Below are 72,089 nucleotides of genomic sequence, written 5' to 3' on the forward strand. Positions count from 1 at the left end.
CTTTAGACAAAACATGTTCTTACTTCATTAGGCATACACTTTTCATTCATAATAAGGTGTAAAGGTGCATATGAGAATTATCGTTTCAATTAATACCATAAGCATATCATACTCATAGTTATGCATGGATTGTGTGTATACATAGTGGCCTCATAATGACATAATAGAAACAACATTGCTATTGTGCAAATTCTCTTCAAAGGATCACAACAACATCACAATATCCTCAAGTCATGAACAACTTACATATATAGTATTTAGATATTATAGACCACACACCCACACTTAATCTTAGGAGACATAGAATTTAGAGATTATAAACAATACACCTACACTTAATCGTAGGAGAAATGAGCACATTCAACATTTAAATAGACAACTTCTAACATGCATAATATCACACGTTCATATAGGGTTACATAGGTAGGGGTTATTATAGAGTATTAATTATCAAAACCAAGCATGAAGAACATACCTTACCCTAACATCATCATTCCCATTACGTTTCACATTATCAATACACCTCAATAAGGATTCAAAGATTAAGGACTACATAGATATCATTCATGACAAACCATCATATTCATGTTCATTATAACCACAATTCACATAAAATCTCTTTCCCTTAAGTCCATAACCAAAAAATGTATAGATAAACAATAGGTAAATACCGCCACCATAAGTGGACCAAAATGTACAACATTAATTCCAATACTATAGACTAGAAGTTAGATTAACTTACCAATCCTCTAAGCCGTGATCAACATATATCTATCCTCAACACTTAATAATATTTAACTAAAGACCATAATATAATTCAACAATACAGCACAATGTTAGCATAATTCTATTAACATACAAGCAAGATCACAAAATCCACTTTATACACTAAATTGAGAGATTTGGAAAATCATGGGTTCTTCAAGTAATTACATTAAAAATCATATTTAAAGCTTTTATTAAACATTAATTAATCAATTATAATGTATTTTGAAACCATTTGACAATGAATCCATGTTTAGATTGGAAATTGGGAAATTTGATCATAGAAACTCTTTGGAAAATCTTTGATACAACTTCTTGAATGAAAGGTTATTCAAGAAATCACGAGTTATCCTACATTAATAGAAGAAAGGACCACGAAAATTTACGAAAAAAGTTCTTGAAAATCCATCTTCTAGAGTGAGCTTGATGTTGGGCTCCAACGGAGGTTTTATAGAACTTTGGAAGACAAGAGGGTTTTGGACTTCTGATTTCTCTTTGGGTGTTTGTATTTGTAATGTTCAATGGGGTTAAAAATTACTTTAAAACCGGTTATAAGAAACCCCCAAAGTACCCAAAACACCCCTACACTTATTTTGACTTTTAGAAATGTCAACCTTGACTTTTAAACGACGGACCAAACTATTTGCGCTTTAAGTGCTAGTGGCGCGTCGTGCAAGCTGTCCCAAAAAAATGCTGCCCGACATCTTTCTTGGCCAATATTGGGTCATCCTGAAGGTCCCTTAGTGGGTACCTCAGGGAGTTTTACCCGAATGTTTTGAAGCTAAACATGTTTATTAAAACACTAGGGTCACCTCCACTAATTTTACACTCTATACAACATATAAAAATACATACAGCATATAAGGACACTCTAGTGCACAAAAGACTAGTTTCCATACGTCTTGGTCGTGTCTTGATATTTGACTTCCCAAATCATTAAACAAACTATGAAAAGTTTTTCTCACTTTATTAAAAATTTGTTAATTCATAAAGCTCATGTAAGACTCTACGTTATCCTAGTTCATTTTGAGGGTCATAAGTATTGGATTTTATCTATTGAATTATCTTAAACATAACTTTAATTTTGACAGTTGATAACCAAATCTTTTTATCAAATTTGTTGAATCATCCACCGACATTCTTTTACTATTACAGATGAATGAGTTTAAAATCCAAATATTTTGATAGAATTCTCTTTTGTATACCATTCTCTGCGGGATTCTACCCTAGATCTTAGATGGGAATTTTTATTAACTTCAACCAATTTCCCTTTTAATTGGTTAATAGGAGTAAATATAGGCATTACCAATGTGTACTTCTAAAACCAAGCATTATAGTTAAAACTACATGCAACAATTGTAAAAATGCTGAAAGTAACATAATTTATAGTTCTAGGGGAGTTGCTCTAACCAAAAACCATCACTTAGAGCATTATGATGATAAAACTTTTTTCCCACATAGTCGGATACATCCTATGCCTTGTCAAAGTATAGAAAGAACTAACTAATGGACCTAATATTTAAGCCCTTATGGACTTACTGAGGTGTCGCCTAAACAAACGACACGATCTTATCCTATGATGATGGAAGAGTTATTGGGTATTTATTATCTAACCCTTACTGAACTTGCTACTCAATACTACTCTTCAAACAATGAAATAATCTCATTAACTCTATAATTTTCCATCTAGATAATTCATCCCACTTTAACGGAAAACTAATAATCTCTTTATTGAGTTAATACTGAAAAATTCCTCTTTATAGTTGTACTAATCTTACTTTAAAAGATTATGGTTTATGAAGAGTAATTGTACTTTCTCAAATCTAGAGAATGTTTTCTTTAATCTTACAATGCTTTTCTTTCAGAGAATAATACACTCAAAGCAATTCATGCTTTCTTGAAACTCTTTATGAAATAGTACTTTACGACTGGAAATTTACTTTACACATGAAAACCATGCATAGGAAATAGTTTTCAATATTTTTAAATAATTCTTGGCAAAATAGAGTTCACAAATTACTCATGAATAACAATCAAAGATCATTAATAATGTGAAGTAATGAAATCTTTATAACAAAATTAGAATTCAACAGTCGAAATGTGAAGTAAAATGGATAATCATGAATCATAGGGTAAAAACACTAATTTTTTTAATAACTGAAATTGTAGGAATAACTTATACCTCATTTTGATATTCTTAAATATCTGGGACAAGAAGAGTGCTTTAAGAAAGCTGGATTGAGAAACATAAAACCTAGGTTTGTTCGTCTTAATTCTTGCTTTACGCTTGGGGAGAAAGATATGGTAGTATTATGAGGTAATACTATGATCCAATTCCCAATTATGTGTTAAAACAATAATTTTTAGGCTTAGGGAGAATGAAAAAAATCTAACATATCCTCAATCAAATACCCTTTTTAACATTTAACGAGGAAAATCTATGTTTAGTGGCTTAATTTACAAACCGTGAATTTCATTCAACAGTCACATCTGCAGGAGACTCTTGTTCACCTGTAACTTGGAGAGCATAGCACCAATTTTGCCTAGGATCATTACCATCTGAACCACTAGGAGATACTTGCGTATCCTCTCTCCCCTTGGACTTCATCTTCGGAAAATTTGTCATCTTGTGGCTACTTTCACCACAACTAAATCAACATTCAATACTGGCTAAGCACCTACTTTCGTGTATCTCTCAACATCTAGCACAAGTAGGCCAGATGGACTTACTACTTAATCCTTGTGGTTTAGGGTTCGACACCCTATCCTCATTATACTAGGAGAATTCAAGAAGTATTGACCATAAAACCTTTGTCGATGGTTAGGACAACCATGTCCACCAGACCTATCATGATAGGAATCACCATCATCATTTCTAGACCAGTTTTTTGCCTAGCCCTCTCTTTAAGTTTTGCCTATTTAATTTTTTCAGCATGAGTCATAAGAAGAAAAATATCCATTTCATCGACATACTTTCACTACTGAATCATACACTTCCGACATAAACTTACTCATTTTCGACCTAGAGTCAGCCACTAGGGATAGAGCATACGTAGATAGTTGGGTAAACCTCAACGCATATTCCTTAACACTCATATTTCCTTGCCTAATGTTAATGAACTCAAGAACTAATGACTCTAGCACCCTTAGAAGGGAGTACCTATCTAGAAAAGTGGCTATGAACCTTTCCTACTCTATGGGACCCATTCCTACCGGTTAAGATTCTTTTCGTTAATTAAAACAAACTTGAGAGACCCTTTTGATTTGGTAAGAGGCCAGTTACGCCTTATCCAAAGAAGTGACTCTCATAATGTCGAACACCTTATAGAGCTCATCTATAAAATCTTGAGGATCTTTGTCAATCTTTGACCCATAAAACTCCATAAGGTTCATCTTCATAATATCCCTCACTTTTGAAGTTGTCTACCCTCATTTGGATTCACGGGGATAACACCTCTTTATAGGCTTAAGACGTTATGACTTGATACATTACTTCAAAAGCCTTCCTAATCTCTATATTAGTTATATTCTTATTTAATGGGTCAATTGGAGCTTGTGGAGGAGCGTGGGGGAACTTCTTAGTCCTTATTGTCTTTCTCATTCCTTCTATCATCAGCCCTTGTTGTAGACTTATCCTATAGACTATCAGGTACAGATTAGGAGAAATATATAATACATTTAAACTTTATGCCACGACATAGAAAAGAAATAAGCGAAATTTCCTATACATCTAATAGTCTCTCATTCATATATGTGGCATGCTTCGTATTTATGAACCAGAATCTACTAGACGTAGTTTGAGACATCATGGAACCATTCTAAACATTGTGCTCTGATTACCAAGTTTATCATGAACCAGGGGTACAATATAGATGTAACATGGCGTAAAACATACCGAGAGGTCTCATACAAGCCACTTAGAATATCACACCATAAAGAAATAGAAAATGTTGTTGAAATTTAAAACATGTTTCAATAATATAAAGGTTTCGTAAAGCGAAGCAGTTGTCTTTAACATTGTCTTAACCATCTAATATCACCCCATACAAAAGTTCTAAACATAAAAGAAAGACATAATGGAAAGGTGACCAATGCTCGATGGTATGAGGACTCACCAAATCTTCACTTGTTGGCTCTACTATGAACCTAGCCACTAGGATGTAAGTCAATATTGTCGGACCCTACATTTGATAAAAATCTAGGCAACAGTATGCATTAGTATAATCATGTAGTAAATATGATGGCCAGTATAAATTATCAACATAATCATAATATAGGAATTAGTCAACATATGAAATGTACCCATAATCATAAGAGACATCAACATAAATCATAAGCATATTCAATGAACATAAAGCAACATATCATAAGAGGTAGATTTCTCAAGTATGAGACACATAAATCATCATTTCAAAATTGTAGTTAGGTTTCTTCCATCATTGTGGGTTATGATGAGTGTCAATACAATTGAGTGGATTATGAGAGTTTATTATTGAATTGATAGGATTACATATTTATAGGATGAATTACACGTTCTCTTGTCTAACCCTTGTTTCTAACCTAGAATTGATTAATCTTGTTTTATGCCATGAAAGGGGAAATTGAAGATTTAGGGATAATATTATAGGATTGATGAAATACATGATAGATTTCTTGAGACTAAAAAAATATAGATATGATTTTCTTAGGGGTAAATCATATACACATGAATTATTAAAAAAATGTTTGTTTCTTTATAGGAATGATGCCACGATATTGTTGGTCGCGCTCCTCCACCATAGAAACAATTTTGATTTGAGGTCGGTCTAAAAAATAGTTTATGTTTTTTAAAATGATTTAAAAGATTTAGTTTTCATGTAGGTACATAAATATTTACACATAAATACACATAATTCCTTATGAAATTAATGGGTAGGTGGTACTTCCGGGGACGCGTCGGGTTTAAAAATTGGAACTAGACCTCATAGTTCCTTTGACATTCCCACTAATGATAGGTTAGGAGATAGTGCTTATAAATTATTTTAAAAATAAACAATGTCATAATCAATCCAAAGTTTTAAAGGAAGATTGAATAAAGACTTTTAGGAAAATTATGTTGCCAAACTTTGTATGTAAGAAAAAAAAAACTAGTAGAACATTAAGGTGGTAAATTCATCAAATGCAAAGGTTTTGATATGAAATATTCAAAAGCCAAGTAGTTTGTTAAATGCATGAAATGATTTTAATATTATAAACTGCTATTTTATGAAAACAACATGTTGAATCATAAATGCGGAAATTTTCAAGTGGACAAATATGCACGACAAATTTTATTTTTTATTATGAATATGCTAAAAGTTTATTTACAAGCCTATCAGGTGTTAAAAAAAAAGGAGTAACACATATATGCATGATTTTGTAAATCTAAATGATATGAACAGTTTAATCCTTAGGCATGGTTTCTACGTAACAAGACAATGCTAAAAAAAGTTATAACGTTTTCTAAAAAACACCTAATCAGCCTACTTAATTATTACGATTTGATTTTAACATTCAAAAATTAATAGAATCTAGTTATTTTTTACGACTTATTAAAAAAGTGTCAAGCAAATTGAAAATTGGTTAGATTGTAACACCTACAAACAACAATTCTAGGTGGTTAAAGATAAACCTATAGGCATGATTTCTATCTTTTTTTTAAAATTACAATGAACATGTAGGCATGTATCCCCCTCCATTAGACGATCCCCAAATAAATAAAATAATAAAGAAAAAATATAGATTCAAATAAGCAATTAAATCTTTCTACATGGTTAATCTTCAACTTGAACTTCAAGTTTGAAACCTGTCAAAGCAATCAAATAACTACACAAGTAATCACATTTATTAGTCAAGGTGAGACATTATGCAATTGTTTAACAACTTATACATAACAAAGGAATAGAACAATGAGGTTACACAAATGTATGAATACAAAAATAACTTAAATGTTAATTCAGAATACTAACAGGTTAAGTAGATTAGGAATGGTAGCAATGAAAAACAAGTTGATCCAAACTTTACTCGAACAAAAGCAAAATAGCGAAGAGCACTTGAATGTTTACCGAAATCTTAATGTATTTAGAGTAGCAAGAGAGCAATGAGAGAATGAAGAGTGATGAGAGAACTTGTGATTGAGAGTGAATGATTATATGAGTTGATAAAATAATGAAGGGAGGGGGTCATGTTTATATAGCAAAGAGAGGGAAACAAATAAGGAAAAAAAATATTTAAAAGAATCAATTAAATATACTGTTTTCATTATTATAAAAGAGGAACAAATCAGAATAATTTTAAAATATTTCATTACCAAATATAAACAAGTAAGAATAAATTAATATGGAGTAATATATTTTCTCCTTAAATAAAGAGGAGCCAAAATCAGAAAAATATTATCCTACCACAAATAGGCAAGTAAGAAATCAATAAAACATACAAATAAGGAAAAATAGATCAATTAATATTTTTTTTCAAAGGAGTCAAAATTAGATTTACAAATCTTATTGTCCAATATAAACAAGTAACAATAAAACTAAAGAGAGGAAAGAGGACCAATTAGAAGGAAATTGAGAAAAACTTACTGTAATAGAAATTAGAGAAGAAGAAAAATAGATTTATGGCACAAAAAATCTATTTCTACCATAGTTACATTCCACGGTCATGCCATCAACTAAAAGCCAAATCATATATTAAAAAAATGTGAAATATTGGTAATTTGAACCTTAGACAAATAAACAAAATTAGAAATCGCCAAGAGTTCATAAATAAGAATTGATTAAGCACAATTATGAATACGTCATGAAAACGAAATGAAAGTAGATGGGTAGATTAACAAACTATTAAGACAAGCAGTAAGATTTCACCATGAATTATTAAGCAAACAAGGAGATCAATAATGCTCTCCAATAATGAATAAATCATAATCCTAAAGATCGAGGTTTAGTTACAAATTAGGAGCAAACTAATGAAATTAAACATAAATTTTAAACGATAATACCCGATTATTGTTGCACGGTGATGGTGATTCCACCGGAAAAAGAAAGAGACAGATAGAACTTTTGGGGCTGCCGCGGCTATCCTCGCGTCGCTGCTGCTGGACGGAATTATTGTTGTCCGTCCTTGCTGCTGTTCGTCCGGTGTTCCGCCATAGCTGCTGGTCGGAAAAAGAAAGAATGAGAAAAGGAGATGGGGCGAGAGGGAGAAGGGAAGAGGAAGGTGGTGCCTCCTGGTCGCTGCTCGCCATGCCTCGCTTGGCTACTGGCCGGAGTGGCTGCTGGCTGGCGTTGTCGGAGCTGCTGGCTGTTTTCCTCACCTTGATGCTCCTCGCGAGAATTGCTGGAGAAAGGAGGTGAAAATAAAAATAAGAGGAAGGAGAGGAGAGGAGAAGAGAGGGACGATTGGAAAGAAGGGAAGAAGGGAGAAAGAGGCGGCAAGCATCTTCTGGCTGGCCGGGGGAAGAAGAAGAGGGGCCGCGAGAGAGAGGGAGAAAGGGGGGAGGACGGATGGAGCAAGGGAGAACGATAAGGGGCATTGCCGGAAAAGAGGATGGGGTGTCGCAACCTCTGGCATTCGCTGGAAAAATTGGAGAGGAGAGGGGGGGTTGCGGCGGCTGAATTTTCGGAGAAGAAAGAAAAAGAATGGGAATAAATTTTAGGATTTGATCTCAACCGTCGATCTAATTTGAAATGAAGGGCAAAGATTACATCTAGGAATTATTTAAGATGGATGGATGAGATTAAAAGATGAAAATTTAAAATCAAATTAGTTGGAGGAATGGAATGTCTAAAATTGCAATTAGATTGGCTATAATTGAAATGAAAGAGTGACTATGATTGTAATAAAATTTTAATTGGAGTGGCTAGAATTGGATGAAATTATTATAGAATTGGCTAGAATTTAAAGAAAGTGTAGGAATTACTATTAAAATACTACATATATTAAAATATTTTTGTATAATTAAAAATCATTTAGATTTTGAAACATATGAAATTCATTAATAATTATAAGATGTTTTAGTAATATTTACGAGAATATTATAAAGTAAAACATACTAAAATATATAATTTTCAAGCAAAGTCGACCAAAAATTCTAAAATTTAAAATATGTATTTTATCGAATAGTATTCCTAAAAATGGTAAAAGGTCGATCAAAATTGGGTGTCAACAGCGACACTTGCATGAAATATCTAAAACATGTTAAGGTATATATTCACATTGGAAATGCCCAGGTACAACTTCCCACGGGTCCCGCAAAAGTTCCCACAAGAAGGACCCACAGGCTGTCGAGATACTGCATTGGCAATATCAATCAACTGAACCAAAAGACGACCCATTTGTTGACAAATGACCCATTTTTGTGGAATTCGTCGATGATAACATAGCCTGCATAAGGGTAAGACAATAATAGCCCAAGACCCATCTATTCAATCAACAGACATCCCGTCGATGGACCTACTAGCGTCGATGGTGGCCGTCGACAGTGGTCTGCAACTGCTGCCTAGCGACTGTTTCATTAAAGGGGTTAATAGGAAATTCACTCCACGTCTGAACCTGACCCTACTAGGTTTATTTTTAGTTATTTTTAGGTTTATTTAAGGGATCAAAAATGTGATCGACCCACTCCTAATCTTATTCACTCAAAATATACTTAACCTCCAAAGTCAATTCTCTCTAGAAATCTCTATTGAAGGTAAATCTCAAGAACAACTTGGAGCTTTGACTCCTATGGTTTCTTCATCCGGTTTTGTAGGTTTTATTCTAGATAAAGTTATGGTGATCATTCATCTCTAGTCATCCTTCCATCTAGTGAGTTAATATAAAAGTTTTCAAAGAGAAATTAAGATCAAACATTCAATCATTCAATCTAGCCATAGTTTCTTTATCAAAACATTTTGAAAGGTTTAATAACGATGAATTGATGATAATATATTGATTGTAACGTGAAAAACAATCCAATTGCATTATGAACCCATGTTCCTTCCCAAACTCAATTTAGCCCCGTATGGCATTGTGATTGTGGCTTGTTATTGATTGAATTGTAATTCTATCACATTGAACTGCTTATATATACTTTTATATATGTGTATTGATGATGAAGGATCCATGTAGAACAATGTATAAATATTTGAACATGCCTAGCTTAGATCTCCATCTGTTCAATGTAACATTGATTTTACAACGTATAAAATTAGAATTCAATTATGATAGGTGGATTTTAGCTACTGCCTTCGGTTAATATCATGTTGTAATTGTGTGTGAATATTGTATTATCAAACTAAAGAAGTCTTGGTATGAACTGATCTTGGTTCTTCTAGTCTATTGATTGATTATATTATGCATGTGATGTGATCTAAATTTAGGGTAGATGAAGCATGATTTAGACTTGATTATTATGCATTTAGCTACTTCTATAATAAGGTATTATTGGTATATTGTAAATGATAATCAAGGTGATCAAAGTAAAGAATAGTAGTAAGTGATCTGTGACTCTCTAATTTCTAGTATATATGTGAATGTATTGTATTATATTATAGTATGATCTCGTAGCACTTGTACATGGTTTATTTCATGATTAAATATAAATTTATCTAATTCCCTATAATGTATTGATGATGCAAAAGGTGTATTGATCAATGATGATCAAATTTTGATGAATTTGTAAGAATGGCTGTCCCTTTATACTTTTCTTATTGTATTGATAGTTTATGAAGCTTTGTATGTCATTGTATGGTCTGATCAACTTATGGTGGTTGTTTTTACTTTATTTTAATTATATATGTGTTCATCATGGCCTTGAAGGCAAATTGATAAATATATGAATGTGTGGTTGTGATAATCACCTTATTTTTACTTTGTGTGTAGTCTTCTACTCTAGTAGTGAATTTAAGTTAGGTTTTTATTATTGTGAGCATGATAATGATTATTTTTGGGTTATGTATAGGTGCTTCCATTGAATAAATATTAAGGAATTATGATCCTTACCTATGTACCCCAATGTGAATGCATGAATAGCAAAAGTTAGGAATCTTAAGTGTAATATGAAGTTGGCTTGCATCGGATGCTATTATCTATTATGTGGTCAATGTTTGTTTGTGAATTGTGTTCATAAGAGGGTGGATGCCTCAATGTGTTGTTGATATCCATTATGTGATCACATTGACCAATGTACACACACCCTCACTCTACATGCATGCTTAAAAATAGTATAGGACCATAGTGTCTAATGAAAGGTTATTTTCATATTCATTAGTGTCTACTAATCTGCATGTTAACTTTATGTCAATGAAAGTAATCTTTTCTATGCATTGCTTATGTGTACCTTGAAAAAATAGTTCCTAGGTTTGGTCTCTTATATACATGGATATGATTGCATGAGTATGTTATGAACCTGTATTATATGCTATAATGTGAAATATGTGGTATGATGGAGTATGATTATACCTAGTGTCTAAATGTGTTTATATGAACTCATGGCTCATATAGTTACACTTGAACACTTATGAATGAATGAAATAAAGTATGAAATGTGTTGCTTTAAAGTGTTATGTGAAAGTTTTGATCACATGTATGCACACGTACATGTATGATGATCTAGTCAATAGATAGGCTGTTGAAAGGTGTGGTCAAGAGTATCCTAAACTAGTTATGTGATTGAATATTTTATGACCATGTGAAAGGTTTTCACATCATATAGGTTGATGAAAGGATTTCTCATCTATAAACTATAATCTATGCATTTGGGGAGTGAATATCCTAAGCCTAATTTTATTTGATAAAGTTAATAAAGACTTTTAATGAAAGGGAACTTAGCTTAGCACCGTGTGAACTTGAATATGAGGGGTGTCACTTCACATTGTAGGAAGGTAGGTCACTATAGTCCTCATGATATGGGTAACCACAATGCCTCAATAGGTTCAATAGTGAATAACCATAATGCCCCATTTGACGCAAAGAGGGTTTTCACGTATATGGCTCTAAGTTTCCATAACTATGTTGCCCCATAGGATCTAGCAAGTTATAACACCTAATATGCTAGCATGATACTCATGTCTTACCTTGGAAATTAAGATACCCTATTTTGGTGTGAGGGGATGACACCGAATTCCATGTTTGGATCACATGGTCTTATGTCGGTTAGGGCTATAGTTTCCCTTATGAAAAATGGAGAATGGAAGTAAATGACTATGATACTGACTAGGATGACCTAAGGGAGGTTTCTTAGGATAAGTGGAAGTAATGAACCCACCTAGACATTGCACAAGTGGCTCCTTAGGGGGATCTAGGAAGGTGATCTAATGTGTATGATTATGGTTATGTCTTTAAGATGTGGTCTTATTCTTATATGCACTATGTTGGTCTTCATGGCTACATGATGAAGGTTGTTGACACAAATGAAGTTGTCTTCACTTACTTGTTTATGTATAAATTGGATGTTGTGGCTTGTGATCTCATGATAGATCTACTAAATACGTGGGAGGTTATAGGGCTTCACATGTACCTTTTGCACTAGTAGATTTAGATTGGAATTATAAGTATATATGCAAAATGACTAGAGTTTAGTGTAATGTTCTTATGGTATTAACTTAAATGTGCCATTGATGTATTATACTTCTATGATGGATGTGTTACCTTATGTGAGTTTTATGTATGGTTTGACTTGTGACCTTAAGGTGATGCATTGCACCATGTATCACTAGAGGCTTATTTAGGTTATTAATCAATTAAAAGAAAAACTTCACTGTAACAGGAAAGTAATTCACTATAAAGTTAAAGAAGCTCACTGTAAACTGACCTCAAATATGGCTTAATTTGTATATATGATTTTATATGGTATTTGGACTTTGAATATGTCAGTATGAAGTATGTTAATGATATAAATGCTATTGTATAAAGTTTTTTATGAAGATTTGCTCAAAAAGACATGAAGTATGATTTCAAGAAAATGTCCCTTTTAAATGCTTTTTTTTCATGGTTTCCTACTTAGTGCATTCTTTTACTAACTCCATTCTTCTCTACATTTTATAAAATGTGTAGGTTCTGGGTGCTTAAAAATGTCTTTATGCTTGAAGAGCTTTTTATGTGTTTCCAAAGCTCAAGCAAATGGAATCATGATGATTCAAGAATATCCTATGTCAACTTATGGTTTACTATAATGTTCTTTACTATTATACTTATGTTTTATGTCCTAAGGATCGTATTCCTAAAGTAATCTTATGATGTCGAGTCTAGGATGGGAAAAAGAGAGTAGAGTCTTTAATTATGTATCACAATACTTTTGACATATATGAAGTAATGTTCTAGCATATGATGTGCTAAGAATGTTTTAAATTTTCCGCTAAATTTACCTATGACAATGCGATGAATAATACCTAAGTTTGTATAAGACCTCCAAGAGTACAAGTAAGTCTGTTACTTCTAGGGGGTGCTCCCTAGATCTGACAAATGTTTTATCAGAGCATGAGGTTTATAAAAGTGGTTTTAGGTTCCAAAAGTCTCATATTGCCACAACTAGTAGAGTCTCGATCATCAGTGTGAATCATGACACATCTACAAGCGAGAGCCTATAGGACGATAGATTTTTCCTTCTTCATCATTCTCATGTCGTGCCATAGAAAATAACTCTATAAGATCTCTCCCTTATGTTTCCTTATCCGGTGGTCCATTAGATGTGATTGCTTGGATGAGGTTGTATCTCTATGTTTGAGGGAGAAAGGGCGAGTTTTGATGCTTGTCTTGGTTTTATGGTTTCATGAGTTTGTGTGAAGGTGAACTTCATAATGATATGATGATATGATGTCCCTTGTGTCTATATATGAGACCTATGTGAAATAGCATGTTATGTGACTATATTACATGATATAGTTAAAGCAAGTTAGAAGCTGTTATGGTTAATAAGAGTCTCTCTTGGAATGGTGTTTTACTATATGACTTTGCCTAATGATAGTCTTTTAATAATGGTTAAACTTGAAATACTTTAGGAATATGTTAAATGGTGATGATATATGTTTCCTAAGTGTATGTGTTTAATTGGTTCAAATGTTGCCTTTGTTTATATGTGTGACCATTCATGATTGTTATACATGAATTTAAGTCTTTGCATAGGCTTGGTGATAGAAGCAATTGTAGCATTTTATCCTTGTAGGTTGATGATGTAGGTTGATCTACCTAGAAGTCACCTTGATGTAAGGTTGAATTTGAAGGAAGAGTACCTATGGTACGTCTTCTCAATGTTTTTTCCTAATGTTGTATTACCTAGGCGTCTATTCTATTGCTGAAAACCTTTTGCGGTTGAAGAGTATGACTTAACTTGAAAATTTTGTGTTTATTTTAATACGTGATAAGGTTTAAGAATGCGTTTGTTGACTTAGTGTAATTCCTTCAAATATGGTAACCACTTTTAAGTGATGAAGTTAGATCCTCTTGAGGTGGGTTTAAGTTGATCTTAATTGGGTTTACCCTATGTTGGGGATTGTGATAGAGGCAGTAAGGTTTGTAGATATGTCCATATTTTCCTTCTATTCTTATTTGATCTTGAAAATAATAGTAAGCTTGCTCATAATAAGATATTGTCTAAAGTATTAATTGCATGACTTCTATGTATTTGGTATGTCTTGATTGACCCTATCTTAAGAGTATTTTGACAATTTTAAAGTACTTGAAAAGAAATTTTGATTAACTTAATGGTTTTTTGATGTTTATTGTGCATCTTGATATACTAGTTGTGCATTTAAATTCATGAGATAAGGTAAGAAGCATGTTTGAAGTCACTTTTGATATGTAAGGTCACCCTTAAATGAGAAATTGAGCCTCTTTAATTTGAAATATGTTGAGTCTCTTGAAATCTTTGTGACTTGTATGGTATGGAAAGCATGATTGTAGGTCCACTTTTGAAAAGTGAAGGCATGTCTAGATATTGTCCTTGTATGTGCCTATGAATTGTAAGACTTTTCCTAAATGATGCTTGTTGTGAAGGCTATTTCTATATTAGAAATTAACATTTTGTGAAAAGTCTTCCTAATTGTTGTGATGTGCTTGGTGTGACTTTCCATTTAGACTTCACTAGGAAGAAAACATGAGCATGCCTTGGTTTAAAAGTTGAGAATTTCTCATGTTACAGTAAAGATGAACATTGTGCATTTTCTTGGGTATGAACTCATGACACATGTAAGTCTTTTGAGAAGGACATTCCTCCATGGACACAACTAAATATGGTATGGTTAATTATGACCCTCATAGCACTAGGTCTAACTAATAAGAATCCATTGTCAATTTAATTAACTAAAATCTATGTGCATTGAAGTATGAGTGCTTAAATGGATTTTGAGTATTGTTGCAATTTTGTAATGTGTGACCTTACAAGATGATCTCTTAATTACATGAATGTAATGACCATGTTATGATTAGGAGAAGGATGATCCTCCTACGAACATAATTAGAGCTTGCGTGTTTGATGCGTTAAAGAGTAAGTGAATAATTCTTGCTTGTATGCATTGATTGCTAAATTGTTTAAAATGTTTTTCTTGTAACTTTGGTGCATTAACTTCTATTTGATAATTTTATGAATGCTATGAGCTTCTCTATTGTTCATGTAAGTCCTTGTTGTGATTAAAGTTTCCTAAGTGTCATTCGAGGACGAATATTTCCAAGTGGGGGATATTGTAAGACCCCCAAAATGAGTTAGGGTTTATAGAGAATTAATTGTTCCTATAAGCTTGTAAATATTTTCATAAAATTCTCTAAATTATGATTGGGTGATTTGAAGTCATTTGGAAGTCAAACGTCAAGGGACAACCAAAACGTTCGACGACTAGTCACCTAAGGGGCCTTATGTTTTTTGATGTGATTATGTGTGTGTCATGATCTTATGAGGTCCATATATGAGTAAAAATGATTTTTATTGGCAGTGTATTGAGTTTCATGACGTTTGGAGGTCAAACGTCCAAGACGTTCGAAGGTTTGCCCTTGACACGTTCATGTTTGTGTTGAGTGTGCCATGCATGTTTCGAGTTTTTTACGTGTTCACTTTGGGTGAAACTAGAATGAAAGGTACAAAACTTGTTATGGTGTATATTTACATTGGAAAATCCAGGGTACAACTTCCTATGGGTCCCACAAAAGGGTCCACACGAAGGACCCAGAGGCTATTGACACACTACCTTGGCAAAGTGAACTCAACGACACCCCATTTGTTGACATACAGACCATTTCTGGGGAAGTATTCGATGGTAATTTATCCTTGATAAGACATAGAGAAAAAACACTCCAAAACCCCATCAACAGATATCCCATCGGTGGACCTACAAGCGTCGATGGTGGCCTGCAACTATTGCCTAGCGATTGTTTCATTAAAGGGTGAATGGGAAATTCACCCCACGTCCTAACCTTACCCTAAAAGGTTTATTTAGTTTTTTTTGTGTTTTAAGGGATAAAAACATGATCAAATAATTCCCAATCCAATTCACTCAAAATAGACTTTCCCTCCAAAACCAATTTTCTATAGAAACCTCCATTAAAGGTAAAGCTCAAGAACAACTTGGAGCTTGGATTCCCATGGTTTCTTCATCATGTTTTGTTTGTTTTCTTCTAGATAAAGTTATAGTGATCATTCATGTCTAGTTATCCTTCCATCTAGAGAGTTAATATCAAAGTTTTCAAATAGAAATCATGACCAAACATTCAATCTTTCAATCTAGCCATAGTTTATTTCTAAAAATGTTTCAAAGGCTTAATCAATATGAATTGATGATAATGTATTGGTTTTACCGTGAAAAACAATCCAATTACGTTGTGAACCCATGTTTCTTCACAAACTCGTTTTAGCCCTTCATGGGCATTGTGATCATGGCTTGTTATTGATTAAATTGTGATTCCATTACGTTGAATTTCTTATGTATAATGTTATTTACGTGTATTGATAAGGAATTGATGATGAGGGATCAATGTAGATCAATATATCAAGATTTGAACATGTCTAAATTAGATCACCATGTGTTTAGTGTAACATTGCTCTTACAATGCATAAAATTTAAGTTCGATTATGATAGGATTCATGTGTCTACTGCCTTAAAGTTAATATCATGTTGTAATTATGGGTATGAATATTGCATGATCAAGGTAAAGAAGGCTTGGTATGGAGTGATCTAGGTTCTTCTAGTCTATCGATTGATAATGTTATACATGTGATGTGATCGCAATTTAGGGTAGATGAAGCATGATTTAGACTTGATTATTATGTACTTATCTACTTCTGTAGGTGGGTATTATTGGTATATTTTGAATATTAATTATGGTGATCAAAGTAAAGAATATTAGTATGTGATCTATGAATTTCTACTTTCTAGTATATATGTTATGCTTGTATTATATTATAGTATGATCTTGTAGCGGCTTGTACATGCTTTATTTCATGATTAAATTTATATTAATCTAGTGCCATATAATGAATTTATTATGAAGAGGTGTATTGACCAATGATGATCAAAGGTTAATGAATAGGTAAGAATGACTCTTCCTGTGTACTTTTCCTATAATATTGATAGTTGATGAAGCTTGTATGGCATTGTATGGTATGGTCCACTTTTGGTGGCGGTGTTCACTTTATTGTCTTTATATATGTGTTGATCATGGACATGAAGGAAAATTGATGAATATATGAATGTGTAGTTATGTTGATCACCTTATCTATAATTTGTGCCTAGTCTTCTACTCTAGTTGTGAGTCTAGGTTAGGATACAATTGTTCTGAGCATGAGAATGATTATATTAGAGTTATGTGTAGGTTCTAACATTAATGACATATTAAGATGTTCCCTACATATGTACCCCTATGTGAATGCATGAATAACAAAAGTTAGGAATCTTATGTGTAATATGAAGTTGGCATGCATCCTATGCTATTATGTGTTGTGTGGTCTATGTTTGATCGTAAATTTTTGTCTTAAGAGGGTGGCTGACTCAATGTGTTGTTGATAACCATTATGTGATCATATTTACCAATGTACACACAACCTCACTCTAAATGCATACTTACAATTATTATAGGATCATTGTGTCTAATGGAAGGTTATTCTCATATTCACTAGTGTCTACTACAATGCATGTTAAGATTATGTATATGAAAGTATGATATGTTTTTCCATAACTAGAATAACTTGATAGATGTACTAGTATGGGAAAGGTTATGGAACTTGTCTATGCATTATGCATGTGTACCAAGAAAGAATAGCGCGTAGGTTTGGTCTTTTATGTACATGGATATGATTGCGTGAGTATGTTATGAACATGCCTTATATGCTATAATGTGAAGTATCTGGCATGATTGAGTATGATTATACGTAGTATGATAATGTGTTTATATGAAAGCATGACTCATATATTTACACTTGTACACTTATGCATGAATGAAGTAAAGTATGAATATGTGTGACTTTATTGTGTTATGTGAAAGATTTGCTCACATGTATGATGTACTAGTAAATAGACAGGCTCTTGAAAGGTGTGTTCAAGAGTATCCTAAACAAGAAGGTTATTGAATATTCTATGTCCATGTTACAAGTTTTCTAACTTGATGTAGGTTAATGAAACGATTTCTCATCGATAACCTTTGAGCTATTAATTTGGGCAGTGAATATCCTAAGCCTAATTTTATAAGATAAAGTTAATAAATACTTTTTAATTGAAAAGGGAACTTAGAATAGCACCGAGTGAATTTGAATATGAGGGGTGTAACTTACCATTGTAGGAATGTAGGTCACCATAATCACAATGCCCAATAGTCATAAAAGGTATTTCAATAGTGAATAACCATAATTCCCCATTTGTCATAAATAGGGTTTTCACATATATGTCTCCAAGTTTCAATAACTATGTCGCCCCATAGGATCTAGCAAGTGATTGACCTAATATACTAGCATGATACCAATGTCTTACCTTAGAAAGTAAGATACCATGTTTTGGTGTGAGGGGATGACACCAAATTCCATCTTTGGCTCACATGGTCTTATTGTTGGTTAAGGCTATTATTTCCCTAACATAAAATTGACAATGGAAGTAAATTACTAAGACCCTAACTAGGATGACCTAAGGGAGGTTACTTAGAATAAATGGAAGTAATGAACCCACCTAGACATTGCACAAGTGTCTTCTTAGGGGGCTCTAGGAAGGTGATCTAGGGTGTATTATTATGGTTATGTCATTAAGCATGGCATGGTAGCATTGGTCTACTTGTTATGAAGATGTGCATGGTATGAGTCTATATGATGTGGTATCATTATTATATGCACTATGTTGGTCTTAATGACTAAATGATGAAGTTTGTTGACACGAATGAAGTTGTTTTGACTTACCTTTTGGCGTATGAATTAGATGGTATGACTTGTGGTATCATGATAGGTCTACTAATTATGTGGGAGGTTATGTATGTTTTATGTATGGTTTTCCTTGTGACCTTAAGGTTATGAATTGCATCAAGTATCACTAAAGGGTTACTTGGGAATTCAATGATTTAAAATAAGAACTTCACTGTACCAGGAAAGTAATTCACTAGAAAGTGCAAGGAACTCACTTTAAAGTGTTCTCAAATATGGCATAAATTCTATATGTGATTTATGGGATGTTTGGACTTTGAATATGTCTATATGAAGTATGTGATGAGATAAGTTCTATTCTATATATTTTTTATGAAGATTTACTCAAAAAGGAATGAAGTATGATTTCAAGAAAATGTCCCTTTTGAATTCATGTTTTTGTATGGTTGTCATACTTAGTGTATTCTTGTAATAACTCCATTCTTCTCTATTTTTTACAAAAAAATGTAGGTTATGGATGCTAAACGGTGTCTTTATGATTGTGGAGCCTGTTACATGTTTCCCAAGCTTAACTAAAAAGAATCCTTAAGATTCAAGGATATCTTATGTCAACTTATGGCATACTGCAAAGTTCTTTAATATTATACTTATGTATTATATCTTATGGGTCGTGTCCGAAGTACTCTTATGGTGTTGAGTCTAGGATGAAAAAAAAGACTAGAGTCTTTACCTATGTATGACAATATTTTATATATATATGAAATAATGTTCTAGCATATGATGTGCTAAGAAAGTTTTAAATTTCCTCTAAAGTTACCTATGACAATGCGATGAATGATAAATATGGGCTAGTATAAGACCTCTGAGAGTTCAAGTATTCCATGTTACTTCTAGGGGGTACTCCTCATATGTGACAGTTTGTATAATGTTTAATTGAAATGTCTTAAACTATCGATTCTGAGTTGTTGTCTAAGATGTAAATTTTATAGAGATGATGATAACTTAATAATGTTCCTTATTATGATGTGACTATGTAAATATGCTAACTTTACTTGTATGAATTGTAAAAAAAGGACAATACGCATGCTATTCTTATTGAGCTGCGATGATGATTATATCAGGGATAGACCCTATGACCTACATTAAGCTATGATGATTAATAAAGGCATTAAAGGCATTTCAAAAAGAACTTTATATTAGCACCGAGTGAACTAGAGTGAGGAGTGTCCCTTCTCACATAGGGAAGGTAGGATTACTAATATATCTAAGACATTGGAGACTACAATGCATGTAGCATAAAGAGGGTCCCATCTATATCTCCTAGATCTTGAACTATGTTTTCCTCATAATAATATTAGCTAGTGGATCCACCTAGATGCAAATGATGATGTTTTTGGTACTACCTTGGCTAGTAGTCCACCTTCCTTTGGTGTAAGGTTCCATGACACCGGCTTCCACATTAGCTCATGTGGTATATGTGGGTGAAGGCGAGATGTTCCCGAAAGTTAAAATGAACTAAATGAATGAACTCTACCTAGGATTACTTAAGAGGTTTATCTTAGTGTAGGCAGGGGTATGGTACTCTACCTAAACATTGCACTAGTTAGCCTTGATGGAAGTCGTAGGAGGATTTTCGTATCTATATGTATTCTTTTAAATATAAATGATACAATATGATTTTTTGTTTGACTTATGAACATGTATTTGGTCTGTATAACTAAAGTATGATTCTATGTACTATTGATGATATGATATAAAAAGTTTGACATTGGTCATGATTCTTGTTGGGTTTTTTTCCAATAGGAAATTCATCTTGTGGGTTTTGTTTATGATTTATTTTGGTTATTATGAGTATATTAACATGTATTCTGGTTACATTATACTAATTTTTGATGGTTTGACCTAGTTTGTTGAAGATAATATTTTCCCCTTAACCTTAGATTGTGATTTTGAATTGAATTGTATAAGTATTTACTCAGTTGGATTAGTTATTGTGTGAATTACTATCCTATGTTTTTATTATTCTAATTATTCTTATATTGTTCTATATTGTAATCCAATTATTCTATTTCTTTAGTAATTGACCTAGTTTGTGAAGTAAATTATGAACTTGATCTATGTCTCAAGTTCTAGGCTACGAACTAGTGATGAATTGATTTGTACTGAATCAATTGAGGTCATTATTATGTTTGTTACTATTGTGTGATGATATTATACCATTTTTAGGTTTAGTTTGATTAATGATGGTAAGACCTTTGTGATGGCATTGCGAAGGAGATTGAGCAAGTCTTGCGATCTCTATTATAGACTTCAATTATGATTAATTGTGCTTAAGTGATAATGTAGTATTGAAGTATACCTTATATTAAGATTGATAGGTTTGGTGAAAGAGACCCACAAAATGAGTTATGGTGTCTATATAATAATATTAATATATTGCTTTTAAAGTATGCTTGGGTGATTTGAAGTCATTTAGAAGTCAAACGTCAAGGGATGACAAAGACGTTTGACGACTAGTCACATAAGGGGACATATGTGTTTTTATGTAATTATGTGTGTCATGATATTATGAGGTCCTTATATAATTAAAAATTATAAGCCGTGTATTGAGATTCATGAGGTTTGGAGGTCAAACGTCCAAGACGTTCGATAGTTAGCACTCGAGATGTTCATGTGTGTCTTGAGTGTGCCTTGCATTTTGGAGGTGTTTTATGAGTTAATTTGGAGTGACTGTCACGCCACACTTTCGAAGAAAACGGATTTTGTGCACGACCTAACAACTCTTTTGGGATTTCGAGTTTGGAGTCGCCACCTAACGAGTTAAGGCGCGTTAGGGAACCTATTTAATCTAACGAAGTCTATCTAAGGTCAACGAGCCAGAGATTAGGGTAAGGGTTCAAATTACCTCGAGGGGAAGGTGTTAGGCATCCCTCGAGGTCCACAAGTGTGGGTCTCGGCCGTATCTAATGCAATCTATGTGGGGGTTACAATTTGCAATCAAGGTGACTTCATTTATTAATTTATTTAATCTTGCTAAGTGATAACAAATATAAACAATTGGGCCTATTTTTTTTTATTAATTTGAGCATGCAAGGCTAAGTGATAGCAATAAATAAACAATCAAGTTTTAAGCATATGAGACTATGTTATAAACAAAATTGGCAAATATTAAGCAATTAATATGTGCGAAAGTAATGTTTGAAAATTGATAAGTTTTGAGTAGGAATTTTTATTTTTAAAAAAATGTTTGTTTCTTTATAGGGATGATGCTACGATATTGTTGATCACGCTCCTCCACCATAGAAACAATTTTGATTTGAGGTCGGTCTAGAAAATAGTTTATGTTTTTGAAAATGATTTAAAAGATTTAGTTTTCATGTAGGTACATAAATATTTACACATAAATACACATAATTCCTTTAGAAATTAATGGGTAGGTGGTACTTCCGGGGACGCGTTGGGTTTAAAAATTGGAACTAGACCTCGTAGTTTCTTTGACTTTCCCACTAATGATAGGTTAGGAGATAGTGCTTATAAATTATTTTAAAAATAAACAATGTCATAATCAATCCAAAGTTTTAAAGGAAGATTAAATAATGACTTTTAGGAATATTATGTTGCAAAACTTTGTAGTTAAGAAAAAAAAACTAGTAGAACATTGAGGTGGTAAATTCATCAAATGCAAAGGTTTTGATATGAAACATTCAAAAGCCAAATAGTTTGTTAAATGCATGAAATGATTTTAATATTATAAACTGTTATTTTATGAAAACAACATATTGCATCATAAATGCGGAAATTTTCAAGTGGACAAATATGCACGACAAATTTTATTTTTTATTATGAATATGCAAAAAGTTTATTTACAAGCCTATCAGGTGTTAAAAAAAACGGAGTAACACATATATGCATGATTTTGTAAAGATATGAACAGTTTAATCCTTAGGCATGGTTTCTACGTGACAAGACAATGCTAAAAAAAGTTATAACGTTTTCTAAAAAACACCTAATCAGCCTGCTCAATTATTACGATTTGATTTTAACATTCAAAAATTAATGGAATCTAGTTATTTTTTAAGAATTATTAAAAAAAGTGTCAAGCAAATTTAAAATTGGTTAGATTGTAACACCTACAAACATCAATTCTAGGTGGTTAAAGATAAACCTATAGGCATGATTTTTAACTTTTTTTAAAAATTACAATGAACATGTAGGCATGTAAATCCCCCTCCATTAGACGTTCCCCAAATAAATAAAATAAGAAAGAAAAAATATAGATTCAAATAAGCAATTAAATCTTTCTACATGGTTAATCTTCAACTTGAACTTCAAGTTTGAAACCTGTCAAAGCAATCAAATAGGTACACAAGTAATCACATTTATTAGTCAAGGTGAGACATTATGCAATTGTTTAACAACTTATACATAACAAAGGAATAGAACAATGAGCTCACACAAATGTATGAATACAAAAATAATTTAAATGTTAATTCAGAATACTAACTGGTTAAGTAGATTAGGAATGGTAGCAATGAAAAACAAGTTGATCCAAACTTTACTCGAACAAAAGAAAAAATAGCGAAGAGCACTTGAATGTTTACAGAAATCTTAATGTATTTAGAGTAGCAAGAGAGCAATGAGAGAATGAAGAGTGATGAGAGAACTTGTGATTGAGAGTGAATGATTATATGAGTTGATAAAATAATAAAGGGAGGGGGTCATGTTTATATAGCAAAGAGAGGGAAACAAATAAGGACAAGAAATATTTAAAAGAATCAAATAAATATACTGTTTTCATTATTATAAAAGAGGAACAAATCATAAATTTTTTAAAATATTTCATTACCAAATATAAACAAGTAAGAATAAATTAATATGGAGTAATATATTTTCTCCTTAAATAAAGAGGAGCCAAAATCAGAAAAATATTATTCTACCATAAATAGGCAAGTAAGAAATCAATAAAACTTACAAATAAGGAAAAATAGATCAATTAATATTTTTTTTCAAAGGAGTCAAAATTAGATTTACAAATCTTATTGTCCAATATAAACAAGTAACCATAAAATTAAAGAGAGGAAAGAGGATCAATTAGAAGGAAATTGAGAAAAACTTACCGTAATAGAAATAAGAGAAGAAAAAAAATAGATTTATGACACAAAAAATCTATTTCTACCATAGTTAATTTCCACGGTCATGCCATCAATGAAAAGCCAAATCATATATTAAAAAAATGTGAAATATTGGTAATTTGAACCTTAGACAAATAAACAAAATTAGAAATCGCCAAGAGTTCATAAATAAGAATTGATTAAGCACAATTCGGAATACGTCATGAAAACGAAATGAAAGTAAATGGGTAGATTAACAAACTATTAAGACAAGCAGTAAGATTTCACCATGAATTATTAAGCAAACAAGGAGATCAATAATGCTCTTCAATAATGAATAAATCATAATCCTAAAGATCGAGGTTTAGTTACAAATTAGGACAAAACTAATGAAATTAAACATAAATTTTAAACGATAATACCCGATTTTTGTTTCACGGTGATGGTGAATCCACCGGAAAAAGAAAGAGACAGATAGAACTTTTGGGGCTACCGCGGCTATCCTCGCGTCGCTACTGCTGGACGGAATTATTGTTGTCCATCCTTGCTGCTGTTCGTCCGGTTTTCCGCCATAGCTGCTGGTCGGAAATAGAAAGAAGGAGAAAAGGAGATGGGGCGAGAAGGAGAAGGGAAGAGGAAGGTGGTGCCTCCTGGTCGCTGCTTGCCATGCCTCGCTTAGCTACTGGCCGGAGTGGCTGCTGGCTGGCGTTGTCGGAGCTGCTGGCTGTTTTCCTCGACTTGATATTCCTCGCGAGAATTGCTGGAGAAAGGAGGAGAAAATAAAAATAAGAGGAAGGAGAGGAGAGGAGAAGAGAGGGACGATTGGGAAGAAGGGAAGAAGGGAGAAAGAGGCGGCATGGAGCTTCTGGTTGGCCGGGGGAAGAAGAAGAGGGGCCGCGAGAGAGGGGGAGAAAGGGGGAAGACGGATGGAGTGAGGGAGAAGGATAAGGGGCGCTGCCGTAAAAGAGGATGAGGTGTCGCAACCTCTAGCATTCGCCGGAAAAATTGGAGAGGAGAGTGGGGTTGCGGCGGCTGAATTTTCGGAGAAGAAAGGGAAAGAATGGGAATAAATTTTAGGATTAGTTATTTGATATATTAAAAGTAGGATTTGATCTCAACCGTCGATCTAATTTTAAATGAAGGGCAAAGATTAGATCTAGGAATTATTTAAGATGGATGGATGAGATTAAAAGATGAAAAATTAAAATCAAATTGGTTGGAGAAATGGAATGGCTAAAATTGCAATTAGATTGGCTATAATTGAAATGAAAGAGTGACTATGATTGTAATAAAATTTTAATTGGAGTTGCTACAATTGGATGAAATTATTATAGAATTGGCTAGAATTTAAAGAAAGTGTAGGAATTACTATTAAAATACTACATATATTAAAATATTTTTGTATAATTAAAAATCATTTAGATTTTGAAACATATGAAATTCATTAATAATTATAAAATGTTTTAGTAATATTTACGAGAATATTATAAAGTAAAACAAACTAAAATATATAATTTTCAAGCAAAGTCGACCAAAAATTCTAAAATTTAAAATATGTATTTTATCGAATAGTATTCCTAAAAATGGTCAAAGGTCGGTCAAAATTGGGTGTCAACAGCGACACTTGCATGAAATATCTAAAACATGTTAAGGTATATATTCACATTGGAAACGCCGAGGTACAACTTCCCACGAGTCCCGCAAAAGTTCCCACAAGAAGGACCCACAGGCTGTCGAGACACTGCATTGGCAGTATCAATCAACTGAACCAAAAGACGACCCATTTGTTGACAAATGACCCATTTTTGTGGAATTCGATGATGATAACATAGCCTTCATAAGGGTAAGACAATAATAGCCCAAGACCCATCTATTGAATCAACACACGTCCCATCGATGGACCTGCTAGCGTCGATGGTGACCGTCGATAGTGGTCTGCAACTGCTGCCTAGCGACTGTTTCATTAAAGGGGTTAGTAGGAAATTCACTCTACGTCCGAACCTGACCCTACTAGGTTTATTTTTAGTTATTTTTGGGTGTATTTAAGGGATCAAAAATGTGATCGACCTACTCCTAATCCTATTCACTCAAAATATACTTAACCTCCAAAATCAATTCTCTCTAGAAACCTCTATTGAAGGTAAATCTCAAGAACAACTTGGAGCTTTGATTCCTATGGTTTCTTCATCCAGTTTTGTAGGTTTTATTCTAGATAATGTTATGGTGATCCTTCATCCCTAGTCATCCTTCCATCGAGAGAGTTAATATAAAAGTTTTCAAAGAGAAATTAAGATCAAATTTTCAATAATTCAAATCTAGCCATAGTTTCTTTATCAAAATGTTTTGAAAGGTTTAATAATGATGAATTGATGATAATATATTGGTTCTAACGTGAAAAACAATACAATTGCATTGTGAACCCATGTTCCTTCCCAAACTCGATTTAGCCCCGTATAGCATTGTGATTGTGGCTTGTTATTGATTGAATTGTAATTCTATCACATTGAACTGCTTATATATACTTTTATATACTTTTATATACATGTATTGATGATGAAGGATCCATGTAGAACAATGTATAAATATTTGAACATGACTAGCTTAGATCTCCATGTGTTCAATGTAACATTGATTTTACAATGTATAAAATTAGAATTCGATTATGATACGTGGATTTTAGCTACTGCCTTCGGTTAATATCTTGTTGTAATTGTGTGTGAATATTGTATTATCAAAGTAAAGAAGTGTTGGTATGACCTGATCTTGGTTCTTCTAGTCTATTGATTGATAATGTTATGCATGTGATGTGATCTAAATTTAGGGTATATGAAACATTATTTAGACTTTATTATTATGTATTTAGATACTTATCTAATAAGTTATTATTGGTATATTGTAAATGATAATCATGGTGATCAAAGTAAAGAATAGTAGTAAGTGATCTGTGACTCTCTAATTTCTAGTATATATGTGAATGTATTGTATTATATTATAGTATGATCTTGTAGAACTTGTACATGGTTTATTTCATGATTAAATATAAATTTAGCTAATTCCCTATAATGTATTGATGATGCAAAAGGTGTACTGATCAATGATGATCAAAGGTTGATGAATTGGTAAGAATGGCTCTCCCTCTATACTTTTCTTATAGTATTGATAGTTTATGAAGCTTTGTATGTCATTGTGTGGTATGATCAACTTATAGTGTTTGTTTTTACTTTGTTTTAATTATATATGTGTTGATCATGGCCTTGAAGGCAAATTGATAAATATATGAATGTGTGGTTATGACGATCACCTTATTTTTACATTGTGCGTAGTCTTCTACTCTAGTAGTTAATTTAAGTTAGGTTATTATTATTGTGAGCATGATAATGATTATTTTTGGGTTATGTGTAGGTGCTTCCATTGAATAAATATTAAGGAATTATGATCCTTACCTATGTACCCCAATGTGAATGCATGAATAGCAAAAGTTAGGAATCTTAAGTGTAATATGAAGTTGGCTTGCATCGGATGCTATTATCTATTATGTGGTCAATGTTTAGTTGTGAATTGTGTTCATACGAGGGTGGATGCCTCAATGTGTTGTTGATATCCATTATGTGATCACATTGACCAATGTACACACACCCTTACTCTACATGCATGCTTAAAAATAGTATAGGATCATAGTGTCTAATGAAAGGTTATTTTCATATTCATTAGTGTCTACTAATCTGCATGTTAACTTTATGTCAATGAAAGTAATCTTTTCTATGCATTGCTTATGTGTACCTTGAAAAAATAGTTCCTAGGTTTGGTCTCTTATGTACATGGATATGATTGCATGAGTATGTTATGAACCTGTATTATATGCTATAATGTGAAATATGTGGTATGATGGAGTATGATTATACCTAGTGTCTAAATGTGTTTATATGAACTCATATCTCATATAGTTACACTTGTACACTTATGCATGAATGAAATAAAGTATGAAATGTGTTGCTTTAAAGTGTTATGTGAAAGTTTTGATCACATGTATACACACGTACATGTATGATGATCTAGTCAATAAATGGGCTGTTGAAAGGTGTGGTCAAGAGTATCCTAAACTAGTTATGTGATTGAATATTTAATGACCTTGTAAAAGGTTTTCACATCATATAGGTTGATGAAAGGATTCCTCATCTATAAACTATAATCTATGCATTTGGGGAGTGAATATCCTAAGCCTAATTTTATTTGATAAAGTTAATAAAGACTTTTAATGAAAGGGAACTTAGCTTAGCACCGTGTGAACTTGAATATGAGGGGTGTAACTTCACATTGTAGGAAGCTAGGTCACCATAGTCCTCATGAGGTGGTTAACCACAATGCCTCAATAGGTTAAATAGTGAATAACCATAATGCCCCATTTGACGCAAAGAGGGTTTTCACGTATATGCCTCTAAGTTTCCATAACTATGTTGCCCCATAGGATCTAGCAAGTTATAACACCTAATATGCTAGCATGATACTCATGTCTTACCTTGGAAATTAAGATACCCTATTTTGGTGTGAGGGGATGACACCGAATTCCATGTTTGGATCACATGGTCTTATGTCGGTTAGGGCTATAGTTTCCCTTATGAAAAATGGACAACGGAAGTAAATGACTATGATACTGACTAGGATGACCTAAGGGAGGTTTCTTAGGATAAGTGGAAGTAATGAACCCACCTAGACATTGCACAAGTGGCTCCTTAGGGGAATCTAGGAAGGTGATCTAATGTGTATGATTATGGTTATGTCTTTAAGATGTGGTCTTATTCTTATATGCACTATGTTGGTCTTCATGACTACATGATGAAGGTTGTTGACACAAATGAAGTTGTCTTCACTTACTTGTTGATGTATGAATTGGATGTTGTGGCTTGTGATCTCATGATAGATCTACTAAATACGTGGGAGGTTATAGGGATTCACATGTACCTTTTGCACTAGTAGATTTAGATTGGAATTATAAGTATATATGCATAATGACTAGAGTTTAGTGTAATGTTCTTATGTTATTAACTTAAATGTGCCATTGATGTATTATACTTCTATGATGGATGTGTTACCTTATGTGAGTTTTATGTATGGTTTGACTTGTGACCTTAAGGTGATGCATTGCACCATGTATCACTAGAGGGTTATTTAGGAGGTTAATCAATTAAAAGAAAAACTTCACTGTAACAGGAAAGTAATTCACTATAAAGTTAAAGGAGCTCACTGTAAACTGACCTCAAATATGGCTTAATTTGTATATATGATTTTATATGATATTTGGACTTTGAATATGTCAGTATGAAGTATGTTAATGATATAAATGCTATTGTATAAAGTTTTTTATGAAGATTTGCTCAAAAAGACATGAAGTATGATTTCAAGAAAATGTCCCTTTTAAATGCTTTTTTTCATGGTCTCCTACTTAGTGCACTCTTTTACTAACTCCATTCTTCTCTACATTTTATAAAATGTGTAGGTTCTGGGTGCTTAAAAATGTCTTTATGCTTGAAGAGCTTTTTATGTGTTCCCAAAGCTCAAGCAAATGGAATCATGATGATTCAAGAATGTCCTATGTCAACTTATGGTTTACTATAACGTTCTTTACTATTATACTTATGTATTATGTCCTAAGGATCGTATTCCTAAAGTAATCTTATGATGTCGAATCTAGGACCGGAAAAAGAGACTAGAGTCTTTAATTATGTATCAAAGTACTTTTGACATATATGAAGTAATGTTCTAGCATATGATGTGCTAAGAATGTTTTAAATTTTCCGCAAAATTTACCTATGACAATGCGATGAATAATAACTGAGTTTGTATAAGACCTCCAAGAGTACAAGTAAGCCTGTTACTTCTAGGGGGTGCTCCCTAGATCTGACAAATGTTTTATCAGAGCATGAGGTTTATAAAAGTGGTTTTAGGTTCCAAAAGTCTCATATTGCCACAACTAGTAGAGTCTCGATCATCGGTGTGAATCATGACACATCTACGAGCGAGAGCCTATAGGACGATAGATTTTTCCTTCTTCATCATCCTCATGTCGTGCCATAGAACATAACTTTATAAGTTCTCTCCCTTATGTTTCCTTATCCGGTGATCCTTTAGATGTGATTGCTTGGATGAGATTGTATCTCTATGTTTGAGGGAGAAAGGGCGAGTTTTGATGCTTGTCTTGGTTTTATGGTTTCATGAGTTTGTGTTAAGGTGAATTTCATAATGATATGATGATATGATGTCCCTTGTGTCTATATATGAGACCTATGTGAAATAGCATGTTATGTGATTGTATTACATGATATAGTTAAAGCAAGTTAGAAGCTGTTATGGTTAATATGAGTCTCTCTTCGAATGGTGTTTTACTATATGACTTTGCCTGATGATAGTCTTTTAATAATGGTTAAACTTGAAATACTTTAGGAATATGTTAATGTCACGACCCAAATCCTGGCCGCGACTGGCACCCACACTTACCCTCCTATGTGAGCGAACCAACCAATCTAAACCTTAACATTTCAATGTAATATCAACATAAAGTAATGCGGAAGACTTAAACTCATTAATAAAAACCAATTCAATAACTATTATTATCCCCAAAATCTTGAAGTATTCATCACAAGAATATGTATGATCAAATTACTAAACTAAGTGTATTCTAAAACCTAAAACAAGTAAAAGCTAGTCCATGTCGGAACTTCAACGCATCTAGACATGAGGAAGAAGATCCAGTCCAAGCTAGATGCATTAGCTCACCCTGAAGATCCGATGTGACAAAGACTGGCTAGAATTGCGGTTGAGTTGAAGATGACGGTACGTTTGCTGCACTACACAAATAAACAAGAAGAGAACATAAAAGTAGGGGGTCAGTACAAACACAAGTACTGAGTAGGTATCATCGGCCAACTCAAAATAGAAAACAGTATATATTAAGCAATATCATAAAATCAACTAATATCCTTAGCATGCAAATTTACAATTACCATATCCCTTGGTTACAACACCAAGCTCATCAATGAGGACTCACGCCTCCTCATCATACTCATTTGGGAATTAGGTTAATTAGATTGAGTATATTAACATCTTTAAAGATTCATTATCTTTATTCCTCTTGTGTCGGTACGTGATACTCCGATCCTCATTCTATCCTGGTGTCGGAACGTGACACCCGATCCATATTCTATCTTGGTACCGGAACGTGGCACCCGATCCATATACTATCCTGGTGTCGGAACGTGATACTTCGATCCTCATATACTATCCTGGTACCAGAACGTGGCACCCGATCCATGTACTATCCTGGTGTCGGAACGTGACACTCCGATCCTCATATACTATCCTGGTACCAGAACGTGGCACCCGATCCATATACTATCCTGGTGTCGGAACGTGACACTCCGATCCTCATATACTATCCTGGTACCGGAACGTGGCACCCGATCCCTTAATCTCACTACTTTCGTTCATCAAGCCTTCCTTTATACCAGCGCATCATCATTAACAAAGTAGATTAGGGTTTCTTTTTCAAGATTTAGGATTCAATAGCTTTATCATGCTTATTTTATCACAATTACATAATCACATTCATGCAAGTATACAATTAAGCATATAGAAGGGTTACAATACTACCCATACATATCATTCGCTATTAAGAGTTTACTACGAATATTGTAAAAACAACCATAACCTACCTCCACCGAAGACTAGTGATCAAGCAAGCAAATTCCCAAAGCTTTGTTCTTCTTTATTCCTCGTTCGATTCTCCCTCTCTCTTGTTCTTTCTATTTTCTTTATTTAAACCTTCTTTCTTTTACCCTAATTAGTATATAATTAAGAAGAAAAGATGGCAATAATAACCCACTAATTAACTTAAGGTCACCTCTTTTAACCCCCAAGTAATTAGACTTATTAACATTAACCCACTAACTTTATGATTAAAGTAGGAATAGTCAAAAACGTCCCTTAAAACGTATAAAGAAATCCAATCCCAGTCTCGCAGTCTGTGACGGCCCGTCGCGCCTGCGACGGTCCATTCTGCTGCCCGTCAATGATTTCAGAGACTCAATATTGAAGTTGTGCTTTTAACTCTCTTAACTCCGCAGGAGCCATTCTATAAGGGGGTATAGAAATGGGGCGAGTACCGGGTTCAAGATCAATACAGAAGTCAATATCCCTATCCGGTGGCATACCAGGAAGATCTGCAGGGAACATATCCAGAAACTCACGAACTACTGAAACCTACTCAATCGAAGGTACTTGGGTAGTGTCATCCTTGAGATGTTCCAAGAAAGCTAAACACCCTTTACTAATCATTTTCTTAGCACGAAGAAAGGAGACGATGCGGACCGGATTGGAAGTGAAGTCACTCTCCCACATTAACGGGTCTGTCCCAGGCTTGGCTAACGTCACCGTTTTAGCATTACAATCTAATATTGCAAATTGCAGAGAGAGCCAAGTCATACCCAGAATTACATCAAAATCATCCATTTCTAAGATAACCAAATCTACATAAGTGTTGCTCCCCACAAAGTTCACCAAACAAGACCTATATACCTTTTCAACTACCACAGACTCACCCACCGGAGTAGAAACACGAATAGGCATATCAAGTAATTCACAATGTAAATTTAGACCATTAACAAATGAGGAAGATACATAAGAAAACGTGGATCCAGGATCAAACAATACAGAAGCCATGCAATCACAAACTAGAAGATTACCTATGATGACAACATCAGATGCCTCCGCTTCAGACCGCCAAGGGAAAGCGTAACAATGGGCCCTATCGTTCGTCTGTCCGTTGCCCCTACCATGTTGTGATGTAGTGGCTCCAGTTTGCCCATCACCCCGACCGTTTTGGTGACCACCATTACTTCGACCACCGCGTCCTCCAGAATGACGACCTCTTCCATAACCACCTCTACCTCTAACATTTGGAGGTCTGTAACTCTGTTTTGGACAATACCTCTTAATGTGTCCGATCTCCCCACATCCATAACACTCTCTGGGTTCAAACATAGGTCTCTAAGAGAAGTGTTCACCGGTCTGAGGTGGACCCCCAACTACAGTCTGTAGTGAAGACTAAATGGGTCGAACTGAGTAACCTCCAGAACCCTGTCCTCTAGAGTAAGAACCATTAAACTCACCCCCCTTTCGAAACCTCTTTGATGTCGATGCCATGGTGAATTCATCTGGCTTCACTCCTTCCACCTCTACCACGAAATCTACCACTTCTTGGAAGGATTTTGCCGTAGTCGCTACCTGTAAGGCTGAAATCCGCAACTCTGACCTCAACCCCTTCACAAAACGACGAATCCGCTCTTGTGGACTGAAACAAAGTTGGGTGGCATATCTGGATAGTGCACGAAACTTAGCCTCATATGTAGTAACCGACATCCTACCTTGGGCTAGGCTCAAGAACTCATCCCTTTTTCTATCCCTCAAAGTTCGGGGGATATACTTCTCTATAAACAAGCTAGAGAATGAGGCCCAAGTCATAGGTGGTGCCTCTGTTGGTTGACACTCAACATGTGACCGCCACCACATTTTGGCGTTCCCTTGAAACTAATAACTCACGAACTCAACACCAAACCGTTCTACTATACCCATCTTGTGTAGTAGCTCGTGACATTCAACCAGAAAATCGTAAGCATCCTCAGATTCAGCACCCTTGAAGACTGGAGGTTTTAATTTTAAGAACTTACTGAAAAGTTCATGCTGATCATTTGTCATTATAAGCCCAGTAGTCAGACGTGGAAACGTGCCTATGTCCAATGAGGCATCCATACGAAGAGCCATAGTGGCTGCATGTTGTACCTTTGAAACCGGAGGTGTTGGTGCAGAAAACACTGGAGGTGCCTGACCCTGATAAGACAACCCACTAAGATAAACGAGAACCTAATTGATCATCTCTGGGGTAGGTTGGGGTGGCAATCCCTCCTTCTGCACTTGTTCATTTTCCCCATCCTCCCCTTCTCTTATTACTTCCTCAGTCGGTGGAGGAGTCACTGCCCTAGTATCAGATGGGCTAGGTGCTCATCCTCTTCCCCTAGAGGACGTCCTCCCACGACCTCTACCACGGCCTCTTGCCGCTGCTCTTCCTCGAGCTACAGCCCCAGTGGCTGGCTCAGACGCACCCTGTCCCGCCGGTGCTGGTGTTGGTGTTGGCATAGTCGTTGCTCTAGTTCTAACCATTTGCGAAAGAGAGTGAAGATGGTGAGATACCAATTTGTATCACCTAGATACCAATTGGATTCAAGTAGTAGCACGAAAGAAAGAAAGAAAGAATGGAATTTTCCTAAAGTCTTATAGCCTCTCAAAGAAAAGTAAAGGCGTCCCCCTACCGTTCCTTAAGACTCTACTAGACTTGTTCTTGTGTGATGAGACCAACGAACCTAATGCTCTGATACCAAGTTTGTCACGACCCAAATCCGGGCCGCGACTGGCACCCATACTTACCCTCCTATGTGAGCAAACCAACCAATCTAAACCTTAACATTTCAATGTAATATCAACATAAAGTAATGCGGAAGACTTAAACTCATTAATAAAAACCAATTCAATAACTATTATTATCCCCAAAATCTGGAAGTCATCATCACAAGAACATCTATGATCAAATTACTAAACTAAGAGTATTCTAAAACCTAAAACAAGTAAAACCTAGTCCATGCCGGAACTTCAAGGCATCAAAACATAAGGAAGAAGATCCAGTCCAAGCTAGAAGCATTAGCTCAATCTGAAAATCCGATGTGACGAAGACTGGCTAGAATTGCGGTTGAGTTGAAGATGACGGTACGTTTGCTGCACTCCACAAATAAACAAGAAGAAAACATAAAAGTAGGGGGTCAGTACAAACACAAGAACTGAGTAGGTATCATCGGCCAACTCAAAATAGAAAACAGTATATATTAAGCAATATCATAAAATCAACTAATATCCTTAGCATGCAGCATTTACAATTACCATAACCCTTGGTTACAACACCAAGCTCATCAATAAGGACTCACGCCTCCTCATTATACTCATTTGGGAATTAGGTTCATTAGATTGAGTATATTAACATCATTCAAGATTCATTATCTTTATTCCTCTTGTGTCAGTACGTGACACTTTGATCCTCATTCTATCCTAGTGTCAGAACGTGACACCCGATCCATATTCTATCCTGGTAGCGGAACGTGGCACCCGATCCATATACTATCCTGGTGTCGGAACGTGACACTCCGATCCTCATATACTATCCTGGTACCGGAACGTGGCATCCGATACATATACTATCCTGGTGTTGGAATGTGACACTCCGATCCTCATATACTCTCCTGGTACCGGAATGTTGCACCCAATCCATATACTATCCTAGTGTCGGAACGTGACACTCTGATCCTCATATACTATCCTGGTACCGGAACGTGGCACCCGATCCCCTAATCTCACTACTTTCGTTCATCAAGCCTTCCTTTATACCAGGGCATCATCATTAATAAAGTAGATTAGGTTTTCTTTTTCAAGATTTAGGATTCAATAGCTTCATTATGCTTATTTTATAACAACTACATAATCACATTCATGCAATTATACAATTAAGCATATAGAAGGGTTTACAATACTACCCATACATATCATTCGCTATTAAGAGTTTACTACGAATAGTATAAAAACATCCATCACCTACCTCCACCAAAGACTAGTGATCAAGCAAGCAAATTCCCAAAGCTTTGTTCTTCTTTCTTCCTCGATCGATTCTCCCTCTCTCTCTTGTTCTTTCTATTTTCTTTATTCAAACCTTCTTTCCTTTACCCTAATTAGTATATAATTAAGAAGAAAAGATGGCAATAATAACCCACTAATTAACTTAAGTTCACTACTTTTAACCCCCAAGTAATTAGACTTATTAACATTAACCCACTAACTTTATATTTAAAGAAGGAATAGTCAAAAACGTCCCTTAAAACGTATAAAGAAATCCGACCCAGACTGGGATTTCGCAGTCTGTGACGGTCCGTCGTGCCTGCGATGGTCCGTCCTACTGCCCGTCACAGAGTTCAGAGACTCAATTTCTCTGAAGAGTCTGTGACGGTCCGTCACACCTGTGACGGTCCGTCCTGCCATTCGGTCACGAAATTCAGAGAGTCAATTTTCAGAACCCAATTTCAGATTTTCTAAGTGTTTTGAAACGAGACCCTGCGACGGTCCGTCGTGCCCATGACGGTCCGTCGTGGGGTCCGTCGCCTCAACCAGTTTTTCCAGAAATAAAATCTGCTGCTCAAAACGACTAAACACGTCGTTACAATTAAATTGTGATGATATATGTTTCCTATGTGTATGTGTTTAAATGGTTCAAATATTGCCTTTGTTTATATGTGTGACCATTCATCATTGTTATACATGGATTTAAGTCTTTGCATAGGCTTGGTGATAGAAGCAATTGTAGCATTTTATCCTTGTAGGTTGATGATGTAGGTTGATCTACCTAGAAGTCACCTTGATATAAGGTTGAATTTGAAGGAAGAGTACCTATGTTACGTCTTCTCAATGTTTTTCCCTAATGTTGTATTACCTAGGCGTCTATTCTATTGCTGAAAACCTTTTGCGGTTGAAGAGTATGACTTAACATGAAAATTTTGTGTTTATTTTAATGCGTGATAAGGTTTATGAATGCGTTGGTTGACTTAGTGTAATTCCTTCAAAAATGGTAACCACTTTTAAGTGATGAAGTTAGATCCTCTTGAGGTGGGGTTAAGTTGATCTTAATTGGGTTTACCCTATGTTGGGGATTGTGATAGGGGCAGTAAGGTTTGTAGATATGTCCATATTTTCCTTCTATTCTTATTTGATGTTGAAAATAATAGTAAGCTTGCTCATAATAATATATTGTCTAAAGTATGAATTGCATGACTTCTATGTGTTTGGTATGTCTTGATTGACCCTATCTTAAGAGTATTTTGACGATTTTAAAGTACTTGAAAAGAAATTTTGATTAACTTAATGGTTTTCTGATGTTGATTGTGCATCTTGATATACTAGCTGTGCATTAAATTCATGAGATAAGGTAAGAAACATGTTCGAAGTCACTTTTGATATGTAAGTTCAACCTTAAATGAGAAATTGAGCCTCTTTAAATTGAAATATGTTGAGTCTCTTGAAATCTTTGTGACTTGTATGGTATGGAAAGCATGATTGTAGGTCCACTTTTGAAAAGTGAAGGCATGTCTAGATATTGTCCTTGGATGTGCCTATGAATTGTAAAACTTTTCCTAAATGATGCTTGTTGTGAAGGCTATTGCTATATTAGAAATTGACATTTTTTGAAAAGTTTTCCTAATTGTTGTGATGTGCTTGGTGTGAGTTTCCATTTAGACTTCACTAGGAAGAAAACATGATCATGCCTTGGTTTAAAATTTGAGAATTTCTCATGTTACAGTAAAGATGAATATTGTGCATTTTCTTGGGTATGAACTCATGACACATGTAAGTCTTTTGAGAAGGACATTCCTCCATGGACACAACTAAATATGGTATGGTTAATTATGACCCTCATAGCACTGGGTCTAACTAATAAGAATCCATTGTCAATTTAATTAACTCAAATCTATGTGCATTGAAGTATGAGTGCTTAAATGGCTTTTGAGTATTGTTGGAATTTTGTAATGTGTGACCTTACAAGATGATCTCTTAATTACATGAATGTAATGACCATGTTATTATTAGGAGAAGGATGATCCTCCTACGAACATAATTAGAGCCTGCGTGTTTGATGGGTTAAAGAGTAAGTGAATAATTCTTGCTTGTATGCATTGATTGCTAAATTGTTTGAAGTGTTTTCCTTGTAACTTTTGTGTATTAACTTCTATTTGATAATTTTATGAATGCTATGAGCTTCCCTATTGTTCATGTAAGTCCTTGTTGTGATTAAAGTTTCCTAAGTGTCATTCGAGGATGAATATTTCCAAGTGGGGGATATTGTAAGACCCCCAAAATGAGTTAGGGTTTATAGAGCATTAATTGTTCCTATAATCTTGTAAATATTTTCATAAAATTCTCTAAATTATGATTTGGTGATTTGAAGTCATTTGGAAGTCAAACGTCAAGGGACGGCCAAAACGTTCGACGACTAGTCACCTAAGAGGCCTTATGTTTTTTTATGTGATTATGTGTGTTTCTTGATCTTATGAGGTCCATATATGAGTAAAAATGATTTTTATTGGCAGTGTATTGAGTTTCATGACGTTTGGAGGTCAAACGTCCAAGACGTTCGAAGGTTTGCCCTTGACACGTTCATGTTTTTCTTGAGTGTGCCATGCATGTTTAGAGTGTTTTACGTGTTCACTTTGGTTGAAACTAGAGTGGAAGGTCCAAAACATGTTATGGTGTATATTTACATTTGAAACTCCAGGGTACAACTTCCTAAGGGTCCCAAAAAAGGGTCCACACGAAGGACCCAGAGGCTATTAACACACTACCTTTGCAAAGTGAACTCAACGACACCCCATTTGTTGACATATGGACCATTTCCGGGGAAGTATTCGATGGTAATTTATACTTGATAAGACTTAGAGAAAAAACAGTCCAAGACCCCATCAACAGATATCCCATCAGTGGACCTACAAGCGTGGATGGTAGCCTACAACTGTTGCCTAGCGATTGTTTCATTAAAGGTGAATGGGAAATTCACCCCACGTCCTAACCTTACCCTAAAAGGTTTCTTTAGTTTTTTTTTGTGTATTTAAGGGATAAAAACATGATCAAATAATTCCCAATCCAATTCATTCAAAATAGACTTTCCCTCCAAAACCAATTTTCTATAGAAACCTCCATTAAAGGTAAAGCACAAGAACAACTTGGATCTTGGATTCCTATGGTTTCTTCATCATGTTTTGTTTGTTTTCTTCTAGATAAAGTTATAGTGATCATTCATCTCTAGTTATCCTTCCATCTAGAGAGTTAATATCACAGTTTTCAAATAGAAATCATGATCAAACTTTCAATCTTTCAATCTAGCCATAGTTGATTTCTAAAAATGTTTCAAAGGCTTAATCAATATTAATTGATGATAATGTATTGGTTTTACCGTGAAAAACAATCCAATTACATTGTGAACCCATGTTCCTTCACAAACTCGTTTTAGCCCTTCATGGGCATTGTGATCATGGCTTGTTAGTGATTAAATTGTGATTCTATTACGTTGAATTTCTTATGTATAATGTTATTTACGTGTATTGATAAGGAATTGATGATGAGGGATCAATGTAGATCAATATATCAAGATTTGAACATGTCTAAATTAGATCACCATGTGTTTAGTGTAACATTGATCTTATAATGCATAAAATTTAAGTTCGATTATGATAGGTTTCATGTGTCTAATGCCTTAAAGTTAATATCATTTTATAATTATGGGTATGAATATTGCATGATCAAGGTAAAGAAGGCTTGGTATGGATTGATCTAGGTTATTCTAGTCTATCGATTGATATTGTTATGCATGTGATGTGATCGCAATTTAGGGTAGATGAAGCATGATTTAGACTTGATTATTATGCATTTATCTACTTCCGTAGGTGGGTATTATTGGTATATCTGGAATATTAATTATGGTTATCAAAGTAAAGAATATTAATATGTGATCTATGAATTTCTACTTTCTAGTATATATGTGATGCTTGTATTATATTATAGTATGATCTTGTAGCGGCTTGTACATGATTTATTTAATGATTAAATTTATATTAATCTAGTGCCATATAATGAATTTATTATGAAGAGGTGTATTGACCAATGATGATCAAAGGTTAATGAATAGTTAAGAATGACTCTTCCTGTGTACTTTTCCTATAATATTGATAGTTGATGAAGCTTTGTATGGCATTGTATAGTATGGTCCACTTTTGGTGGCGGTGTTCTCTTTATTGTCTTTATATATGTGTTGATCATGGACATGAAGGAAAATTGATGAATATATGAATGTGTGGTTATGTTGATCACCTTATCTATAATTTGTGCCTAGTCTTCTACTCTAGTTGTGAGTCTAGGTTAGGATACAATTGTTCTGAGCATCAGAACGATTATGTTAGAGTTATGTGTAGGTTCTAACAATAATGACATATTAAGATGTTCTCTACATATGTACCCCTATGTGAATGCATGAATAGCAAAAGTTAGGAATCTTATGTGTAATATGAAGTTGGCGTGCATCCTATGCTATTATGTGTTGTGTGGTCTATGTTTGATCGTAAATTTTTGTCTTAAGAGGGTGGCTGACTCAATGTGTTGTTGATAACCATTATGTGATCATATTTACCAATGTACACACAACCTCACTCTAAATGCATACTTACAATTAGTATAGGATCATTCTGTCTAATGGAAGCTTATTCTCATATTCACTAGTGTCTACTACAATGCATGTTAATATTATGTATCTGAAAGTATGATATGTGTTTCCATAACTAGAATAACTTGATATATGTACTAGTATGGGCAAGGTTATGGAACTTGTCTATGCATTATGCATGTGTACCGTGAAAGAATAGTGCGTAGGTTTGGTCTTTTATGTACATGGATATGATTGCGTGAGTATGTTATGAACATGCCTTATACGCTATAATGTGAAGTATCTGGCATGATTGAGTATGATTATACGTAGTATGATAATGTGTTTATATGAAAGCATGACTCATATATTTACACTTGTACACTTATGCATGAATAAAGTAAAGTATGAATATGTGTGGCTTTATTGTGTTATGTGAAAGATTTGCTCACATGTATGATGTACTAGTAAATAGACAGGCTCTTGAAAGGTGTGTTTAAGAGTATCCTAAATAAGAAGGTTATTGAATATTCTATGTCCATGTTACAAGTTTTCTAACTTGATGTAGGTAATGAAACGATTTCTCATTGATAACCTATGAGCTATTAATTTGGGGAGTGAATATCCTAAGCCTAATTTTACAAGATAAAGTTAATAAATACTTTTTAATTAAAAAGGGAACTTAGCTTAGCACCGAGTGAACTTGAATATGAGGGGTGTAACTTCCCATTGTAGGAATGTAGGTCACCATAATCACAATGCCCAATAGTCATAAAAGGTATTTCAATAGTGAATAACCATAATTCTCCATTTGTCATAAATCGGGTTTTCACATATTTGTCTCCAAGTTTCAATAACTATGTCGCCCCATAGGATCTAGCAAGTGATTGACCTAATATACTAGCATCATACCAATGTATTACCTTAGAAAGTAAGATACCATGTTTTGGTGTGAGGGGATGACACCAAATTCCATCTTCGGCTCACATGGTCTTATTGTCGGTTAAGGCTATTATTTCCCTAACGTAAAATTGACAATGGAAGTAAATTACTAAGACCCTAACTAGGATGACCTAAGGAAGGTTACTTAGAATAAATGGAAGTAATGAACCCACCTAGACATTGCACAAGTGTCTCCTTAGGGGGCTCTAGGAAGGTGATCTAGGGTGTATTATTATGGTTATGTCATTAAGCATGGCATGGTAGCATTGGTCTACTTGTTATGAAGATGTGCATGGTATGAGTCTATATGATGTGGTATCATTTTTATATGCACTATGTTGGTCTTAATGACTTAATGATGAAGTTTGTTGACACGAATGAAGTTGTCTTGACTTACCTTTTGGCGTATGAATTAGATGGTATGGCTTGTGGTATCATGATAGGTCTAGTAATTATGTGGGAGGTTATGTATGGTTTTCCTTGTGACCTTAACGTTATGAATTGCATCAAGTATCACTAAAGGGTTACTTGGGAAGTTAATGATTTAAAATAAGAACTTCACTGTAACAGGAAAGTAATTCACTATAAAGTGCAAGGAACTCACTTTAAAGTGTTCTCAAATATGGCTTAAATTCTATATGTGATTTATGTGATGTTTGGACTTTGAATATGTCTATATGAATTATGTGATGATATAAATGCTATTCTATATATTTTTTATGAAGATTTACTCAAAAAGGAATGAAGTATGATTTTAAGAAAATGTCCCTTTTGAATTCATGTTTTTGTATGGTTGTCATACTTAGTGTATTCTTGTAATAACTCCATTCTTCTCTATTTTTTACAAAAAAATGTAGGTTATGGATGCTAAACGGTGTCTTTATGATTGTGGAGCCTGTTACATGTTTCCCAAGCTTAACTAAAAAGAATCCTTAATATTCAAGGATATCTTATGTCAACTTATGGCATACTACAAAGTTCTTTAATATTATACTTATGTATAATGTCTTATGGGTCGTGTCCGAAGTACTCTTATGGTGTTGAGACTAGGATGAAAAAAAAGACTAGAGTCTTTACCTATGTATGACAATATTTTATATATATATGAAAAAATGTTCTAGCATATGATGTGCTAAGAAAGTTTTAAATTTCCTCTAAATTTACCTATGACAATGCGATGAATGATAAATATGGGCTAGTATAAGACCTCCGAGAGTTCAAGTATTCCATGTTACTTCTAGGGGGTACTCCCCATATGTGACAGTTTGTATAATGTTTAATTGAAATGTCTTAAACTATCGATTCTGAGTTGTTGTCTAAAATGTAAATTTTATAGAGGTGATGATAACTTAATAATGTTCCTTATTATGATGTGACTATGAAAATATGCTAACTTCACTTGTATGAATTGTAAAAAAAGGACAATACGCATGCAATTCTTATTGAGCTATGATGATGATTATATCAGGGATAGACCCTATGACCTACATTAAGCTATTATGATTAATAAAGGCATTAAAGACATTTCAAAAAGAACTTTATCTTAACACCGAGTGAACTAGAGTGAGGAGTGTCCCTTCTCACATAGGGAAGGTAGGATTACTAATATATCTAAGAAATTGGGGACTACAATGCATGTAGCATAAAGAGGGTTCCATCTATATCTCCTAGATCTTGAACTATGTTTTCCTCATAATAATACTAGATAGTGGATCCACCTAGATGCAAATGATCATGTTTTGGTAATACCTTAGCTAGTAGTCCACCTTTGTTTGGTGTAGGGCTCCATGACACCGGCTTCCACATTAGCTCATGTGGTATATGTGGGTGAAGGCGAGATGTTCCCGAAAGGTAAAATGAACTAAATGAATGAACTCTACCTAGGATTACTTAAGAGGTTTATCTTAGTGTAGGTAGGGGAATGGTACTCTACCTAAACATTACACTAGTTAGCCTTGATGGAAGTCGTAGGAGGATTTTCGTATCTATATGTATTCTTTTAAATATAAATGATACAATTTTATTTTTTGTTTGACTTATGAACATGTGTTTGGTCTGTATTTCTAAAGTATGATGCTATGTACTATTGATGATATGCTATAAAAGTTTTACATTGGTCATGATTCTTGTTGGGTTTACTTGATTGAGTAAGGTTATGGGGCTTTGCTTAGTCATTCCACTAGTGGACTTAATGAGGGTCATGAGTAATGGTCTTTCTTTGGCTATGATGCTATGATCTCTTATCCATGCTTGTTGATATTATGACTTCATGATAGTTGTCTTGACTATGTGATCGATTATGTTTATATGTGTGGTTGCTTGACTAGACTTAGTATTTTTGGTCTTGTGATGTACATGGTCTTGATTTAATCAATATATTTTATTGGTTGGTATGGATTCTTGAAGGTTCATAAGGCTTTTCTAAGTAAATTGCATACTTTAATGAAATGTCCCTTTTTAACATAATTTTACGTTGTGTGTGCACATGGTCTCATACTTAGTACAAATAATGTGCTAAGCCCATTTTCTCCCTTTTTCCCCAACATTTTAGGTTCTGGTCGTTGATGGCTTGTGACGACATTAGAAGGAATACTTGGATTCTCACTCTCCAAATTGGGTAGGGCCTCACTACTTCGAGGACAAAGCCATTTTATAGCTTCGGATATTGATTAGGCTTAAACACAATATGTTCATTTCCTTTCATTTGAGTACTAAAGATTGTATAGCATATATGTGGCTTTTATGGTATTGATGTATAGGCTATACCCAATTTTTAAACTCTTATATAGATTGTTATGAGATGAGACATCCGGTTTTAACACTATGTTATATCTTATAAATTTATATGTGCAATAAAACTAGAAGACTAAGTAATCTTGTTATATGAAGTGTCTATGCATACTCGATATGAATATATATTATGTGTATCCAAGATGTCAATGTAAACCTCATGATAGATAGAAGAGAAGTTTTAAATTTTTCCGCAATAACCTATGAATGTAATAATGTAAGCTAAGGGACTAGTCTTAGTCCTCGAAGAGGACGACGATGCCGGTAACGTAGAAGATGCTCCCCGGATGTGACAAACTTTGTATCAGAGCATGAGGTTGAATACCTTTAGATTCAATGTCTCACTTAACCACGTCTATATTGATTCTTATTCATAACAGTTAAGCGCACTTATGAATAGGAAACTATGAGATGCTTAGGAAATTCTCCTTTTCTTGGAAATCCAATATCATGCTTTAAATGTCATAACTCTATGTGCCCTTTGCATCTATTCATTTTATTGTGATTATAGGCAACGATTACTTGCAAAACAGCTGCTCCAAGACTTGATAAGAGACTACCAATGCGGGAGCTCCTTATCAACGCAATCATGTCCCTCCTCTTGAAGTAGTTTCTAATGATGATCAAGATGAGGTCATCCTCCACCATTGACGGATAGAGTCATAAGGGTAGCCTTTATCCAAATGGTCCAAGTCACTACTACTCAATCACAATCCGTCACTACTAAAGCCCAAGCCATGACAGCCCAAGCTAATCGGCAGGTTATACCGCGAGCAAATCAACATATTGGAACCAAACCCTCCTATTTGAGGGATTTAACAAGGATAAACCCACCTACTTTATATGGGTCCATAGTTGAGGAAGACCCCCAAGACTTCATTGATGAAACCTACAAGACACTCTATGCTATGGGGCTTACTACTTGTGAGAAGGTCGAGTTAGACACTTACCACCTCCAAGATGTTGCCAAAACTTTGTATGTTCAATGGAGAGACAATAGGTCTTTAAGAGGTGGACCGGTGACTTAGGAGATTTTAAAAAAGGCTTTTCTTGATAGTTTCTTTCTTAGGGAGAAGAGGGAAACAAAGGTGGAGGACTTGACCAACCTTCGTCGAGGAGGTATGAGTATACTTGACTATTCCTCAAATTCACTAAATTGTCAAAGTATTCTCCTTTTTTTGATTTCGATCCTACATATAAAATGAGTCGCTTTTTAATGGGAGTGTCGGATGACTTGAAGGAACAATATTATTCCGCTATGCTACATGACAATATAAAAATTTCTCGTCTCATGGTTAAGAAAAAGAGTCGAGATGCCAAGAGGGCAAGGTCTTCTGATGGTGGTTCTTCAAAGGGTAGGATTAATATCCAAGAAAAGCCTAGGTTTAAGAAGAGGTCTTGTAATAAAGTTCCTACTGAATTTCCCAGGGCTCGTGATGATAGGGTGTCTAACCCTAAGTCTCAAAAGGGAAGAGGTACTAGATCACTAAACAAGAAACCGACTTGTGAAAAGTGTGGCAAAAAGAATTATGGTGATTGCCTTGTTGGGATGTACAATTTCTTTTGGTGTAGCAAGAGTGACCACAGGGTCAGGATCGCCTAAAATGTGAAGGGACAAGACAAAGGTAGAGGGCATGATCAAGCTAGTTGTTCTAATGTGGATCCTTCAAAGAAGAATCACTTTTATGCACTCACTTTTAGGGGTGAACAAGAGATTTCTCCCCATGTGGTGACATGTATGTTACAAGTCTTATCTATTGATGTATATGTTTTACTTGATCCCGGTGCTGCATTATCCTTTCTTACTCCCTTGATAGCTAGAAAGTTTGATGTTTTCCCCATTATTTTAAATGAACCTTTTATGGTAACTACACCGGTAGGTGAATCAGTGGTTGCAAGGACGGTATATAGAAATTGTCCTATGATGTTTCCTTATCGAGTTACTCATATTGAATTAGTAGAACTTGATATGGTTGATTTTGATATCATTGTAGGGATGGATTGGTTGCATGATTGTTTTACTTCCATTGATTGTAGTACTAGAATTATCAAGTTCAGATTTCCAAATGAACCTATTTTAGAGTGGAAGAGGGGAAATTTAATTCGTTGAGGTCGTATTATATCTTGTGATAAGGCTAACAAAATTATCTCAAAGGGGTGTCGATATAAAATTGTAACAGTCAAAGATTTGGACTCCAAAAATACTCCCATTGAGTTAGTCCTGTAGTAAGGGAATTTATGGAGGTATTTCCTAATGATGTTCCTTGAATCCCTCCCGGACGGGAAACTAATTTTTGTATTAAATTTGTACCACCGGATACTAATCCCATTTCAATCCCTCCTTATAGGATGGCTTCGGCCGAATTTAAAGAGTTGGAGGCTCATGTAAGACCCCCAAAATGGGTTAAGACGTCTACAGACCAACATGTTTATTAAGGTACTAGGGTACTAATGACATATAACATTGTATTGAGGCAGTGTGTAATGTTTGAGGTAATTTGGAAGTCAAACGTCAAAGGACGAATAAGACGTTCGACGACTAGTCACCTATGTGCCTCAGACTTGTGTATAATTGTATTTAACGAGATTATAATGTCTTAAAACGAGTTAAAATGATTTTTATAGGAACTATATGGAGTTTCCTTATGTTTTGAGGTCAAACGTTTAAGAGGTTCGAAAGTTAATCCTTGAAACGTTCAAGTATGTCTTGATGGGACCTAACTTGTTTGGACGTATTTTATGTGTTAATTTTGGGTGAAAGTTCTATGGTAGGTCCTTGAATTAGCGATGTACATATTTACGTTAGAGACATCAGGGTAGGACTTCTCAAGGGCCCCAAAAAAGGGCTGACAAGAAGGACCTAAGGGTTGTCGAGACACTGCCTTGGCAGTGTCAATCGACGAGCTCAATGCACGTCCCGTTGGTTGATTGAAGCCCCGTAGATGGGGAGGCCTCGATGTTCAATTGTCCTGGGGAATGATTGAACACATGACAGCCTCTGACCCAATCCACAGAGGTTACAGAATGACCCGTTCATGGACACCCGCCCTGTCGATTGAGTTCGTCGATGCAGGCTGGTTGCCACTGCTGCTTGCGCACTGCGCACTTGAGGGGTGAATGGGAAATTCACCCCAGTTCCTAACCTGACTCTTATTGATTTATTTAGTAATTTTTATTTGTTTATTTAAGGCATCAAATACGTTAACATTCCATTCCCAATCCGTTCTACACAAAATAGACTTTCCAACCAAAAATCTTGTCTCTAAACACCTCCATAGTTGGTGAAGCTAAACAATAAATTGGATCATGGATTCCTATAGTTTCTTCATGAATTTTTAAAGTTTTTTATGAATATAAAGGTATGGTGGTCCTTCATATCTAAGTAATCTTCCACTTGGAAAGTAAATCAAAATGTTTTTCAAAGAAATCTCTTGATCAAATCTCTTCTTCTTCAATCTAGCCATGGGTTCTAAAAACATTTTGAATGTCTTAGTCATGATAAATTTATGTTGATTTATTGTTTTTAACATGATTTCAATCCATTTTCATTATGAACCCATGTCCCTTTCAAAACTCAATTTAGTCCTTGCATGGGCATTATGATCATGGATTATTAATGGTTGAATTGCAATTCTCTTTCGTTTGATTGTTTATATATACTATTATTTATGTGAATTGATGATGAATTATCCATGTGGATGAATGTATGAAGAATTAAATATGACTAACTTAGATTCCTATAAGTTCACTGTAACCTTGCCTCTATTAAGCATGAATGTGGAATTCGATTGAATTTTATTGATGAAGTGTAAATAATTGATTCATGTGGATCAAGGTATATTTGCCTATGATTCTTCTATCTTCCATTGATTGCTTCAGTAGCATGTTCACTGTGATCTAAAGGTCATGGCAAGTGTAGTAGGATTTTGTTTAGGATATGTTGTCCCTAACTACTGCATTATATTGATTATATTAATGAATTGTGGGTATGAATTCTTGACGATCAAATAAAAGGAGTCTTGGAATGAAGGGTATGAATTCTTGATGATCAAATAAAAGGAGTCTTGGAATGAATTGATCTAGGTTTTTCTAGCCTACAATTTGAATGTTGTAATGAACATTATGTGATCTTAATTTTAGGGTAGATAAAGCATGAGACTTGATTATTACGTCTTTAGATACTGTCCTAGATTGATATTATTGATGAATTATTATCTATAATGCTGTAAGTGAAATTTGTTAATGGTCTATGTCCTTCCACATTCCAGCATGTTAATGATGTATTTGACTAGTTTGTAGCATGGCCTTAGAGTAGTTTATGCATGACTTCGTACATGATTACTATGTTTTAGCTACTGCCTATACTTGAATTATAGATGAAAGAGTAGTAATTTTCAATGATAGCCAAAAGGCTAAAGGATTTGTAAGAATTGTTCTACTCTTCTACTTCTCTACTTTATAGTAATGTTGATGAAGCCTTGTATAGCATCGTGTGATATGGTCCACATATGGTGGCGGTGTTTAAGTTAGTTTCATTATATATGTGTTGACCATGGTCTTGAAAGAAACTTGACGAATATATGAATGAGTGGTTATGATGATCACCTTATATGTAACTTGAGCAAGTATATATTTCATAACATGAGAACTCCCAAACGAGCCTATAAAATTAATGTACCATATATCAAATAACTCAATCACTAGAATGAGATTTAAAGAGATCTCTTGTCTATTTGAAATTCCTTCATCTCTTTGACACCTATTACATGACTTGGCGTACTCGTGAGAGTCTTGGTGAATGGTTTTCCAATAGTACCCACATTGCAAGATCTTCTGGGCTGTCCGGATATCACAATGGTGCCCACCAACAGGCGAGGATTAGAATGCCTCCAAAACACTTAAACTCTCAACTTCCAGAACGCAACGGTGAATGATCCCATCAATACAATTTTGGTATAAGTAAGACTAATCCCAAATGATTTTTTTCACATCATGCATGAACTTCTTCCTCTTATAGAAGGACATGTCCGATAGGAGTATAAAACTGGCCAAATAATGCGCAAAGTTGGCGAACTATGGAATCAAGTCATGAAAAGCGGCCATTACATGTTCATCAGGGAACGTATCATTAATTTTAGCATTTTTTCACCCAACTCCCGCATAGATTAATACTACAATCTAGATAAGTGATCGACACTTTGATTTTCAGTCTCTTTTCTATCTTTTACCTTAAAATCAAAATCTTCAAAATGGAACCACCCATCTAATTAACCTTAGTTTCACATCCCCTTGCCATGAAGTAACTCAAAGCAGAATAGTCAATATGCACTATGTCTCTCATGCCAAGCAAATAGGAGCGAAATTTTTTGAAAGTAAATACCACCGCAAGAAGATTTTGTTCAGTCAGAGTGTAGTTCTTTTGTACTTTATTTAGGGACTTACTTTCATAATAGATGGGTTGAAAGGTTTTATCCCTTCGTTATCCCAATACCACACAAAGATCAACCCCACCAGCATCACACATCACCTCAAATGGCTTATTCCAATCTGGAGAATTAAATATGGGTGCATAAACACCTACCTCTCCTTCAACCCTCTAAATGCCTTCATACCGGATTCATCAAAATAGAATTTACACTCCTTTTAAAACAATTTGCATAGAGGGTGTGCAATTTTTCAGAAATCCATAATAAACCTATGGTAGAAGCCCACGTGTCCCAGAAAACATCTCAGACCTTTTACAGAGATGGATGGAAAAGTCTCTCTATAACTCCAACTTTTGCTTTATCAACCTCTACCCCTTCTCTGAGATGCTATGTCCCAATACTCCACCTTTTTTCACCATAAAGTGACATTTTCCCAATTTAGCATAACATTTCAATCTTCACATCTTTTGAGAACCTTGGCCAAGTGACTAAAACACTGATTAAAGGAGTCTCCAACAACTGAAAAGTCATCCATAAAAACCTCAATAGTGTCCTCTTCCATATCGGAGAATATCAACATCATACATCTCTGAAAAGTGGTTGGTGCATAACATAAACTAAATGGCATCCTCTTAAATGCTAACGCCCCATAAGGGCAAGTAAAGGTGGTCTTCTCTTGATCCTCTAGGCAACAAAGATTTGATTGTACCTCAAATAGCCATCAAGTAAAAAATATCATCCTTTTTCCTGCGATTCTATCTATCCCGTCCATGAAAGGCATAAGGAAATGGTTGTTCTCAGTCCATGCATTCAAGTTTCGGTAATCCGTACAAACTCTCCATCCGGTAACCAGACTAATTAGAACAAGCTCATTCCTCTCATTGGGAAATGTTTTCATTCCCCCCTCTTTGGGCACACACCGAACAAGGCATACTCAACTACTATCTGCAATAGGATATATGACTCCGGCACCCAACCATTTAATGATCTTTTTCTTTACTACCTGTAGAATAGGTTGATTCAGTCGTCTATAGTGCTCAATACTTGGCCTGTTATCGGGCATGATTTAAATTTTATGTGAATAAATAGCGGGAGGAATCCCAATAATGTTTGCAATAGTACATCCAATGGCTCATTTGAACCTCTTAAAAACATCCACCAAACATTCTACATGTTGTACATTCAAATTTGATGCAATAATTACCGACAAAGCTTAATCTTTACTCAAGAATTCATACCTCAGATGAGGTGGTAGAGACTTAAGCTCTAATTTTTGAGCCTCCTCAATAGATGGTTTCGCGTGTGGAGACTCGCGATGCTTCATATCCTACTCCAATTTCTTTGATTTGGACCGATATTTGCCTCATTAAAGTGCCGCAACCAAAACACTCATACTCTTCAGTTTCATTACTCTCAAAATTCATGATAAGTGCCGCTAGTGCCTCAACACCTAGGCACTCTTCGATTTGTACCACAAAAACACTCTTAACCTTATAGGATATAGAAGATACATTTTAGTGCTCACCACTAGGCTTCATAGAATTATAAATGTAGAATGTTTCTTCTTCATTATTAAACATAAACTTCATCTGCCCTTTCTCCATATCAACCAAGAAGCGACTAGCAGCAGGGAGCGACCTCATAAGAATAATAGGGGCTTTAAAGTCCACCTCAAAGTCAAGAATCACATAGTAGATCGAAAGTATAAAAGACTACACTTTCACGAGCACATCATGGTGAATCCCAATGGGCTTTTCTCTGTTCAAGCATTGTAGTGGGATTTGGGTCACCTAAACCCAATTTCTTATAAATGGAAAGAGGCATGGATTTATCCTTGCACCTAAATCACATAGTTCTTTGACAAATTGTAATAATCCGATGGTAAATGAAATAGTTAAAGTGCCTAGATCTTCCTTATTTTGCACAAGAGACCTTGTAACAATACCACTATAATGCTCCATTCGTCATTATCCTTAAAACTTACCAATCTCTTCTTTGTAACCATATCGTTCATGTTCTTGGCATAACCGTACATTTTCTCCAAAGCTTCTATCAAAGGGACATTGATGGAATGTTGTTTCAACATAGTGATGAAATGCCAGTAGTTACCATCCTCAGTCTTCTTCAATAATCTCACAGGGTATGGTGGTGGTTGTTTGGAATGGGGACCACTTACTGGTTACCTCTGCTTCTTTTGCCACTTTGTCCACTAACTCACCACTAGTTTCCACCACCGATTCATCTTTTCTCATCTCAGCTTCTATCATAGACGGCACATGTGGATCAATAGTTTGATTACCTCCTCGAGTAGTGACTGCCATACAATGTCCATCATTTTAAGAATTTTGAAAGGTATTTCTAGGAAGAGTGCCCGGTTGTCGTGGGTTCATAGTACTAGACAATTGGTCCATTTGTAACTCGAGATGCTTAATCAAGACCGCATGTGCATCCACCTTTTGCCGGATATAAGCAAAATCACCTCTCAATTCCTTGGAATGCTCATCGCTAGCATCAAACCTTCTCATCATCTTCTGCAACATATCTTCACCTCATGTCATACTACCTCCACCATACCTAGGAGCAACTTACAATTTTGAGTTGGAACATAGGGCCCACTTCGATCTTTTTTTTACCATAGTTAACCCAGTTGAAGTTGTTATTGCGGTTATAGTTTCCATCTCAAACATACTGGCCTTATCTGTTGTAATTCCAATATTTCTGACATAGATTTCCTTCACCTTGACGCCAATTCTCCTGTTTTGAGCCTTGCGCGTTTGGTCGGTAACCCCCTGTATGATTATTCTCTACATATGTATTTTCTTCATGATAGTATTCATCCGCTGGCGGTTGTGTCTTAGTCAATTAGTTAATCGCATTTACCTTTTCTTCACCTCTAGTGAAATGTTTCAGTACCAACCTGAGCTCAGTTTTCATTCGAGACATCTTTTAACGAATCTCATATGTCATTTAATTGTGTGTAGCTTGTACTGCAAAGGTGTTTCTCCCTGAATTTCTAGTACTCCAAGCATTATTGTTTCAAGATATTCTCTCCAAGTTTTCTACGAGTTTGGCATAAGTGTGTTCACTATAAGAACCTCCCATGATAGTTTCGAGTAGTTCTTATTGTTATTATCTTGACCCTGATAGAAGTACTCTTTCAACGAGTTATCGTTAATGTGGTGGTTTGGGACAATCCTCAAAAATAAAGTAAACATGTCCAATGAGCTACTTATCGACTCTTCCAGTAGTGTCACAAAGTTATTCACCTTATCCTTCTGATTAATCTTGTATTGGACACTGGATAGTACTTGGCTAGAAATACATCTCTCAACTGATCCCAAGTGTAGATGGAATTACAATGTAGCTCACTAAACCATACCACTACATCTCCCGTCAATTCTTAATTCTTTTTTGACTTGAAATTTAAGTTTTTAAAACAAAGTGAAAACATTTGTGAAAGGCTTTAGAAAACATTAGAAAATTTACTTTGAATTGCTCTTATCTTTTAGACTGGACTCTTAACTTCATTAATTTGAAAAATGGATTCAAGGTTCATGAACTCATGTGGATGATTTCATGATTTTCAACTTGGAGGGTTTATGAGAAATTATGAGCATGAACTACTCAATTAGGGAACTCAAAGATACTTGTCAACTCAAGACTGCTCAACTGCTAGGGTCATGAAGAATTATGGGCATGAACAACTCGACTCGACTCAAAGGTCTAAGTAACTAGAATGAACTAATGTATAGAAGACTTTCATTAACATACTTACTTCCTCAAAACATAGTTTAAATCGATGATGGATCTCAAAGAATTCACAATTAAACTTAATGCCTTTCTTGAACTCTAATCTTATCTCTCTCTTTAATGTGAATTATGAATTCAAGAATTGTGGTTCATGACATGGAGGATATCATGATGACAAGGTATACTCATGAATAAATTCTCTTCATCCACATACTAACATACTTGAGTCTTGAAACAAGTTACTAGAAGTTGTAGAAGGCTCCTCAACAGGATTAGAATAGGCTCTATCAAATGGTTCGGAAGAACTCTCAATATTAAATCTTCACTTTACCTTGAATTTGAATTGTTGTTTCAAGGTTATGATTCATGTTGTGAATGATTTTTGAGTGTTAAGCAATAGTTTAAAGTGTTTAGAAACAAAAAAGGTGAAGATACACTTTAAATGAGCTAAAACGGAGAAACCAGGGGTAAACTGGAGAGGGCAGGTTACCCTAGGGCTATGGATAGCATGGGGAGACAACCCCTAATGTACAGAGGTCAGTTTGGGGAGCTCTTGCAGGCGCGCCTTGCAAGGCCCCAACCCAGAAAATTCTGCCGAGCACTTTTGCTCATTTTCTCACCCTAAGTAGCCTAAAATCGAATATTTTCTTCCCCAATCACATAGATTCGACTAATAAATTTCATTAGACTCTAATATACTGCAAAAATGCTATATAATTACTCAATTAATCTCAATAATTCATCAAAACCCCAACACAACAAGATTTACAATGAACTTCAAGAATACCTTTCAAGAATTCAAATCTTTAAACTTTAAGAATGAAATTTCACTGAAAAATAACATGATTGGCTTGTGGGTGAACTATCGCAACATTATAAAAGCTTACATACCTCTTAGGGATTAGACTCATGGCATAAATCCGCAACTAAACTCATGAACGTCAATGAACACCTTCATCCTTTCATCTTCTCTCTTTTCTCTTCTTTTATATCCTTGCCTCTTCTTGAACTACCAACTAAAACCCCAGGTGTATATCAGGATTTTAAAACTAAACCTAAAATGATTAGATCTTTAGGATTTTTCTAAAAACGTATTAAATTTTATTGGGTAAGGAACGGAAAAAAGTACCCTCCATATTTTCGGCTAATTTTTCTTACCTGGATAGCCTAACTTCAAAAGGTCATATCTCACTCATTCGAACTCAAAAATTGACAAAATCATCGAATATGAAGAGATAATTGAAGGATCATTCCTATGGTATCTTTTAGCACACCTAAGTCTTCATAGGCTAGAATTTATTGTCGATTGAAGTTGACCAAAAACTCATACTTATCTTAATTCTTAAAATATAAGATTTTTGTTATTTCCAATTTAATTCTCTTTGGAAGACAAGGTGGTAAATATAGTGAACTGTCTTTAATACTTATGAAGGATTTTTCGAGTCTTAGGTTAAAAATTTTCTGAAGTGTTACATTAGAGGTCTTCATTCTTTCTTTGCTGATACCTGGACACAAAGCTCTCGGAAATAATATTGATGTTTTGAAGCCTTTAATAGATGAGTTGAATGAATGATGAGATTTTGGGATAAACCATATGATACATCTACTAAGGACATGTTTCAGATGCGAATAGTTCTCATCGACTAAAAATGATTTTATAGCATTTGGTACTTTTTTTGGATAACTCACTTCTCGTTGGTTTGCATATCTTTATTTCAATGTAATTACTCATTATAGAATACTCAACTACAGTAAGAAGTTCTGTTTCATGGTTCATTGACGTTTCTTGAAGTCAGACCACAAATATCGAAATGTTTCTAATTCATTTGATGAAACTAAAGAAACGTGACCACACTATTGGGCATAATGTTGATTTAATGCATATTATAAAAAGTTATACACTATTGGGCATTGAAAAAATCTAAAGACAACTTACTTTCTCAAGCTTCTACGAATGATGGTGAAACGAATGATGAAGGAGGAAATGACATTGACAATGAAAGTGATTCTAAGCAAGTTAGGTGGTTGTGGCAACATTAATTTTTTGCAAATTATTGAAGAACTTCTATGGATTTGTTAATGAAATTTTAATAAAATACCTTTCTTGCTTTCGATTTAAAACAATTTTCAGATGATTCATGTTAGCCAATTTCTCTTATAATTAGAATTATTTTGGTCGCTAAGCTTTGTTTTTATGGACAAATCACTAGTTATGTGTTTTTCATAGTTTGAGGAGATGAATCTTCCTCTTTTTTGCATGTGACATGAAATATATGTTCGAATTAATAAAAACATAATGTTTATAGATAGTGGATTTATTAAAAAGAAGGAACTATGAAAACTAGAGGTCCAACACATTAGTTATTGAACAACACGATAAAACTTTGCGACATTATATCGAGTAGTTAAGTGCTGATCAAGATAACTATGCAGCCCAACCTTATATTGAGCAATTGATAGTTAATCAGAACAACTTTGTATACCAAGAACATGATGGTGTAATGAGTTAAATAGTATTGTTGGTAGCATTCGGTTCAACCTATTGATGAATCAGTTAAACAAATTTTATCATGTATTGTTTTAAGATCTAATCAATCGAATAGTTCTATTGGGCAGATTTAGCACCTCCGGCCTTCGTGTAAGTTGGTTCTACTTAGTAGGAGAATGTTAGAACAAGAAATTATAGAGTTAAAGGAAAAATAAAATTAAGAAATGGATTTCATAAAACCAAATCACGAGGAGTTGCAATCAGAATTACTCAAAATGAAACAATTCATGTAAAGTATGCTCCTAATGTATCTCTTCCTCAAGATATAAATGACACTTCAAATGAACAGGTATCTTAAAAGTCAATTGCAAAGAAATTTTAATGGTTTTTTAATCCTATAAAAGGATTGTTAACTAATTCCTTAATACTCAAAGGATCCCGACAATAATAGTGGTCAAGAAGAAGTACTACAATCATTAAGGATATCTAGTAATGTTGAAATTACTCTACCTCATGGTACTACTCGTCTTTATCATTTGATACTATTCTTTGTCTTTTCCTGCATTGTAAATATAGAGTTGAGAGAGCGTGTGAAATTAATTATTTTGGATGTGAGCTGTTGTATATGAATGGTTAAATGCTATATAAATAATATTCTTTGCTTCGATGTTGACCTAATCTTGTTCTATAATCTTGTTGAATCTTTGTCTTGTTTTGCTCGAGTTTATTTGATGTTCCTTTGGTTTCAACAATAATTTTTTTGTTTGTTGTTGTTCCTGTTTGTTTTAAGACAATAAATACTCTTTTGTTTTATGGTTATTAATAATGGTGCATTTACACCTGTACCAAATTTGTTTCTATAAGTACTATACTTCAATCACAACTACATTAGAGGCACCAAGGTTTTGCGACAAAAGCTTTACATATATTTCTTCTTAATTTGCCTAGTATTGGTTTATATGATTTACTACATGATGATGAATCTAGTATGTTGTTAGGTTCTTAAGTTGACACCTCTTTAAAAAAATTTCAAAGCACCTCAAGGTGGTTAAGCACTATAACGGCTTTAGGCATCGCTGTATCTGTCTTAGAATGAAAAATATAGTATAAATATTTTTATAGTTTTACCACCTTATTATGCAAATAAGATATGATTCATTCTTTAATCCTCCTTTCCAACTCAAAATTATTACATGTTTTTCAAATATCCATCTTACAAGCTAGAATAGGTTTCACTCTTTCAACCCACATCCAGACATTCATTTCATAACAGTGTATGACTCTAGTGGCTTTCACAAAAATATATGTTTTGTCCATCTAATACTTTGACTAATTCTAACCTCAAAGGCAACAACTTTTGCACTAATCTTATCATTATAGATACTTATATTTTGAGGTACATTGAGTTAAAATTATGTAAGTCATTTGTCTTCTCTTACTTGTTACGTGTCTTCCACATCTGATACACCGCTGCCGCTAATGTTTCAAGTACTATGTCTCAGTAGCCTCTACCTATTGTGGATCTATTCAGTCTTATCCATATTTCCTTGTAATCTAGTTGTATCTTTCCTTTTTAGAGTCACTAAAGTAATCCAGTTGTCTTCATATTCCCGTAAACGGTCTTCACTATATATAAGCAAAACAAAGTGAATGAATACGCCAATGTAGGATGATTCAATTTATTCTTCTATTAGTACAACCTGCAGAGACCCTCTTTTTAAAATTTCTTCATTCGAGCAACTTCACATAATGTAGTATTTTCTTGTTCTGTTGCACCCTTTTCAAAACGGAAATTAAAAATAATGAGCTCCACTATTTCTGGTATATCCCCACATAGTAGGCATTTGTCATCATGGCATATCAACATTCTATAGAGGATATCTTTGGTATGTATCTTCCATGTAGGGCTAACCAACGAATAAAGTTATGCGCAGGAAGAATTCCCTTACACTAAATTCACAAGCCCCACGTTCACTCTTCTAACTCGCATCTTCTCCATGTATATCTTCTTACTATTGTGTATTTCCCTTAGGTTTGGGTCCATCCATTTTGGTTGAATCCTATTGCGAATTTATCTATAATATAACATATATTTTTCCAATACCAGAAACTATCATGTGAAATATCATATTGCCACAAGTTCGTTCCCTTTATCATGTCGAAGTAATTTAATTATGGGGTATTATAATAATTTAACCATTAAGTTATGAAGTTCATTCTTTAAAGGTAGTATTTTTTGTGGCAATTCTGTTGGCTGCTAAAGGTAATCCATATCAACTAACTATGATCTATTAACGTCCATTGATTTAGTCGATAAATCTAATTAAATAACAACTAAAAGGTAGTAGTTTTAACGGCAATAGTTTGTCGAAATTATGTTGGCTACTAAAGGTAATTCATATCGTCTATATGTGGTCATTTAGCGTCCATAGTTTTAGTTGATAAATCAAAATAAATAGTTGCTAAAAGGTCGTAATTTTAACATTAAATTTTACCATTGAATTTCCGGTAAATATAATAACATTTAACGACAGTTGTTTAGCCTCCATAAATAATATCTACTACATTTATCGATGACTTGTATACCTAAAAATCAAACAAACACGTTCGCAGAGGGAACCTCATAGTAACAAAAGTTTTCACTAATAGTGAAAACATATATATTCATAAAAGACCATAAAATAAAATGTAACTCTTTAAATCTAGATAAACAAAAGAGGTACTGATCAAAAATAGACGGTCACAACATGTATTGTTCAAACTATTGAATAATGTCTTCAAATAAGTTTGTTACTCTTCCTCAAATAATGTCTTTTAAATCACCCACATATGAAGTTTGCAAACATCAGATTCTATAACTTGAAATAAGAAAGAAACTTGTCAATAGATGAAATCCAAAGTATAAACATATCTCAATTAGTGTCATTAATCTGAAGAAGTACAAGAAGAAAGACTATTATTAGATTCCTGTATTTCATCCTTATGATGATAGACGTAGTTAGTCATCTTTATACTTTAGGAGTTTAATTATTTCTTGTAAACAAAGTTTCTGTGAATATTGTACTTGGTCATGTTTGTAAACCTTTATACACCATACCTGAGAGTCTTGTGCTTCAGCATAGTTTGTTGGTTCAGAGTTAAAAAATTAAAACTCCGATAGACGTGTTTTATGATTTGAGTTCCCTCACTAGTACATCGTCCACAAGTTTATCTTCTTGAAGTTAAGGCGTCGCTTTTGAAAATAAATAATAATGAGAGGTCTTCTGATTTTTCAATCCCAACCGGTTGCTTCATCAAACTTGAATTCTCGGCTAAGAGTTAGTTTTCGTGATTTTAAACAACAAATCTTGTGTTATTTGGATGAAATATTGCCCATAAATACCCCTTTATAAGTTTTGTTATCGAGTTTATTCCACTTTGTTTCATGAATTTTATAATAACATACGCCCAAAGATTTTGATATAGTCTACTGATGGGTTGTTCCCATACCAAGCTTTATATGGAATCATGTCCTCCAAGGTCTTAGTATGAAATCTGTTCAGCAAATTTAAAGAAGCGTTGACTGCCTCCGTCCAAAAATTATTTGGGATCTTTCTTTCAAGCAAAAGACATATGTCCATCTCAATTATATCATGTTCTTACATTTTAGACACCCCAATTTTTTGTGGAGTGTATGGTAGTATCAATTGGAGTTCAATAGATAGGTTATTACCAAATCCACAATCTTATAAGACGTATATTCTCTTCCGTTGTATGAATTTAAAGCCATAATACTAAGATAAGAATGATTTTCTACTAAAGCTTTAAATTGTGTAAATATATCAAAGACTTCACTCTGCAGTCTAATCAAATAAACCTATCACATTCGTGTGTAGTCATCACTGAAAAGGAGAAAGTATTTGTGACCACTCAATGCATCTATTTTTTATTTGGCCACAAACATCCGTATGAATGAGGTGAAGTTTAAGGTTTGCTCTCCATACTTGAGTATCTTCATATGTCAATTTCGTTTCCTACCCCAATTGAAAAGTTTCACAATTTTAAGCATTAGAAAGAACTTCAAGAATATTTTCCACTAGCTCCTTCTTTTTCATCTCTGCGAGCTTTTGAGATTGAAGTAACCAAACCTTTTGTGCCACAGGTTTATACATGTTTGTGAAGAAATTATTTAAGAATGCTCAGTTATTTTCTCCAAATCAACTGAAATATTTTGTCATCCATGTTGACATAAAATAATTCTACTCCAAAAGGGTCAGAAACAACACATTCGCGACTCATAAAATGTTGAGAATACTTATTTTCAAGCCTTTGTCCAACACTCAACAAATTTTGACTCATATTAGGTGTGTACAAAACATCAAGAATAGTTTTTATACCTGATATTGTTGAGATAGACATTGTACCTATGCCTTTGACTTCTATTGTCTCCCCATTTCCAACTTGTAATTAAGATTTGCAGGTACGATAAATGAATTTGAACATTTCAGCATAATTGCACAAGTGATATGTGCAAAACTATCAAGAAGCCACACATTAGAGGATTCATTGATTAAAAAGTATGAAACTGCAAATAGTTGCTCCTCGTATATTTCTGCGACTTCTCCTACTTCTGCTTGCAAATCATAATAGTCTTTAGCTCTTTATTTGTAAACTTTGATATGTGCCCCCTCTACTTACAGTTGTTGAACTTGTGCTTCTCCAGATGTGTAGTTCTTTTACAATAATTGCACGTACGGAACTTGCGCTTCATATCTCTATTATTTCCTGCTTCATGCTTTCCCTTAGTCTTTTGGTTGAATTGTTTCTTTCCTATACAAAATATTTTCTTTTGCACATAGAAATCTCCTTTAATGGACTTGACTCGTGTCATAGTCCTTCTTTGCTCTTATGCTTGAAGAACACTCATCAATTCACCTAGAGAATGTTTGTCCAGCTCCTTGGATTCATCAAGAGAGGAAATCTTATATTCAAGCCTCTCACTAAGAGTAACAAAATATTTCTTCATAATTCGTTTGCCCGTAAATTCTTCACCAAGGAGTCTAATATTATTAAAAATAAAAGAAATTTGAGCAACATACTTACTGATTATTTCATCCTCTAAATAATGTAGGACACAATCTCTCTTTTAAGGTACAACACTACCATTTTGCCTATTCTATTGCTTCCTTGATATTCTTCATTTAACCTATCCCAAACCTCTTTACCTTTTTTGAAAGCCATGATTCTGTAAAACACAAGTCACATCCGGGAACATCCTCTAGACATAACCGGCACCGTTGTCCTCTTTGAGGACTAAGACTAGCCTCTTATTTAACATCATTACATTCATAGGACAAAATTAGCCTAAATTTACAACTTTTTATTTCTTCTACATTGAGGTTTACATAGACCTCTACATACACGTAATATATATAGCGAGTATAAATAGACCCCTAGGAAGATCACTTAGTCTTCTAGTTTTATTACACATAGAAATATCTAACATAACATAATCTAAAATAGTCGTCTCATCTCATAAACATCTTATAAGACTATATCAAATATTTCCTAGCCCATACATCATTGAAACAACACCACATATAGGTTGTACGACATTTAATATCCAATAAAAACGAAAGAAACATAAGAGTTGAACACTAAAGCAATACCATAGGCTTGATAGTGTCATCGCCCTCAAAAAGTGAGGACCTACCCTACTTTAATGAATAAGAAATCTAAGACATCTTCAAGTCGTCTCCAAAATTCTTTCAACGTCCAGAACCTAAAACTTTTGGAAAAGGGAAGAAATGGGGTTAGTATACCACTTGTACTTAGTATGAGACCATATGCAAACATATCATGAGAACATGCTAAAAGGGGACATTTCATTAAGTATGCAATTTAATTTAAAAACCTTTATGCACATTGAAAAAGACTATACCAAATCAATAAGGCATATTCATTAAGTCATAGACATGTACATCACAAGACCAACAACTTCAAAACCAGTTAAGTAAACATGCATATCATGCAATTAAATACATAATCAAGAAATTCTATCATCAAGTCATAAATAACCATAAGCATGAAAAAGAGTTCATTATAACATAACTAAAGCAAGACAATCACTCACAATGCCTATCAAGTCAACAACTGCAATGACCAAGCAAAGCCCCATAACCTTACTCAATTTAGAAACCCAACAAGGATTATGACCAACCTCCTACGTCACATATCATCATACTTTAACAACATAGACCAAAACTATTCATAAGTTCCACCAATCAACATATGGAATAAAAAATGTGCAAGTTCATCATATACATATCATATATCATTATAAACATTTTCATACATAAAACATCCTTCTAAGACTTCCTTCAAGGCTAACTAGTACAATGTTTAGGTAGAATCCCATACCCCTACCTAGACTAAGCTAAACCCCTTAGGTCATATTAGTTAGATATCAATCTTTTAGTTGAATTTACCTTTTTGGGAACATCCTTCCCTAAACAACATAGATCACATGAGCTAATATGGAATCTGTGTCATGGAACCCTACGCCAAAAAAAGGAGGACTACTTGCCAAGGTAGTACCAAAACATGAACATAAAAAATATTTGGATTTGTTAGCTAGTAATCATATGGAGGCAACAAAGTTTAAGAAATTGGAGATATAGTTGTGACCTTCTATATGCTACATGTATTGTAGTCTCTAATCTCAAGAGTACATTAGTGATCCTACCTTCCCTATGTGGGAAGGGACATTCTCACTGTAGTTCAGTCGGTGCTAAGCGAGAGTCCCTTTTGAAATGTCTTTAATACCTTAATAAATCATCATAGGTTAATGTTGGTCATAGGGTCTAACCATTGTATAAATGCTATAATAATCATCACAGGTCAATATGAATTTCACGAGTATAGTCCTTTCATTACAATTGATAAAATTGAAGTTAGCACATTTACATATCACTGCATAATAAGGCACACTAGTAAATCATTCACCATCCTTAAACTATTTACATCTTAGACAACTCTTCAAAAACCATAGTCAATACATTTCAATTCAACATTATACCAACCCTATCAATCCTAACACAAGGCATACAGTAATACAACATCATGACTTAATCATAACTAATGATAATTGAAGTTATAATTCATCATCAAGGTCTTACCGTAAACCCTTAGACAACCCAGTTAAGGTGTAGTATCATCATATAACCATAATTATAATCATAACAAGTCTAATTGAATCACTATATCACAATCTAATACTAGTTCATAGCTTAAGATAAGATACATATATCAAAGTCATAATCTAAAGCAATTACACAAGAACTTGTATGATAGGATTATAATTTAACCTAATGTATTTATATTTGAAATGAAAACATTACCTAATAGTAATTCAACCAATAATCAATTTAATTGAACCCATATAATACAATTCATATCAAGATCACAACCTCGGGTTAAGAGGTAAAGGTCATCTTCTACACACTATACCAATCAATCAATATATATCAGAATTGTGTTAAATTACATGTTAATATATTCGTAATATCCAAAAAAAATCATAAACAAATCAATTCATAACATAAATTTTGTGATTGGATAAGAACCACTTAAAAACCCAATTTTTGAAATAAATTTGATGGAACCCTTTGAGGAAAGAGGTCTCAGAGGTTAAAGAGATCTCATACATTACTAATTGATTAATATTGATCAAGGTAATTGACCCTTTTTTATACCTTGAACCCACCTATTGCTTGGTATTCAATGGGGGTTTCTTTGGAGAGAGAAAGAAGAGAGAAGGAAGAGAGTTTTGTGTTTGGGAATTGTATGAGTTACGATAGGCTAATTAGGTTAGGGTTTTATTTAGGGGGTTAAATCACTTAATTATACCTCCCCTAACCCCTAATTAACTTTCAAACTAAGAAAATTAATTAATTAACCCTTATCTAAAACGTCTAGTAAAAACACAGCCCTACGCCTTATCTAAAACGTCTAGTAAAAACACAGCCCTATGAATCGACGCTTACTATTCCCCCTCCTTACTACACTCGTTTATTTTATTTAGAGACTGTTCCAAATGTACCATTAGTTCAAATGGCTAAGTGTTGGTCGACGGATGGCATCAACGCTCAACCTACGCCTTATCGATTCCCCTCGTGAGTGAACATTGCCCAGGCAGTCTTTGACCCCAAAATGCAAGGTTCCTCCTTAAGGGCCGTTAGTTGGCCCTTGGAGATTCGTGCCCAGACGTTTCACATATGAACTAACTCTAATACATTTTAGACACCCTTCCACCAATTTTCATCATTTTCTGACTCTTAAAAGGTAGTAAAATAGGTTAAGGCACGCTAGCACCTCATTGAACTAATTTCTGGATGTGATGAACTTTCTTGGAGGTTTTGGTTTGTAGACTTCCTAAATGATTTATATTTATTAAAATGGACCTTAAAAAATGTATAAAACTTATGACACTTAAGTAAGGCTCTAGAACATGTCTTGGATTTTCAAAGTGTTATACTATCCCCCCCTTGGAACATTCGTCCCTGAATGACACTTAACATTTTAGAAAGGAAGGAATAAACTCAAGACTAGAAGCCCAACAAACAGCAATACATAACAATATCGATCATATAATTTACACAAGGCGATTCATAAGCTTCAATTGCCACACATAAGGCTCAACATTACAATATGTGGAATATCCTTCTCACCACAACAAGAGCCCAACATATCATATATGAATCAATTATGCCAAGTCTTAAATTATAAACATGATACATATAATTTCATAAAGACTCACCATGTCAAAAAGCACAATGTAACTCAAAACAAGAAGAATTGCAAATTTTCAAGTCCAATTCACAATTTCACTATAATATTTACTGCAATGACATAAAAATGCACATTGCAAAAGGTCACTAAAAATCAAGGCAACTTCAATTTTAATCATATTTTTATTATTAGTAAGAACAACTAAACTTAGTTATCAAATAGATGAGGGTAAGAAAACTTCATGTCGGCGTTGGCCTCCAATTTTGGACCCTCAACTAGGTGATTCTTCCATAACACCTTTACGGAAGACACCATTTTATACCTTAACATACTTACTTGTCTATCAAGGATTTCAACCAGAACCTCCACATAAGAGAGGTTATCCTTCACAACAAGACCCTCATCAAAAAGAATAGACTCGGGATCACTAATACACTTCTTAAGCATAGAAACATGTTAAACAGGATTAAACAAAGTCAATTTCACTAGGGAGTTTCAATTCATAGGCAACCTTAAAAACCCTTTGCAAGATTTCTTATGGACCCACATAACGCTCAACTTCCCTTTCTTGCCAAATCTAACCACCCCATTCATTGGTGAATTTTCAAATATACTTTATCACCTTCTTCAAACTCTAATTTCCCTATCCTATGATCAGTATAAGACTTTTGGCGACTATACGCTGTTTGCTATTGATTTTTTATGACATGAAACTTCTCTAAAGTCTTATATATCAAGTTGGGACCCAATAGTGAAGACTCACCCACATCAAACCATTCAATATGAGACTTACACCTCCTACAATACAAGGCTTCATAAGTATCCATGAATATGGATGAATGGTATCTATTATTGTAAGAAAACTCCACCAAAGGGAAATTCCTTAGCATATCCTCAAGGGTTTGAACAGTATGTTCCGTTCGACCACCTTTTTGGGGATGAAAAGTGGTGCTTAACTGCACCTTGGTACCCAACCCTTCTTAGAATGACCTCGAAAACCTTATTATGAATTGTGTACCCCTATCCTATATGATGGATAAAGAAATACCATGGAGACATACAATATCATCTATGAACATCCTTGCATAATTTCCGCCAAATAAGTAGACTTGACAGAAATGAAATGAGTGGACTTGGTCAACCTATCGACAATCACTGCTATACAGTCATATTGCTTTTGTGTCCGAGGCAAACCTACCACAAAATCCATCTTGATGTCTCCCTACATCCAAGTAGGAACTTGGATTACATGAATTAAACCATCCGACTTTTGGTGTTCGTCATTCACTTCTTGGTAATTTGGACACTTAGCAACAAATTTCGCTAGTCCTTTGTCAAACCTTCCCACAAAAACACTTCCCTAAGGGCATGGTGCATCTTTTTCAAACCTGGATGAATAGAGTAACGGGACCCATGAGCTTCCTCAATAATCCGGTTCCTCAAATCATCTACATTGGGGACACACAACCTTCTTTGATACCTCAAGACACCATCCCCTTTAAGGAGAATGACTCATTAATCTTAGCAAGAACCGATTCCTTCAACTCCATCAATGGTTGATCGAGGTACTCTTTGGACTTCACCTCAACAACCTATGACGACTTGGAGTTATTATGAACTATAAAACCACAATACATAGAATCTTCCAACCCTACACCAAATGTACCAAGCCTGTGAACATCTTTCCCTAGGTCTTTCTTTGCTTCACCTACATTAGACACTACCAAGAGATAAATGACTTAGAGCATCCGCAACCACATTGGCCTTGCCGGGGTGTGATGTGAGGAAAAAATACATAATTTTTCATTATTTACCTCACATTTATCATTTAAATTTTTTTGTTTAGAGAATAAATTTTATGGATTGTGCTAAATAGTGTAGTTTATTTGAAGGATTAATTTGGTGAAAAAATAAACAAGTTTGAAGCTAAAACAAATTAAAGATGGAGGGTTGAAGAAGGAAATCAAGCAGGCGGCTTAATGAATTATATTGAATAAAATAATATGTTAATCTATATAAGGAAAGTGCCGAACTTCTCAAAATCAAATTGCTGCCACGTCAAGCAACTAACTGATCAATTCAATTGAAGGTGGCGGCAACATGAATTTACAGAATCAATTCCTTCATGGTTTTGAATTCATAATTTATTTTTGACTCAATTATTTTATATAGGGTTTATTTATTTATAAATAATCCATAGAAAAATTATTTAGGGGGAGAAAAAGAAAGAAAATACAAGACATAGTATAAATTTTCTTCTAGCTTTGGATCTTTTTAAGAGCTGTCTTGGAGGCTGGAAAATTATGGTCTATTCTTTCTTCTCCTTTATTATTTATTTGTATTAGTGATTCATAAAAGATAGTTTAGGCATTGTTCTTTACTTTTTATGGTTAAGACAAGCATAGTTATTTTAATAAATTTTGATTGTGTTTTTCAGATAATGAGTAGCTAAACTCCACAACTAAGTTTGTGAGAACCTTGAGCAATTAGCAACGTATGAATAGTAATTAAGCAATTCTCAAATAGGTTTTGCATGTATTGATAATTCTTTTGTTTAGAAGTCATTTTTAATGATGGCCAACGTTAGAACTCGCATTGATGCTACTGTAACGACCTGTTTAGTCGTTTTGAGCAGTAGATTTTATTTCTGGAAAAACAGGCTGAGGCGACGGACCCCACGACGGACCGTCATGGGCACAAGGAACCATCGCAAGGTCTCGTTTCAAAACACTTAGAAATTCTGAAATTGGGTACTGAAAATCGACTATCTGAACTTCGTGAGAGAATGGAAGGACGGACCGTCACAGACTCTTTGGTGGAAATTGAGTCTCTGAACCTTGCGACGACCTGTAGGACGGAACGTCGCTGGCACGACGGGCCGTCACAGATTGCGTAATCCCAGTCTGGGTCGGATTTCTTTACACGTTTCAAGGGACGTTTTGGACCATTCCTACTTTAATTACAAAGTTAGAGGGTTAAGGTTAATAAGTCTAATTACTTGGGGGTTAAAAGAGGTAACCTTAAGTTAATTGGTGGGTTATTATTGCCATCTTTCATTCTTAATTATATACTAATTAGGGTAAAAGAAAGAGGGTTTGAATAAGAAAATAGAAAGAACAAAGAGAAAGAAAGAGAAAGTCGAACGAGAAAGAGGAGAAACGAAGAGAAATAAAGCTTGGGAAATTCTTGCTTGATCATTAGTCTTCCGTGGAGGTAGGTTATGGTTTCTCTTACGATATTCGTAGTAAACTCTTAATAGGAAATGATATGTATTGATAATATTGTAAACCTTGCTATGTGCTTAATTGTGTTCTTGCATGAATGTAATTATATAATTGTGATTATATAAGCATGATGAAGTTATTGAATCCCAAATCTTGCAAAACCCTAATCTCTTTGTTAATGATGAGGCCTTGGTATAAAAGAAGGCGTGATGAACTAAATAATGAGATTGATGATGCCTTGGTAAGAAAGAAGGCTTGATGAATTGATAGAAGAAGATTAGGGGATCGGGTGTCATGAATCGACACGTAGATTTAGGAGATCGGGTGTCACGAACCGACACATAGATTTAGGGGATCGGGTGTCACGAACCGACACGTAGATTTAGGGGATCGGGTGTCACGAACCGACACGTAAATTTAGGGGATCGGGTGTCACGAACCGACACATAGATTTAGGGGATCGGGTGTCATGAACCGACAAGTAGATTTAGGGGATCGGAGTGTCACGTTTCGACACATAGTAGTAGGGGATCGGAGTGTCACGTACCGACACAAGAGGACTAATGAATATGAGGGAGTGGAGTGTCACGTGCCGACACAAGAGAAATAAAGAATACGAATCTTGAAAGATGGTAATATACTCAATCTAATGAACATAATTCCCAAATGAGTATGGTATTGAGGCTTGAGTCCTCATGTGTGAACTTGACGGTAATTGTTAATGATATAGTACTTGTTGTTGCTACATGTTGAGTATCATAGTTGATTTTATGATATTACTTGGAATATATTGATTTCTATTGTGAGTTGGCCGATGATATCTACTTAGTACCCGTGTTTTGTACTGACCCCAACTTTTATGTTTTCTTCTTGTTTATTTGTGGAGTGCAGCAAACGTGCCGTCATCTTCGACTCAACAGTAACTCTAGCCAGTCTTCATTACTCCGGATATCAGGGTGAGCTAATGCTTCTAGCTTGGACTAGATCTTCCTCTTCATGTCTTGATTCCTTGAAGTTCCGGCATGGACTAGCTTTTATGTATTTCTAGCTTCTTAGAAACTCTTAGATTTAGCAAATTTGAAGTAGATGTTCTTGTGATGATGACTTCCAGATTTTGGGAAATAATAGTTATTGAATTGATTTTTATTAATGAGTTTAAGTCTTCCGCATTATTTATGTTGATATTACACTGAAATGTTAAGATTTAGATTGGTTGGTTCGCTCACATAGGAGGGTAAGTATGGGTGCCAGTCGCGGCTCGGTTTTGGGTCGTGACAAACTTGGTATCAGAGCATTAGGTTTGTTGGTCTCATCACACAAGAATGAGTCCGGTAGAGTCTTAAGGAACGGTAGGGGGACGCCTTTACTTTTTCTTTGAGGGGCTATAAGACTTTAGGAAAATTCCATTCTTTCATTCTTTCTTTTGTGCCATTACTTGGGTCCAATTGGTATCTAGGTGATACGAATTGGAATCTGACCATCTTCACTCTATTTCGCAGATGGTTAGAACTAGAGCAACGACTACGCCAACACCAACAGCAGCAAGGCAGGATATAACTGAGCTAGCCATTTGGGCTGTGGCTCGAGGAAGAGCAACGGCAAGAGGCCGTGGTAGAGGTCGTGGGAGGACGTCCTCTACAGGAAGAGGACAAGCACCTAGCCCATCTGATGCTAGGGCGGTGACTCCTCCACTGACTGAGGAAGTAGTAAGAGAGGGTTACGAAGGGGAGAGTGAACAAGTGCAAAATGAGGAATTGCCACCCCAACCTACCCCAGAGATGATCAATCAGGTTCTCGCTTATGTTAGTGGGTTGTCTGATCAGGGTCAGGCACCTCCAGTGTTTTCTGCACCAACACCTCCGGTTTCAGAGGTACAACATGCAGCCACTATGGCTCCTCGTATGGATTCCTCATTGGACAAAGGCACGTTTCCATGTCTAACAACTGGGCCTATAATGACAAATGATCAGCATGAACTTTTCAGTAAGTTCTTGAAATTTAAACCTTCAGTCTTCAAGGGTGCTGAATCTGAGGATGCTTACGATTTTCTGGTTGACTGTCATGAGCTACTACACAAGATGGGTATAGTAGAACGGTTAGGTGTTGAGTTCGTGAGTTATCAGTTCCAAGGGAACGCCAAAATGTGGTGGCGGTCACATGTTGAGTGTCAACCAACCGAGGCACCACCTATGACTTGGGCCTCATTCTCTAGCTTGTTTATGGAGAAGTATATCCCCCGGACTTTGAGGGATCAGAAAAGGGATGAGTTCTTGAGCCTAGAGCAAGGTAGGATGTCGGTCAATGCATATGAGGCTATGTTTCGTGCACTATCCAGATATGCCACCCAACTTTGTTTCAGTCCACAAGAGCGGATTCGTCGTTTTGTGAAGGAGTTGAGGTCAGAATTGCGGATTTCAGCCTTACAGTTAGCGGCTACGGCAAAATCCTTCCAAGAAGTGGTAGATTTCGTGGTAGAGGTAGAAGGAGTGAAGCCAGATGAATTCACCATGGCATCGACATCAAAGAGGTTTCGAAAGGGAGGTGAGTTTAATGGTTCTTACTCTAGAGGACAGGGTTCCGGAGGTTACTCAGTTCGATCCATTTAGTCTTCACTACAGACTGTAGTTGGGGGTCCACCTCAGACCGGTCAACACTTCTCTGAGAGACTTATGCTTGACTCTAGAGAGTGTTATGGATGTGGGGAGACTGGACATATTAAGAGGAATTGTCCCAAACAGAGTTATAGACCCCCAATAGCTAGAGGTAGAGGTGGTCATGGTAGAGACCGTTATTCTGGAGGACGCGGTGGTCGAAGTAATGGTGGTCACCAAAACGGCCGGGGTGATGGGCGAACTGGAGCCACTACATCACATCATGGTAGGGGCAACAGACAGACAGGTGAGAGGGCCAATTGTTACGCTTTCCCTGGGCGGTTAGAAGTGGAGATATCAGATGCTGTCATCACAGGTAATCTTTTGGTTTGTGATTACATGGCTTCTGTATTGTTTGATCCTAGATCCACATTTTCTTATGTATCTTCATCATTTGCTAATGGTCTAAATTTACATTTTGAATTGCTTGACATGCCTATTCGTGTTTCTACTCCAGTGGGTGAGTCTGTGATAGTTGAAAAGGTATATAGGTCTTGTTTTGTGAACTTTGTGGGGAGCAACACTTATGTAGATTTGGTTATCTTAGAAATGGTTGATTTTGATGTAATTCTGGGTATGAATTGGCTTTCTCCGCAATTTGCGATCTTGGATTGTAATGCTAAAACGGTGACGTTAGCCAAGCTCGGGACAGATCCGTTAGTGTGGGAGGGTGACTACACTTCCAATCCGGTGCGTATCATCTCCTTTCTTCGTGCTAAGAAAATTGTTAGTAAAGGGTGTTTAGCTTTCTTGGCACATCTCAAGGATGACACTACCCAAGTACCTTCGCTTGAGTCGGTTTCAGTGGTCCGTGAGTTTCTGGATGTATTCCCTGTAGATCTTCCTGGTATGCCACCTGATAGGGATATTGACTTCTGTATTGATCTTGAACCGGGTACTCGCCCCATTTCTATACCCCCTTATAGAATGGCTCCCGCAGAGTTAAGAGAGTTAAAAGCCCAATTTCAAGAGTTTTTGAGCAAAGGCTTCATTAGACCAAGTGCATCTCCTTGGGGTGTTCCGGTTTTGTTTGTGAAGAAGAAGGATGGGAGTTTTCGGATGTGCATAGACTACCGGCAGTTGAACAAGGTAATCATAAAGAACAGGTATCCTCTTCCTCGCATTGATGACTTGTTCGATCAGTTACAAGGTGCTTGTGTCTTCTCTAAGATTGACTTGAGATCCGGTTATCATCAATTGAAAACACGGGCAATGGATGTGCCAAAGACTGCTTTTAGAACCAGGTATGGGCATTACGAATTTGTAGTGATGTCTTTTGGTCTTACGAATGCCCCTGCTGCGTTCATGAGTTTGATGAATGGGATTTTAAGCCATATTTGGATCTCTTTGTGATCGGATTTATTGATGATATACTGATATACTCTAAAAGTAAGGAGGAACATGAGGAGCATTTGAGAATGGTACTGGAAATGCTGAGGGAGAAAAAGCATTATGCCAAGTTCTCTAAGTGTGAGTTTTGGCTAGATGCAGTGTCCTTCTTGGGGGACGTGATTTCTAAGGATG

Source organism: Solanum lycopersicum, chromosome 7 (assembly GCF_036512215.1).
Source record: "Solanum lycopersicum chromosome 7, SLM_r2.1".
Taxonomy (NCBI): Eukaryota; Viridiplantae; Streptophyta; class Magnoliopsida; order Solanales; family Solanaceae; genus Solanum; species Solanum lycopersicum.